Consider the following 72089-nt stretch of genomic DNA (forward strand, 5'->3'; position numbering starts at 1 on the left):
TAGACAGGAGCCAATTAACCTACCTGCAGGTCTTTGGAGTGTTGGAGGAAACCAGAGTACCCGGAGGAAACCCACGCAGGCACAGGGAGAACATGCAAACTCCAGGCAGGTGGCCGTGGTTGGGATTCAAACCAACGACTCTAGTACTGCCAGGCGGAAGTGCTAACCATTTAGCTACTGTGCTGTCATAACATGAGTTCATACCGGAGCACTGCTGGAAACCTACCTGCACTGATCCCATGCAGTCACATAACTGAAAGCTGCTTCACAGATATGGGGATTTGAAATCCACATGCTTTTCTCTCCTCCCCTTTCTTACATTTTCTGTGTTACCCAACCTTTTCAACTTTTTATTTTTTCCCCTTCTGATCTTTACCGAGAGAAATATTAAATGTGGCACAAATAATTGTTAAGGAAGTTATAGGAAGCACAAATGTGGAAGCATTGATTTGTAAAGTCTCCAACAACCCCTATAGCATGTTTGCAGTCATTAACCAGCACTTGTAGGATGGCCTTAGTCTTTGATGGTTTCCTGTTGCATGACTGAAAATTTTGTGGCCTTACATTAAGGGCTCAGTCACAGCATGGTGCAGAGACGTCAGTTTTTCTACACGCATTCTGCAAGGACACAACCAAATCAATTTCCATGTTCACACAACACTAATATCACATGCAGATTTTTTCTGCACCGGAATCTGCAACGAGTATAAAACTCAGTGAAGTGCTCATGAAAACTGATGTCTCTGCAAGTGAAATCCGCACATCAGTTTCCATCAGTTTTTCTGCACGTATGGTACGAATGAGGCCTCACTGTGTGTCATGTGCAGGGGTGTATTTACCAGAAGGCAAACAAGGCATTTGCCTAGGGCTGCATTTTTCAGGGGGCAGCACCGCCCCCAAGAAGGGATGGAAGAAGAGACACATGTGGCATGGGGACCAGGTGGGATCCGAGAGAAATTGTGGGCTGCTTGATGGTGTATGCAGAGCTTGACTCCTGTTCCTGGGGGTGTCCGGAGCTGTGAAGGTGAATATTTTTGTCGCCGGGGGAGGGTGGTGGAAGGCTCTTTCAGGTGGGGGGTGGGAAGGATGTTGTTGGACAATGTCAGGTTTTCTTTATCGGGGAGCACCCGATTTTTGTGCTGCCTAGGGCAGCACAAAACCTAAATACACCACTGGTCATGTGCAGTACTATGGTAATGTCAGGGGCTACATTTGCAGCCCTGGAGTCAAGAGGGATAACCAACACTGGTTTAAAACACTAAAATACTGCATAGATCTGGAAGAAATACACAAAGAACACAGAGACGAAGGTTCAACATGTCTCTTGTATTTAGGCATTATTTGCGGAGCACAGGTTTCAGCAATAAAGTGACTATCATAATATACACACACATTTACCACAGTAAACTTTTTGAAGTTTCTTCACAAAATATTTTATTGGTGAAAAGTTGGTTGGTGAAAAGAAAACATGGACTGAATTTCAATTACCATCCGATTAGGAAAAAATCTATACAAATACTTAGCTACCTTGCAATACACCTGCAGATCTGTAATCAGTTTAGGAAGAACATTGAGAATGTACAAAGGCAGCTGTAAAGGCACGCTCATCAGAGCTTTCTCCACATCACCACACAAGTCCAAATCCCATCTTCATTAATACTAGAGGCTTTGTGATTTACAGTAGTTTATGGCTTTTCTTATATATTTCAACATCTACTCGGCAGGTTACTGCTTCTTCTGCCTCAACCTTTCCATGTAGACTAGCAAAGACTTCTGGATGGATTCCTTGGAGATGAAGCTGACAAAATTATTGATATCGGCCTCTCGCTGTTTGACTAGCCTGTCTATGATAGGCTTACGTATCATAGACTTGGTGATCTGACGGGCATGATCTGTAAAAGAAAAAAAATATATATATATTTCATTGCATCATCTATGGCAATACTCTTTGATAAGTGTATTCAAATCACAATCTATAGCCTTCATAGCGGAAACCCAGTCAAAAAGTATCTTTATCATTTTGGACTAAGTGAAGAAAAAGCCAGAATGTCAGTTAGATCCAGGGGTGGACTGACCATTTGAAAATTGGGGCACCGCACGAGGGCCCGGGGTCCCCATGAGATGCCCCTGGTACCTTTTTCATAGGCTTTTTTGAGTTTGGGCAAGGACACAGGGGCCCTATGATCCCCTATTGCCCAGGGGCCCCATGAGTTGTCAGTCCGCCCCTGGTCAGATCTTTTTCTCTTTGTGTCTGTTTGGGGACATATACCTTCTTCTAGCTCTTTATGTCCATTGTACAGGATGAACTGGCAAAAGTGGTTTTACAGCTTAAGTTTAGTCTGCCTCCCCTTGTTCCTCCTTTCCCTCCCAATAACATGCTAATGACATTTTTTAAAATTAACCACTTGCCCTCCAGAAGATTTACCCCCTTCATGACCAGGCCATATTTTACTATACGCCATTGCGTTATTTTAACTGACAACTGAACTTACAAATATAAATTAACTTTATATCTTTTTTTCAGACAAACAGAGCTTTCCTTTGGTGGTAATTGATCACCGCTGGGTTATAAACGAAAAAAGACCGAAAATTTTGAAAAAAAAAAAGATATATTTTTTACTTTTAGCTATAAAACATATCCAATAAAATAAAAAATGTCTTCATAAATTTAAGTCAAGATGTATGCTGCTACATTCCTTTGGTAAAAAAAAATCCCAACAAGTGTATATTAATTGGTTTGCGTAAAAATTATAGCATCTGTACACTATGGTATAGATACTAGAATTTATTTTTTCAATACTAGTAATGGCAGTGATCAGTGACTTCTAGCGGGACAATGATAGTGCAGCTGCATTCGGACTCAGACACTGGGTGGGAACTGAATAACTGCCACTGACACCTCCAGTGACACTAATACAGTGATCAGTGCTAATAAAAAAGCACCTTCACTGTACTAATGACACAGGTCAGGAAGGAGTTAACATCTGAAGCGATCAAAGAGTTAACTGTGTGCTGCTTTACTAAGGGCACTATGTACTGTATGGTGTTTTACTAGGGGATGTGCTGGTTTTTATTCCCTGCTTTGCAGGGAGATAAAATACCACAACATCCCTGCTGACAGGAGAGATATCTGTGTTGTTTACATACACCAATCTCTCTCCTGTCATTTGCTTCGCTGATCGTCAGGTCCCGGGACCCAGTGATTGGCTTGTAAGGGAGCAAATGACAGCCCGACTGGGTGGGATGGCGTGTCCCTTACCCGAAAAAGCAGAATCATGTATATATACGTGATTCTGCGGAGCTGACCCGCACTGTAGCAGTTAATTTACAGTGTGCGGTTGGTAAGTAATTAAAACCTTTCCGTTTTCATTACGGATCTTATTTTGGTCTCTATGTAATGCAGGCAGATCATGACTGGTGGGAGGGGCTGGCAAGGTGCTGTATATACAGTAGCTTCCTGAAAACATCACATAATCAACATTTCCTGAAAACATTGAATGGGAATGTTGAAAATATTTCACTTGATCAGCGGCTTGCAGCCAATTGGCTGCAGCACTGATCTGTGTATTCTGACAGCAGAGGAGTCCCTGTTGTCAGAATACAATTGCGCAGTGGGGAATATTCCTTCAATGACCTCAAATGTGTGGATGAGAGAATCCGTCTATTTTTGTTTGATCAGCTAGCCATCTATGGCCAGTTTTATTCTGGGTCAGTGACTCAAAGCAATAAGGAGAGTACGACAGCCAGGCAACTATTATTTTACAAAAGAAGAGATCAGCAATGGTAGCCTCTGTGATTCTCTCAATTTAGGCTCCTTTTAAAGTAGACTATTTTATCCTTATGTGAGGTTTTAAACTGATTATTTCGGTTTTTAAAAACATATATAGGACAACCATACTTGCTGAATACATAAAGCAGCCCATAAAATAAACAACACCACAGGTAGAAGGATAGAAAAGTGCTTGATTCCACCATTAACACAGTCAGTGTTGATGGAGGAATTCCTCCTGCAGTGCTATTGTTTGTGATAGCATGAAAAAAATCTGACAGGTTGGTTGTACTAAAGTCGAACTTCAGTACAACTAGCCTGACCATACATGGATGCAATCTCGGCCAGTCCCTGCTGAATCGGCCAAGACTGGATCCATCTATGGCCAGCTTAAGCAATCTGCACTTCCCAGCTAGGAGAGCAGTTCAGGGATTTTGGTATACTGCTGATTTTATACGCTCTTCACAGAGAGTTACCTACTAGAGTGAGAGCCTATTGATTTGTGTAGGATAAATAAACATGAAAACAGAGCATATAAAAAAACAGATTTTTGTAGCATGTAAGAGCATAAAAATGACTCTCCGGTAAACTTCCCAATAAGACGTAAAACAAGTGCATACTAAAATAGATATGATAGTTCCCCTTTATGTAACAAATGTAACTTTTAGCTCCTATTCAAGTTACAGTAACAATATTATATTCTTGCAGCAGGGACTTTCTGCATTCCACATTTTATAGAGGTTTTATTTTTTTGTAAACAAACTATTATCTGTCTCCATGGATTAGGTGCTTCTCTGTGAGCCTTTTGGGACACAGTCAGACTTGCCATTTACTGCTACATTTACTGTTTAACCCTTATAAAGGTTCAGCAATAATAGATGTACTTTCTTCTGAGACCCACCCAGGACAAGAAGGGATAACAGCACCCCAGTCTATGCTGCAAGTGACTTCAGTGCAGCAGTAAGTTTTGGCCTATTAAATAGTTACGTCTAAGGTGCATCTATAAAATAATTTGAAGGATGCACTTTAAAACTGAACACCAATCAGAAATAATTTAAAACTAGAAAAGCTGCAATTTCTGGGGAAATTGTGTGAAGTGTTCTTGCCTCCACCAGTAGTCTACAACTGGAGTGGGCGGAGTACCTGGGTGGAGTGGGCGGAGTAACTGTTGTGTCGTTGGAGTGGCTGGAGTAACTGTGAAAAGGTTGGAGTGGGCAGAGTAACTTTATGGAGTGTTTGGAGTGAGTAAAGATAGTAAACATTACACTAACCAACTGATTGATCAAATTTAAAAAGTGCACATGGCAAGCTTGATAGAGTGAGAAATGCATTTCAACTTTTATTTTTCAGCTCACACTCTAGCTTTTGTCACTCTGCTGCCTGCTCACACACCTGGGTTCCTATGGCAACTCACTCTACAGCAAGGGCAGAGAAGAGCGGTTAAAAACAAACTGCTCCAACTTGCTCACTTCACTGGCGGTTGCCATCTTCAAACCTTTGTAGTTTAAAAATTATAAATCCTACACCAAAGAGCTTTATATTTTTAGACTCACAAGACCCAGACCTACATTTTGATGCATAGTATGTCTCTGAAATATTAAAAATGAAGGCACAGTCGCAGTTTAGAAATTGCCCTTCAAATTTGAGGTGGCTAGAGTACAGTTTCAATGAAAGTCAATGGGCGGCGTGAGTTGCAAACAAATGGTCATATTGTGAAAACTATCAGGACTTTGGCTTAGCCGTGGACATTTTTAGTGGCAGCAAGGATAGCTGAACGTGTGTAGGTGGGCTTGAAAATGAGGGAGTGATGACAGTTTAGAAATCATGTCCTGATTTTTCAGCTCCCACTCTAGTTTTGAACATTCCGCCATTCATTCCTATGGGACCAATTTCACCACAAAAACGCCAATATTTTGTGAACCATTCAGCGAAACGTTCCACAAAGTAATAGCACACCAATCGGGAACAATCTGCACGTTTCCGTATATTACTGTCTATGTAGTTTAAAAACTGTGGGAGGAGTTAGGGTGGTAAATAATAAGAATATATATGTGAGATAACAGTAAGTGGTCTTGCCATGCAAGAACACTTAAAAAAAAAAAAAAAAAAAGTAATCCTCCATACAGTAGCATTCAGACTGGGAGAGGCTGAGCCAGCACTCTGAACCATTCAAGTTCTGCCCATGTACAATGAACAGCTGGCAGGAAATATACTGACAGGAGGAGAAAGCAGAATGCATAGAGGGATGATTTTATCCATGTGCCGCTTCTCCTTTCACTGTTCAGTCAGCAACCTGGGGATGTGGTCTTTATAAAAGGCAGTTATGGACCTAGACCTGCTGTCTCGAAAGCAAGCCCAGATCACAAAACTGTACATATTTTTAAAAATAGTTTAGCTGGTGAAACAGTTCTCATACATGTATGGTATATTTAATAGCTTTGATACACTTTCCATACTTATAAAACTTTAAGATGCAATAGAAAGGCATCTAATTCTGCAGGTGGGGTTCTTGGACTCTGCTAGGATTTCCACGTAGTGTTCTTACCTGGGACAGACAGCCATTGAGCCATGACGGTAGCTGCAGTGCTCTGTACCTTATCCTCTGGAACTAACTGATCCACAAGACCGATTTTAAGAGCTGCGGGGGCAGGATACATTTGTCCCAGCTGGAGGGATTGCTCTGTCACACGGCTCCCTACAATGTGTGTCATTGTGTCCTTGAACCTGAAAAGGATGCAAAGACTTGCTCAGGAACAGTTACACGTCTATATGACGCACTTGTTAAAATGAATTAAATGAAAACGTGCACATTATATACAAAGCTGTAAATTAAGCACACTGGTTGCATTCAAAAGCAAATTTAACACGAGTACAACATACTACAGACTAATGTTCTGTTTTAAAAATGAATTCCTCTCAGGGTAAAAACTGCCAGTTGTAGGAACACGAACACTAACAAAGCCTTTTTTGGTCTCGGCCAACTCCAGCCACAGAAACCCATTTCTTTCAGAGCCACAAAGCAGCAGATATGTAGCGGACTAAAGATTGTCATGTACTTCTTCAACACTTCTACAAAGTTTATAACGGCCTACATGAAATCAGTACTTAGACACCAGACAAAGGAACCAAAATCCTGAAATGAGATTACAGTGGCGTGAATCTGGATAGTGGGGAAGGGTTTTTATTGCTGTTGGGAAAAGCTCCCCCAACTTTCCAAATGATCACAGATTGGAAGTAAAGGTGAAAAGGCAGTAAAAAAGTCCCATTCTAAGTAGAATAAGAACCTCTGTCAGGTTTTATTGCTGTCCTGTTGACCTTACAGGAAGTTGGGGAAGATAGCGTCTCTCCAAAAGTGAAATGGATAGCAATAAATCATAAGAGAGGTTCTAACCCTTACCCACTCTATCCAAAACGTAGAAAAAACAGCATTAGACACTTGTATAGTATTCATATGTATGTTTTAACCTACCTCAGTTTACTCTACATCATATCTGACTTCCCGCACATGTTCCTTTCATAGGTTATAATGAACTCATACTGCTGCAGAATGAGGAATAATTCTCCTCTTCTTAGCTGTTTCATGCTGGAGATCAGCTCATTAACACTGCTGAGCCACTCACAGAATACCTGTTTTAGTGCTATGCCAAGGTAATCAAAGAGGACCTTTCAATAACTTTACAAATCTGCATGAATAAATTACTGACATGTAACAACATACAGGTTATATATATATATATATATATATATATTCTCTTAGATTGCAAGCTCCAAGGATCAGGGCCCTCCTAACCCTCTTGTACTTTTGCTGTATTGTCTCCCGTTATATTGTAAAGCGCTGAGCAAACTGTTGGTGCTATATAAATCCTGTATAATAATAATAATGTGTGTGTGTGTATATACACACATTATTATTATTATACAGGATTTATTTAGCGCCAGTTTGCTCAGCGCTTTACAATATAACAGGAGACAATACAGAAACAATACAGTTCAATACAAGAGGGTTAGGAGGGCCCTGATCCTTGGAGCTTACAATCTAGGAGATTATACACACACACTATATATATATATATATATATATATATATATACATACATACATACATACATACATACATATATACATACATATATACATACATACAGTTAGGTCCATATATATTTGGACTCCGGCACAATTTTTGTTTTTTCACATATTTACCAAAACATACTCAAGCTATCGTTATATAATGGATATGGGCTGAAAGTGCACACTCTCAGGTTTAATTTGAGGGTATGTACATCCAAATTGGAGGAAGGGTTTAGGAATTGCAGCTCTTAAGAATAGCCATCCCCCTTTTTTAAGGGACCAAAAGTAATTGGAACATTGAATCAAAAGCGGTTTCATGGCCAAGTGTGGGCTACTCCATTATGTCTTCATCAATTAAGCAGGTAAAAGGTCTGGAGTTGATTCTAAGTGTGGTATTTGCATTGGAGTCTATTGCTCTGAACCTACATCATGCGTTCAAAGGAGCTTTCCATGCAAGTGAAACAGGCCATTGTAAGGTTTCAAAAATGAAACAAATCCATCAGAGAGATAGCAGCAACATTAGGAGTGGCCAAATCAACAGTTTGGTACATTTAAATTTTTGCACTTATGTTTTTAGTTTGTTGCAATTTTGAGTGGAGCGCGGCACATTTTTGATATTTTAGTAAGAAAATTGTGCTTATGTCCAAATATATATTTGGACGTGTACGTGTTTTTTTTTTTTTTTTTAAAGCTCCACCTTTTATCATTCATAAGCAGCCTTTCAACTCCAGTCAGTGACTTTGTCTGCAAAGTTATCATTATCCTGCTGCAGGCAGGAGGAGGTATTTCCTCAGTCTCCTCCCCCAGTGATCAGACTGACTTTTATAGAAAATCCCAGTGTGAGAGGCTGCAGCATAGCCTGATCTCGGTCAGGCATTTGTAAACATAGCCAAAAACTACACAGGCCACAGGATTAACATAATTATGTCATCTTTGAGCCAGCATCAGTCCAGAAAGTAGCAGTTAACCGTAAATGATGGATGAACCTGTGCTCATAAAGACCACAGCAGATAAAGACATTGTCAGGGAAATACTGTGATCTTGATGAAAGGTAATAAATATCGGCAAGTGTTATGTTACACTATACATAGCATGCATGTATTTGTGAGAAAATATATATGATGCTAGATCCCACTTTAATGGTAACCCAACCACTTGCCAACTTGCCTATTCATGCATGGGGTTTTCTGTTTTCTTGCTAAGGCCACATGCGCATGGACATAACTAGGCATAAAATATCCAGCGTAAGCACAAGTGTTGCATTCAGGATATGACTCTGTACGCACATGCATGGGTAAGAAGCATCAATGTCCGATCACTAGCTGGGACCTGCTGATCGGCTTGTGCTGAGCCTAAACACAGCACAGCCGGGTAGCACAGCGCACATGCCCTCTACCTGGAAGAGCTGGATCATGTATTAGATACCTGATCTAGTGCAGGAGAGCCACTCTGCCGCTGTACTCATAAGTCACATGGTCGGTAAGCGGTTAAACAAGTACAACAGCATACAGCCCTTTTCTTCTATGGTCAATTGTGGACTCAACCTGCATCTCCCCATCCACAGGAAAATGTGTTTTTTACACTAGGCATATTGTATGAGCCCTATAAGTGGAAAACTTTTGTTCATCAATGCATTTTCTGAAGCTATTTAGTATGCAGACTAAAGAATGAAATAATTGTTTGCCTCATAGCGAAACACAATGATCCACAGAGTACAAGCACACCTGTTAATTATGTGAACAAAGGGTTAGGTAGAATTTCTGGCACACCTTGACGGTTGATCAGCTGGAAAAGAAGTGAAGGAAGAAGAAACGCAAATAGACTATGTCGGTTTTTTTCTACATTACCAGAAGGGAGCTACTATGCCCAGCTGGGTCTCATTCAGGCCAATGCTGTACTTTGGGCTGTCTGCCATGATCCTGTAATCACAGCACAAGGCCATAAGGCACCCTCCAGCGGGACTGGAACCCTATGTAGGAAAAAAAAAAAAAAGAAAAGGAGGATGTGAAACAACTAACTTTTCTGTGCGGTCACTGTGGATGTCATGAATATTTAATACTTTTTTTTAGGATTCTGTCCTTTATATGTCTAGATCTGGTGTCAGCAACCTGTCGATTGTGGCCACCTGGCAGGTAGATTGTGACTTTGCCATGTTGCCTCTTGCATCAGAGCTGAGAAAGTCCTAAGCTAGGGGTAAGGACGGACTCCAGGAACTAGAGGGCTGCCGTCAATCAGTGAGCAGTATGAGGCATGGCCCTGTCAAACCACTAGACACAGCTGTGTTAAAGCAGAGATGGGAGAGTTTGGAGGGCCAGGGGAAGGGACACACGAGCTGCAGAGTAGGTGCCTGCCATCTGGAACTGCGTAAAAGGGCAGAGGACAGGAATCACAGGTGGGCATTAGGGTGCTGGCTGTAATGGCAGGTCCTAAGTTCCGGGCTGACAAGTGTTGTAAGAGAGATCATCCGTTTTCTGCTCTTTACAATGCAGATGCATGTGTATGTATCTGCCACACAGCAGGTACAACTGAGTTATCAGCATTTATTCTGCATTAGAGTGGCAGCTTCCTAAAATCAGGAAACAGTTAATGGCTGGGGCTGCAGAATACAATTAGGAAGCTCTTGAAATCCAATTAGATTTAATTTTGTAAGCAGCAGTAAAAAGCAACAACAGAATGCACTCTGCATTACTTACTATTGACCTCTGAACTCCGTGTTACATACTAGCGACCTCTGCATTACATACTACTGACCTCTGAACTCTGCATTACATACTAGCGACCTCTGCATTACATACTACTGACCTCTGAACTCTGCATTACATACTAGAGACCTCTGCATTACATACTACTGACCTCTGAACTCTGCATTACATACTAGCGACCTCTGCATTACATACTACTGACCTCTGAACTCTGCGTTACATACTACTGACCTCTGCGTTACATACTACTGACCTCTGCGTTACATACTACTGACCTCTGAACTCTGCGTTACATACTAGCGACCTCTGCGTTACATACTAGCGACCTCTGCGTTACATACTAGCGACCTCTGCGTTACATACTAGCGACCTCTGCGTTACATACTAGCGACCTCTGCGTTACATACTAGCGACCTCTGCATTACTTATTCTTCACTTCTGCACTTTGCATTACTTACTACCAACTAGGGCGGACTGACCATCTGGAAACTCGGGCACTGCCCAAGGGCCCGGGGTCAGTAGGGGGCCCCATGAGATGCCCCTGGTACCTTTTTCATAGGCTTTTTTGAGTTTGGGCAAGGACACAGGGGCCCCATGATCCCCTGTTGCCCGGGGACCCCATGAGTTGTCAGTCCGCCCCTGCTACCAACCCCTGCAGTCTGCATTACCTAGAAGTGACCTCTGAACTCTTTGCTTTAATTACCATTTACCTCTGAACTCTGCATTTGTTACAACTAATCTCTGAACTCTTCATTACATACTACTGACCTCTGAACTCTGTTACTTACACCTGCATTCTGTTACTACTAACCCCTGAACTCTGCCATAATTACTATGGACCTCTGTGTTACATACTACTGACCTCCGAGTTACTTACTACTAACCTCTGAACTATGTGTTGCTTACTAATGACTGCTAACACCTGAGTGCAGCAGGTGTGCATTGTGGCACCCTGCATTAGGTAGCCCATTCAAAATGGATGTGCTATAATGCACCTCTTGAAATTTGAGCTTCTGCTGCATGTTGTGCAGCTCACTGGAACCCACTTCAATTGTGGACTTGATCTTCTAGAAGGGAAACGGAATGGTCATCCCCAGGAAAATAAGAATCTATATTTTGCCAAAACCCAAGACAAACCTTTTTAACTGCTCTGAGACTTCTCAAAACAAACTAAGAAATGTGGAATTTTTGATATTTTGCAGTTTATAATTTCTTGATGAAAGATGTACCTAAAATGTACCTAAAATACAATAAAGTTAAAATTAAAGGGGTTTTCCAATAGAAGAACAGGAAACACTTGCATTGACAGCTGCGATTATCACCATATTGGATCCGAACAGTTTCAGCCACATCTCCTGCACAGCCCTCCAGAAAGCTGCATAGTGCTCAGCACTCTTTCCACACATCTCTGTGATGTCCAGCCCAGCAGAAAAAATATGCGGAGAAGCCTGGAAACAGAACATAAACATGATAAGGCACTCAAAGAATCTCAAGGTAAAAGAATAAAAAGGTAGACAAAAAATGTGATTGTCTTTGTTAATGAACTGCTTATTTTACACGTTAGGAACATGTAAACCTGGCCTCCTTAACCCAATATGCACATGCTTCATGTACAGTCATATGCAGTGCTGGGTCACCTCTGGTTTGTTCCACTTTATGAACAAAAAATTTCAACATGCTGATATCGCTCTCTAAACGTCTGTGTATATAACGGACTACTCTTTATACAAAGGAACCGTACAGAAATGTACAGAAAACATTCACATTGTGTAACAGCTATGCTCCTGTGTAGCCATCATAACGCTGTGGATTAAAGCCTGGCTTTCAAAGCACTTCTTATAGTTCAGAGAACCCAGTAATAGGGCTACAAATTAGCCGCTCCCCTCCAGTACAAAATGCCGTACAGAGGTCTTTGGTTAAAAGATTATATAAACACAACATTTCATATTTCTGATATGTGCCTGCTGTACCATAAACATGAAACAGAAAAAGGGCGCACCGACCTAGAGCATTATCGTTTAAAATATTTATTGAAGAAACAAAGTATCATACTCACAACAGACATAAAAACACAGGCATGTCAAACTGAACAAGATGTATGATCCAAACAACATCTGCGTCCATAAGATGGAACCCTGGATGACCAACTGGCTAATGCGTTTCAAGGACAACCTCTTCCTCAAAGCCCTGTCCTCGAAACGCGTTAGCCAGTTGGTCATCCAGGGTTCCATCATATGGACTCAGATGTTGTTTGGATCATACATCTTGTTCAGTTTGACATGCCTGCGTTTTTATGTCTATTGGAAGTATAATACTTACTTTGTTTCTTCAATAAATATTTTAAACGATAATGCACTAGATCGGTGCGCCCTTTTTCTGTTTCTCCATTTGCATCCAGTGTATTTGGACCACCCCGGTCTGTTGAGAGCAGCAAGCAGTGCATATTCCAGAAAATTCCAGAACATTCCTATTGGGTCTACTGAGTCTTTTCCTAGCGCAGGAGAAAAGTATTTGTTGTGTTGGATGTACCATAAACATGCATGAACAAGTAACTGGTTCTCTTTGCATTGCTTCCTTTGTGTGAAATCCTTGGTGTTCCTGCCAGTCCATCTGCTTTTCTATTAAAAACTGACCATACTAGACAGGAGAACACGGCGTGGTCAGTTTTCTGGCTGTTCTGGGAGCTAATCTAATGATCAGGCCTGTATTGACACACCCCCCCACCCCCTGTACAGCCATTCACTGGGAAGATCAGTGTGCTGCTGTCTTTCTTCCCTGAGCTCCTTATGCAGCTGAGAACAGAGGGCATGTGTACACTTCCAAAACACAGGAAAAAAGCTTAACAGATTGCCTTTCATTTCTATTTTAAACTGAATGTGTGGTTTTAAAGGTGAGGATTTACATATTCTTTAAGCGTACTGGGGAATGGGCAGGGTGCCTGCCAAAAGTCTTGCAGCACCACAGTGCTAGATTCAGTTTTTACCAAGGACATCATAGAGTGTGTATATATATCCTGGATGGGTAAATTGCTTCCCCCCCAGATTTGTCCTAGTGTGTGTGTCTGTATGACAGTGACTTGTCAAACTTGTAGCACCACTCAAAGCCAGGCAATATAGAGCAACTCCTAGATTGTAAGCTCGAAAGAGCAGGGCCCTCGATCCCCTCATGTTTTGCATTGTATTGGTATTGTTCTGTCACATGTTCTGTCCCCCTTTGTAATGTACAGCGCTGAGCGAAACAATGGCGCTTTATAAATACTGTATAATAATAATAATAACTCCGCCGGTACACAGAAGATGGGAGCAGGCGCCCCTACACTGATTCAGAAACAATAATTGAAAGAAGTGGAAGCTGCCTCAACCAGCCCAAAGAAAGTAATGGTGCTGGCCAACCACACCCTTTGTTTCTATCCCCACCCACAACTTATGAGACCAAGCCCCCCTGGTGAGCGGGGCAAAACACATCAGAGGGCGTGGCTGGGGCGGCGACTGAGGCCAACATCTTTACTGTCATTGGGTTGGTTGAGGCAGCGTCCACTTCTTTCGATCATCATTGCTTCTGTATGACAGTGGTAGGGACAAACTGTAAGCTCCTTCAGGGACTGAAGTGAATATATTGTGTTTTCTAGAAGGCATTGCAAAACATGAAAAAAAAAAAATCCTGATCACATATTTCACAAGACAATGCTTTTGGTAACCTCCCACTGTTCCCTCTATTCAACACTGTTCTGGTTGCTTATCAGGAGGTAGCAGACGCATCAGGTCAGCTTTATGAAAGCTGGAAAGAATAGCAAGCTGAAGTATTGCCTGCAGGATCTGTTACAGATTTTATTGAGAAACCTGCACCGACTGTCTGCTCTAGGCAACCTCTGCATTCTCATTTCATTTTTTTTTTTTTTTTTAATAAAACTACAACCAATGTATTTGGCTTTCTGCCAGTAATGCAAATAAACAAAAAAAAAAGTAAACTGTTGCATGCCAAAAATTTACAAACAAAATGAATGCACTTGCTAACTCTTCCTTCGTTTGTCAAAAATTGATCAGCTATGCATGTTGGCTCAGGGAAATAATTTGTATCTACTGCAGCATTTGATGCAAAAAGGGTGTCATTTAAAGGACTGGGATTCATGGCGCGATATCAGCACAGGCATTATATGTCTTTACCGGTGGTTCAGAGATGGCCCAGAAAACATAAAATGCGTAAGTAATGAATGTGATTTGATGCAATTGGCGTCCTTGTTGTGCAACAATGAGTACAATGAATACAATCACACTTGTTACTCGTGTAGTAAATCGGATCACGTACGGAGGTCAGGATAAGCCCCCGGCAGCCTCGGTCGATCTCCAGCTTTTCCAGGCCGATAGAGAATTCTGTTAGGAGCTCCAAGCTGAGGCTGTTCACGGGAGGATTTTTCATTTTCATGACTGCCACCCCTGGGAAAAAAAGACAAAGCTCCATTATTTCTCTTATCAGTAACATGAGGCTGACTGGGGCCTTTGATCAAAAAAGCATGGCACCTTTCCCAGCAATGTGATCTGAATACACCCACAAGCTGTTCTGTGCCCTATATTCATAGACTAAAGCAGAACTGAGCCGTGCTTAATTCACTGAAGAAAACTTAAATGGCAGTTAGAGGAGGATGCTGTATTTTAAACGAGAACACGTGGAATGAGAAAGAAAAATGAAACCTCTCCCAACAATGTCCTGCCTGTGGGGGTTCAGGACACTAGCTAGCCATCACACACAATGCAATTTCTTTATTCATGTGTTAAACACCTTTTAAACACTAGAAAGATTTTAACTTTCACCTAAGTATTGACTTGTAAATTGCAGGGAAAATACTGCTGCAATACACATTAAAAATTACCCCCACACACACCCCCAAAAGTACAACTATGCTTACACTGCGGTAGCTTATTTTTGTCCTGAACAGTGTTCTCATGAAAAAGGATAGCAAAATGTTGAAAAAAAAAAAAAATAATAAAAAATAACTATTTTCTCCAACTCCCCCCCCAGCCCACATATAGTGCCCCCTACAGACCTAAGATCAGCAGGTGATCTCACAGGCCACAGATTATGCTCACTTGTGTGGCTCTTCCATCATCTCAACTGAGCTGGCGAGGCATGTGTGGCTTTTTGTCCTTCGACTGTAATAGAAAAGCGAAATACTTGCAGGCCAATTACATATGAATTATCCAGGCCATGGCCCTTTAATAAAGTATGTCGCTTTTCTAATGGTTTGTAGTGGGCACTATATATGGAAGGACAGTCAGCCTTATATTTTCTACTGTTATTTAATCCTGGAAGGTTTACAAATAAATTTCTTTAATATATTATTTAAAGATTTTAGGTACTTGAGAAGAAAACGCTAACTTTGGAATAGTTTTTAGCAGCAGCCCTCAAACTACAATGTATCAGTTGTGGAAAGTTTGCAGCCTGATGATCGCAGTAAAGCAAGCCCCTGCAATGAGAAGGCCACACATGCAGGGCTTTCTTATTGCAAGCAGAGAAGGCTGCAGAATGCGAAGTATCAGCAGCTGCCAAGCAGAGTCCCAGAACTCAGGAATTTACCTTGTCAGACGGAATGATCTCCTACTTATTGGTGCTTGTATAGTTCCAACCATGTTGTGGAGTGGCACAGGACATGAAGGCTTCACAAAAGAAAGTGCCACTGAACACCAATGGGAAGGAGGGGGAAGGGGGGGGGGTCCTAATCCCACTAAACTTAATGATGAGGCATTTATTACTCCCACCAAGACCAATGATAAAGCATTTATCGCTCCCACTGACACCAGTGATAAAGTATTTTTTCCTCCCGGGAACCTACCACTGACAACGACCACCAATGATAGGGCTTTTTTTTTTTTTTTTTACTGCCACTGACACCAATGATGAGGATATTTTATGCTCAGTAAGCCTTATATTTTTTACTGTTATCATTTAATCCTGGAAGGTTTACAAATAATCTCTATAAATTAAAGATTTTAGGTACTTGAGAAGAAAACGCTAACTTTGGAATAGTTTTTAGCAGCAGGCCTCAACTACAACGTATCAGCTGTGGAAAGTTTGCAGCCTGATGATCGCAGTAAAGCAAGCCCCTGCAATGAGAAGGCCACACATGCAGGGCTTTCTTATTGCAAGCGGAAAAGGCTGCAGAATGCTGAGTGTCAGCAGTTGGCAAGCAGAGAGTCCCAGAACTCAGGAATTTACCTTGTCAGACAGAATGATCTCCTACTTATTGGTGCATGTATAGTCCCAGCCATGTTGTGGAGTGGCACAGGACTTAAAGGCTTCACAAAAGAAAGTGCCACTGAACACCAATGGGAGGGAGGGGGTCCTAATCCCACTAAACTCAATGATGAGGCATTTTTTACTCCCACCAAGACCAATGATAAAGCATTTATCGCTCCCACTGACACCAGTGATAAAGTATTTTTTCCTCCTGGGGAACCTTCCACTGATAACCACCACCATCACAAATGATGGGGCTTTTTTTTTTTTTTTACTCCTGCTGACAGCAATGATAGTGCATTTTGTACTCCCACTAATGCAGGTTTTTTTTTTTTACTCCAATCAACTAACTTTCAAATAATTATTTTCATGCAACATATACATCAGGCTCAGGAGCTTGCAGGACACACTGGAACACTATTTAGTTGCGAAAGGCATGTACAAGTAATTGATGGTACAGCTGTAAGATACACAAATATACGCTATAATTGCTTGTGTAACAGCCTGCCAGAACATCGAAATTTGCATAGATTTGTATCTGCAAGTCCGACTGTCCTGTTCTGGATTGGGAAAAGTTAGGCAATTGTTGCCGCACCGATTGCTGTCTCATTTGTCAGAGTTAAACTGTCAGTGGTGCAACAGGAACCAAAGAACTTTGCATTTAAAAAAAAAAAAGAAAAAGAAAAGATAAATCTGATCTCTGGCACACTCAGGCTCAAATGTGCATTCCCCAACTGTCCTCATCTCTCAGAGGCCCACTATCCAATCGGGATGATGTTAGTGGTCAGTGTGGATGTAAGATCGGCTGATAGAAGTGCAGTACAGTTCCAATGTCATGGGCCAGATCAGGGGCGGACTGACAACTCATGGGGCCCCCAGGCAATAGGGGATCTGTGTCCTTGCCCAAACTCAAAAAAGCCTTTGAAAAATGTACCAGGGGCATCTCATGGGGCCCCCTACTGACCTCGGGCAGTGTTCGAGTTTCCAAATGGTCAGTCCGCCCCTGGGCCAGATAGCTTCTCATTATTAAAACTGTGCTGAAAAAAAATGCCAGAAGGGAGCTCACTGGCTGTTATGGACATTACGCTTTGTTGTAGATCTAGGTGATTTTCCAGCAGGCACAAATTAAATGTAAATGCCACTTGATCAAGAATAAAAAACCTGTACAATGTGTGGAATATATTTCTATTGCTCTTACCAGTAGTTTCATCCATCTCCACCAGGATCTTATTGTTACTGAAGTGCCTGTTAGTTTGCTGCTGCCTCCATGGTGCCAGAACCCTGCTATGGACACACATAGTACCTGCAGAACAAAAGAATATCGCCATTTAAAATATTAGTGCCAATACTACACATTTCAGCTTTTCTAGTGCAAATTGGTAAGACAAATCTCAAAAAAATCGTAAAATATCCTAACAGTAAAAAGAATTTATAAAAAGTACTCAGGGGTGGTTAATGGAGAAGAGAGCTATTACAACTAAACTGCAGGGATGATATATTTTGCAGATTTGCACTGGGCAGGTTGGCCAAATTGAAGTATACATATGTGATACCTGATCAGGCTGGAAATCACTGTAGTAGTTGGAGTTACTATAGTGTTGCCCCCAATGGCACCATGCGTCTGAAAACACAGTGCATTTTAAGGTGCATGAAACCACACTGGGCAAAAGCACCAGGTGGTTTCAGTGAAGCTGCGATTTTGAAAAGGTGAAGGACCATTTCCCTGCGTTTTCTCACTGTTACAGCAGCCCATTCAAATGAACTAAAGCAGCATGCAGATTCCCGGGAAAGATGACATAATTTGCCTAGGCCTGGAAACCAAGGAGAACTGTAAAAAAAAAAAAAAAAAAAGTAAATATAATATACTTTCCTATTTAGTAATGCTAGCAGCATAAGGATAAAAATTGTCCATGTTCATTGAGAAAGTCAAGTTCCACTATAAACTGATATTAAAGGTTCTTTTTTTAAAATAACAAACCTGTCATATTTACCTGCTTTGTGCAATGGTTTTGCACAGAGCAGCCCTGATCCTCCTCTTCTCAGGTCCCCCTCGGTGCTCCTGGCTCCTCCCCCTTGACCAGTGCCCCCAAAAATAAGCCGCTTGCTATGGGGGCACTGGTGCATGCTCATGCCCAAGCCCCGCTTTATGTGTCCATAAGACACAGAGCCGTGGCTCTTTCCTACCTACCGTTCTCTCTTCATTGGCTCACTGGCTGTGATCGGCTCCAGCGTCTCAGCCAATGAGGAGAGAGAGACCCGGACTGTCGAGGCTCCTGTGCACAACGCTGGATTGAGAGGGGGCTCAGGGAAGTATTAGGGGTGCTGTGAGGGGAGCAGCACACGGGTTTTTTACCTTCATGCATAGAATGCATGAAGGAAAAAAACCTTCAGCCTTTAGAACCACTTTAAAGTGGTAGTAAACCGCAAAAAATAATGCACCACATTTGCACATCACCCCCGGTTCACATTTGAATGGACTCCCGTGCCCGTGACACACATGGAAGAAGTCCCTGCACTTCTTTGGAAACCGCAGCCCGCACGAGAACCTCGGTTCCCAGTACGGTTGCGGTTTCCAGTGCAGGCGGCATGCCATTAGAAGTAATGGCACCCGCCCGCGGATCCGAAGCGGCACTACCCGCACAGATGTGAACCTAGGGTTATGAAAGACTTAACTGAAAATGAAGCCCTCCAATGGAGCGCTGTCTTGACTCCCTAGGGCTTCCATCTGTACTCGCTCTTCCAGGTTCATGTGCTGTGGCCATTTGACTGGCCAAGCCACGATGACGTCACTCCAGTGCATGTGGGATCTTTGGCCACGGCACGGCTCTCTCAATGAGCAGCACGATGTCCATTAGGGAGTACAGTGCATGTGCGCCAGTGACATCACCAGCAATGCTAAAGTAAATATCTCCTAAACAGTGCACATTTAGGAGATATTCACTGTACCTACAAGTAAGACTTATTATAGGCTTACCTGTAGGTAAAAGAGAAAAAAAATAGTAAACTACCACTTTAAGTATCAAAGGTACAGGATGGACATCATGGCATAAAAAAAAAAACATTCTCTTATCAGCACTGTAGGCTGTGTTCCCATGCCTCCATTGTATGCTGTGTTTTATCTGCCCCACCACAACCCTAAAATTCCATCATGCCTACAGTGGTTTCTACATGACTAGTACATCGGATTGAACAGCTCCACTGCGATTTGAGAAATGTTTCCCAAAGCAGCACTTCAGCGCTCAACATCAAGCGTCCCTCTATTTTCAGTGGTGCCTGTAAACACCTATGTGTCATGTCACCTTGCTTGGAAAAAATACATGATCTTCTGTGTTTGTGGTCCCTATAGACCAGTGATCTCCAAACTTCAACCCTTTGCTTGTCTTTATTCAGCCCTTGGGGCACTATTACATCAAGAGACACCAGCAATAGGACATAATTCCTGTCAATGACAGCAACAAAGGGGCACTATTCCTCCCAATATTACGAATGACAGGGCCCCATCATTGGTGTCAAAAAAAGGAATTGCGCCCCATTGTTGGTGTCACTAGAAGCAACGATAGGGCACAATTCCTTTCTTTGGCACCAACGATAAGGCGCTATTCCTTGCAATGATATCAAAGACAGGGCATTGTTTACTCCCACTGGCCACAATCCAACCCTCCTAAAGTCTGACGGACAGTACACTGGCCCTTTGTTCAAAAAGTTTGGAGACCCCTGCTATGGACCCTTAAAAATAATTTTGCAGATCTCCTGGTAAGATTAATCCATTGGGGATCTTTGGGAAAATGCCCCTTACATTGGTGGTGGAAAGCGAGAGGAATGTGCCCTTACAGAGGTGGCCAGATTGACACCCTTGAAGTCACGCTGCTGGGTCTACCAAGTGGCCTTGAATCTGAAACTATGCAGGTGTCATCAGATGGGAGTTAGTGGTTAGCCATAGAACCCTTCACCAACCCTGGAGGAACCCTAGAGTTACACAGAACCCTGGTTGAGAATGACTGCTATAGACGAATCTATTCTTTGCGCAATTTCCTGCCTCTCCTTAAGTATCTAGCTTTCTTTTGGCTAAAGCAAAAACACTGAAGGCTGAAAACATACAAACACACATTAAAAATACAAAGCAAACAAAAGTGTTTTACTGTGACCCACAAACTTTCACTGGCCACAAAAACACACAGAAAAGGGTTTAAACTTGTAACGAGGTGGTATAGGTGCTCCTCTGTCCTCCACCACTTTAATTACGTGATTTCCAATATCTGCTGGCGGTGTCAGGCCTCGAAAGGTAACATGCTCTATATCTGCTGGGACTGCCCCCCCTCCCTATACGGGTGTTCTGGAAGCAGATCTTTTACCTATATTATAAGCTCATGGTAACTTCTTTCCAAGCTTCCCCCATGGTAGCCCTCCTATCCATGATCCCTGGACCCTTTAAATCTGCGAAAAAAAGATGGTCCTCAGAAACATCCTTGCTACAACCAGAACGTTCATTCCCTGTTACTGGGAATCGACCACTACATCCTCCCTTGGGGAATGAGTGACCGAATTAGACCCAGTTAGGGACCTGGTACATCTGTTGGCGCAGGAAACTGGAAAAGAACAATTTTCATGCACCTGGACCGCTTAGTCCATGTTCCGTGTTACTAACCTGACTGGTCTGGGCCAAGGAGGCTCCTGCTTCCGTCACTCCTCAGCCATGATGAAGTGCCACTGTCCTTACCTCCCGTTTCCTTTTTGATGTCCTACATCCAGCCTTCCCCTAATTTCTTTTTCTCCATTACCCATTAGTAGCCTTCCTTTTTTTTCCTGTTTGGAATAATATATATATATATATATATGTATACACACACACACATTCCTGATGTTCAGTCAGGTTTACTTGTTCCTAGTGTACCCACTGCTCACACTACTGTGACACGTATTCTTCTCCACAATGCCTCCTGTTAATGGTATACTTACCACATACACTTGTGGCCACTTTATTAGGTACACCTGTTCATTTGCTTGGTAACAAAAAATTGCTCGGTTTGAACTTCAGCAAGTGGGCTTCACCACGTCTAGATGACTAAATGCATTGAGTTACTGTCATGCAATCACATGGCAACACCTCAATGCATTTAGGCATCTAGACGTGGTGTGGTAAAGATGACCTGCTGAAGCTCAAACTGAGCATCAGGATAGGGAAGAAGGGGGGATTTAAGTGACTTTGAACATGGCATGGTTGTTGGTGTCAGACGGGCTGGTCTGAGTATTTCAAAAACTGCTGATCTACTGGGATTTTCACACACAACCATCTCTAGGGTTTAAAGAGAATGGTCCGAAAAAGAGAAAATATCCAGCGAGCAGCAGTTGGGTAGATGAAAATGCCTTGTTGATGTCAGAGAATGGGCAGACTGGTTCGAGATGATAGAAAGGCAACAGAAACTCAAATAACCACTCATTACAAACCAAGGTATGCAGAATACCATCTCTGAATGCACAACATGATGAACCTTAAAGCAGATGGGCTACAGCAGCAGAAGACCACACACCGAGTGCCACTCCTATCAGCTAAAAAAAAGGAAACGGAGGCTACAATTGGCAGGCTCACCAAAATTCGGACAATAGAAGATTTGAAAAACGTTGCCTGGTCTAACGAGTCTTGATTTCAGCTGTGATATTCAGGTGGTAGGGTCAGAATTTGGAGTAAACAACATGAAAAGCATGGATCCATCCTGCCTTGTATCATTGGTTCAGGCTGGTGGTGGTAGTGTGGGAGAGATTTTCTTGGCACCCTTTGGGCCCCTTAGTACCAACTGAGCATTGTTTAAATGCCACAGCCACCTGAGTATTGTTGCTGACCATGTCCATCCCTTTATGACTACAGTGTCCCCATCTTCTGATGGCTACATCCAGCAGGATAATGCACCATGTCACAAAGGTCAAATCATCTACACTGGTTCCTTGAACATGACAATGAGTTCCTTGTACTCCAATGGCCTCCACAGTCACCAGATCTCCATCCAATAGAGCACCTTTGGGATGTGGTGGAATGGGAGATTTGCATCATGGATGTTCAGCCGACAAATCTGCAGCAACTGCTATCATGTCAATATGGACCAAAAACTCTGAGGAATGTTTCCAACACCTTGTTGAATCTATGCCACAAAGAATTAAAGCAGTTCTGAAGGCAAAAGGGGGTCCAACCCGGAACTACCAAGGTGTACCTAATAGTGGCCGGTGAGTGTGTATACCACCCTTGGGTTCTGTAATAGAAGTTTACTTTTGCTATACATCAGGGTGGATAAAAATCAATGATTTTTATTTAAAAAAAAAAATAAATAAATAAAAATCGGATTTTTTTTATTTAAATTGGATTTTTTAAATAAAAATGCTTTTTGAGGAAAATATTACCATCCAAAGGTTATTCCATCATGAAATAAAGATTCGTTTTTTAATTATGTAGAATAAGGCTGTATATGTTTAATTTTTTTGGTAAATAAATTCCATGAATCCATTCACAATGTCATGCTCTTCCAGAGGTTTTTGTAAGATTATTGGGCAATTTCTCTGCCTACAAGATATTATCACAGATGCTCGATTTACTTTTGCAGTTCTCAAAACTGAATTTGACTCAGCGGAGATCACATGCCTCTTCTTCACAGCAAAAATGTTATAACATGAACAGAGTTAAGAAAAAGACCTTCATCCTAACTTCTACAAACCTATGAATACAGAATCAACCCCTTCAGTGCTAAGTGTCAAGAAGTTCAGTGAATAGAATAGAAACAATATTTTTCTGATTGTTTGGAGTGGAATAGATCTGCACAAGAAGAAAGTGAAACTAAGTGTGAGGAGGAAGGGGCTGACAGTCTAAGGCTGGCCATACATTATACAATTATCTGCAGATTTTTGGTTTAGATTTACCAAAAACCATATAATAGGAGGACAAACCTAAACAACACTTTCAGTTGTATCCAATTAGGCAGGCCCTTGCACTACATAGTTGAAGGTAAATCTAAAGGAAATTGGGCAGAAAATCTGCAGATAATTGTATAATGTATGGCCAGCCTAAGTTTCCTAAAATATATATATTTTGTTTAGCCAAATTAGTTACCAAACATGGATGTTTGTTTAAGCAAATCACATATGCTGGAATGTTATTGTTTCAGTTGAATAAATCTATTTAAATTGTTATTATTAAGGGAATGATTATTTTTCTCCTTCCTAAGTACAACAGAAAAGTTGTCCAAATATGAATGATTAACCTATTAAACTGGGGATAGAAAAACGAATATGAAAAGTTGTTATTCTAAAAATCTTCATCTACTTGCATATTAAAGTTATACCAGCAAGAATTAGTCTTTATGTAGAAAACTAGGATTTAAATCAAGCCTTACTGACTAGTGATTTAAAACAGTTTGATTTAAATCAAATCCACCCTGTAATACATTGTAATAAAGTTTGACAAAGCTGCTCCTCACTCTTTGTAACTATGTTTCTTTCTACTTTTATTCTTTGTAGCGTAAAAGTTGAATAATCTAAAATTGAACTCAGGGCTTTTTCCCTCAGAGAATAGGTGCAGGAATTTTCCCTTTGAGTCATTCCTTGTCTCCATCCCGCAAAATCCCTTGGTTCCACCCCTCACCTACCTCTGAGTAACGCCCGTTACAGAACCAAGTATCAATTTGTATGAAACCATAGACTACTAGCCCCTCCCTCTTATATTGTATGCTCTCAGGATCATGGCCCTCCTAACCCTCTTGTATTGACTGTATTGTCTCCCTATATACTGTAAAGCGTTGAGCAAACTGTTCGCGATATAAACAGGCGTACCTCGGTTTACGAATGCCTTGGTTAATGCAAGTACCACCCTTTACAAAACCAAGTATGAAAAAACAATAGACCCTCCCAGCAACAATGAACTACCTGCAACAAATTACTCCCCCAGCAATAATAGACCTCTGGCAGTAACAGCCAGTATCAATAGACCCTCAAGCAGCTAGCAACAATAGACCCCTCTCTCAACAGTAGATCCCTCCCAGCAACAATTGACCACACAGCAACATAAGACCCACCCCGTAACAGTAGATCCCCCCACCATCAATAGATCCCCCCCAAAGTAGATCCCCTCCAGCAACAATAGATCCCCCAGCAGCCAGCATCAATGGACCCTGCAGTACACCCCACTACCGCTTACCATTACATACATTTAGTGCTGGAAGTGCCGGAACTGCGATCCTGCTGAAAAAGAGCCCTGATTGACCTAAAGAAAAAAAACACTTGAAGAAGCTGAAGTGTAAACCCAACCTAACTACCAATGTTATACCCAGCTTTACTTTTATATTCTTCTCCTTTATGTCATTACAGAACAGTATAACTATTTGTAAACGTGTAGGCCTCTCTCACACCGGTGCCTGAGTGCATGGAGCAACAATTCCGGTGTGTTTCCCCCAACTGGGGAGCCTAAGTGATTCTCCAGAGTCTCCCCCCATCCTCTGGAACTCTCTACCCCAATCTATCAGACTATCGCCTACTCTGCCCACTTTTCGGCGATCTCTGAAAACCATATCTCTTTAAGGAAGCCTATCCTGCCTTCAGCTAATAACCGAATCTTCTATTTCTTCCATCAGTCCATCCCCCAGTTATTACCTTTTCTACTACCAGCCCCTCCCTCTTAGATTGTAAGCTCTCAGGATGAGGGCCCTCCTAACCCTCTTGTACTGAACTGTATTGTTTCCCTTTATATTGTAAAGCGCTGAGCAAACTGTTGGTGCTACATACAGGCGTGCCTCGGTTTACGAACGCCTTGGTTAACGTAATTTTCGGTTTACAATTCAAAATCCAATGAAAATAATGCCTCGGTTTACGATTTTTTTTCGCAATACGAAGCAAGTTTCCCCAGGATGCATTGCATCTGGGAGGTTTATAGCGCCGGCCCCGTGCCTTTAAAGTGCACTTTATAAAGAGTTTTGAACAGATAAGACTTTTTTTTTTTTTTTTTTTACTTTTTTCTGACCTCCAGAACGGATTAATTGGTTTTCAATGCATTTACAAATTTTTTTCGCAATACAAAGCACGTTTCCCCAGGATGAATTGCGCCTGAGAGGTTTATAGCACCGGCCCTGTGCATGCTGGAGTCTGTGGGTAGCACGTGGCATAGAGTGTGGAGGTGCTGGAGCGGTTTTCGCATCGAGTTTTGGAGCCATTCTGGAAATGTTTAATCACGTCCCTGTACAGTATTTATGCCTTTAAAGTGCACTTTATAAAGCGTTTTGAATAAGACTTTTTTTTTACTTTTTACTGACCTCCAGGACGGATTAATTGGTTTTCAATGCATTTACGAATTTTTTTCGCAATACAAAGCACGTTTCCCCAGGATGAATTGCGCCTGAGAGGTTTATAGCGCCGGCCCCGTGCATGCTGGAGTCTGTGGGTTGCACGTGGCGTCAAGTGTTGAGGTGCTGGAGTGGTTTTTGCAACGAATTTTGGAGCCATTCTGGAAATGTTTAATCATGTCCCTGTACAGTATTTATGCCTTTAACCCCCCGGCGGTATTCCCGAGTGTAGCTCGGGGTAAAGTTTCAGTACCAAAAGCGGTAACCCCGATCTACACTCGGAAATACCTTGCAGCGTTGCTCTGGGATACCTTGTCCTGCGCTCCTGCGATGTCCCCCCTGCAGCGTCCCCAGCCATCTCCTCCGGCATCTGTCTTCCGTTCCCTGCGAGCGTCGGGACGTACGGGAACGGAACCGCCAGGAAATTAAAAAATGTTAAAAGTGACATTCACTAAATACACTAAAATCACATAGTATAACATTCCTGTATCAAACCATTTCACATACATTTTGTCCCGAGTGCTTTGTCCTGTGCCCTGCCTGCATTTTTACTGTTCTGCCTGGAAACTGAGAAATGTCCATGGCGTCCAAAAAGCGTCCCTTTATGTCAAAAGCGGTTTTAGACCGGCTAGAGAACAGTGATAGTAAACTAGAACCACTTGCAGAATTGAGTGATAATGATTCGTGGGGGAAATTTGTCATCAGACACTGAAAACGATTTTGCGACTTTGCTCAGCGATGTGCGAACTTGGCGCTATACTTCAAATTTCAGTTTTTTTGGTTTGATTACATTATTGAATTAATATTTTTTTTATGATTATTTATTATATTATAATTTATGATTTTGTGTTTCAAATTTTAACATACCCGGGATGTTTACTACTCTTGTTCGGACAGATTTCAGTGAGTAATTCCTAAAAATTACAGGCCTACAATAAAAAAACAACATATTTCCATGCACTACAATGTACCGCTTTGAGCACAGAAATACTGACATAATCAGACCGCTAGGGAGGTTAAAGTGCACTTTATAAAGAGTTTTGGACAGACTTTTTTTTTTTTTTTTCCTGACCTCCAGAACGGATTAATTTGTTTTCAATGCATTACTATGGGAAATTGCGTTTCGGTTTATGAATTTTTCACAATACGAAACGTCACGGAGAAAGCATTAAATTCATAAACAGAGGTACGCCTGTAAATCCTGTATAATAATAATAATAATATAGCCGCTCACAGACAGGAATAGCAGGGTGTGGCTATACTCAGGTATATGCTGGTGTTTATATAAGCATGCGTACAGCATACAGGCGTGGGCAAAAAAATATTTTTTTTCTTTTTGCCTCCATCCAAACCCTATACTTTTATATGTTCATATGCTATATGTTTTGCTTGTTTGTCTTCATTCCGATGGACGCTGACACCCATTCTACATGAAGCTGCTTTTGTTATTGTGCCTGCATCCGCTTGGAGCTGAGGCGGCCTATAGCGGTACACACGGACATAATGGCTGCACAGTCACATCTGATTCTGACATGTGAACGTGTCTGTACAGCTGCCGCATCTCCATCCACCCCTATTGGCGGCCTGTGTGCAGCTTAGAACAGATGCAGGCGCAATAAAAAAACGTGGCCTGCATGCAGGATGGGTGTCAGCGTCTCTCTGAATGAAACCTTGTGCCTGGGTTCACACTGATGCTGTGCGGAATTCACACCATTTCTGTGAGAATAATACACACCGTCACAATCGCACCCCATTCATGCGAACCGCTGCGGGTGTGTACGTTAACAATAACCCAAAATCGCTTCACAAAACGCAGTGCGATGTGCAGAATCAGATCGCATGTGTGTGAACACCCACGTGATCCGATTCTAGCGTGGACCAAAAAAAGGGCCCTGCACCTTTTTTTGGTGCAGATGCGGTGCGAAAAGAGCCATACAAAATGCATGGCTCAAATCGCACTGCACACAAGTAGCATGTGATTTGCAGAGGAATGCGGCGCGGTTCCTATGCGAATCACATGATATGTCAGACCGCAGAAGTGTGAGCCCAGGTTAGATCTGGTTAGAGCCGAGCACAGTCATCCATGTCTATATGTAGATGTACGCAGCGTCCAGGCCTTGCGGACGAGGAAAATACGACGGGAATTCATGCTGCACAGGCTCAGGTGTCCATGCGCTCATACGTGTACCTAAGGCAGCACAGTGGCTAAATGGTTAGCACTTCCGCCTGGAAGTACTAGGGTCGCTGGTTCCAACCCCAGCACCACCTGCCTGGAGTTTGCATGTTCTGACTGTGTGGGTTTCCTCCCACACTCCAAAGACATGCTGGTAGGTTAATTGGATCCTGTCTAAATTGTCCCTAGTATGTGTATGTATGGATGTGAATTAGGGACCTTAAATTGTACGCCCCTTGAGGGTTAGGGACTGATGTGATTGTACAATATATATGTAAAGTGCTGCGTAAAATTGACGGCGCTATATAAGTACCTGTAAGGCTACGTTCACACTAGCGTTGTGTGCAGGCGGCAGAGAGGCATTTGGGAAGCGTTTTTACCGCTTCCCAAACGCCTCTGCCAATTCTGCACATTACAGCACATGGTGCTGTTCTAGCGGGAGCGTTTGCATCGCGTTGCGGCAAAACGGACGCCTCTGGTCCAGCCAGGAGGCGTTGAAATTTCCTATTCTAGTCTATGGTGCCACTCCGAAAACGCCCGGTCGGCGGTTGCGGGGTGTTAACACCATTCAAACTGCATTACAGGCATTTGTGGGGCGTTTTTAACGCTCGGCAAACACCTAGCAACCGCCACTAAACCGCGCATGCAGAGCGTTAAAAAAAAAACACTCCGCAAATACCGTTCCAATGCTTGCCAAACGCTATAGGGGCATTTGGCAAGCGTTGGTAAAACAGCCAAGTGTGAACGAGCCCTAATAAATAAAATAAGAACACATTCAAATTATATGCGTATTTGTCATACATTTCTTGCACCCCTCATGAGAAACGCAGAGGATTATAAAGAACGGGGGTTTTAATAAGAATTTTTGAACTATAATTTGCCAAGCCACCGTTTTACCTGCATATGTACTGATCACAATCTATACCGTGAGGTCAGCTATATAGAAGTATAAAAGTGAACTATAATTTGCCAAGCCACCATTTTACCCCCATATGTACTGATCACCATCTATACTGTGAGGTCATCTGTATAAAAGTGAAGTACAATTGAATTTCCAGTCAGATACAGCTTCTAGTCTGGGGGCTGTGAGGAAATGATTACGTCTCAGTCTAATGAGGAGAGGTAATATTATGGCCCGGAGGACATGGTGTGTACAATGGTATTCTGCACAGGGACACGTAGACTCTTTATTGTGTTCTGTGTGGAGGGGACACGTCCTCTCCCGACGTCCTCACATGACTCCCTGAAAGGACAGCAGCGCCTCTCTGCGCGGGAAACCGAGCTGAGGGGGGGGAAGGAGGCACCGCCCAGCCGCCTCGCGCCACCAGAGCGGGAAGTGGGCGCGCGGGCAGTGGCGGGTGGTTGGGGCGGGAACTCGTCACGCACCTGCTAGAAGCCGGGCGGGAGCCGACCTCCTCAGCACAGCCAGCGCCGCCATCTTGTGTGACCTTTTCCCGAGCGGCGACGCGCTACATCAGGACGAGGCCGGGCGGTCAGGCCTGTTCTTTTACCGCCAGGGCTCAAGTGACACCTGGCGGGAGTTCAGAGAACAGCCGCCCCTGAGAACCTGTCACCTCTGATATATTCACACAATGTTCTTCTTATTTTCGTGTAAGAAACGAATGGTCCTTTCACACGGGCGTCCCGTTATTATCATCAGTACAGTCACGTTTTTTCCAAGAAAAAATGGATCAGTTCACATCAGTTATTCAGTTTACATCCTTTTTTGTCCAGTTACATCCATTTCCGTCTGTTTACATCAATTTTCTTCCGTTTTTTTTCGTCCATTTACATCCATTTTTTGTCCATTGCTTTTTTTGAACGGAAGAAAAATAGAGTTTTCTTCCGTTCCAAAAAACCCCCTAGATGTTAACCACTTACCCTCCAGAGGAATTACCCCCCTTCCTGACCAGGCCATTTTCTGCGATACGGCGCTGCGTTACTCTGACAATTGCGTGGTCATGCAACACTGCACCCAAATGAAATGACTTCCATTTTTCCCCACAAATTGAGCTTTCATTCATTGGTATTTGATCTCCTGTGCGTTTTTAATTTTTTTGTGCCGGGTGCTGGTGAGCAATCACCGGCCAGGACCAGATGATTGACAGCCAAATCCGCGAATGGAAATGCGCAGAAATATATATGTGATTTTGCTCACCCGTGCTGCCCTGTTGCAGTATTGCTGCTATAGGGTGGCGTGGAAGCGGTTAATGGATGCGGACATTAGTGGACTGTGCACAGCCATCCCGAGCAATTTGCCCGAGCTGACAGGGAGGAAGACTGTAAACAAAACAGTCTTCCTCCCCGACAGTGTTTGTCGGTAATCACCGGGTGTTGGGGGGTAATTACTGTCCAGGACCCGGTGATTGACATCCGCGAATGGCGGCGCAGGTAGGCACGCATATGTAAGTGATTTTGTGCACCTGTGCCGCCGTGTAGCAGTATATCTGCTATTCGGCGGCGGGTAGGTAGTTAAAATTGTTTATCTTACACAATATTTCCGTAAAGGTCTAGGAAACGCAATATTCTGGTAAACAAAATACACTAACTGGGGCAAACACAATAAATGATCCAATTTTTTTATAACAAGTAAAAGACGAGGTTGCACCGAGTAAATAGATACCCAACATGTCCAACCTTAAGTCTGTGCGCAGCGTGACACTTTAAAAGCCCTCTATAGGTCATCAGATTGGCGTTGCAGAGGACTTCCGGTGCTAGAAATATTGCTCTTACTCCGGTGTGCGCAGCGATACGTTTTCAGGCATAGGTACCCCCGATGTGTGCATTTATGTTTGTATGTGGGGTGTCTCAAACGTTTTTTGGGGGGGCGATTTTATGTGCTTGGGTGTAGCTTTAATATTTTACAATTAAAACTTTTTTTTTTGAGTTACCATTAAGAACAAGATTGCAAGTTAGTTACCACCAACAACAGGATTGCTAGTTACCATCGACAACAGGATTGCCAGTCACCATCGACAACAGGATTGCCAGTCACCATCGACAACAGGATTGCTAGATACCATCGACAACAGGATTGCTAGTTACCATCGACAACAGGATTGCTAGTTACCATCGACAACAGGATTGCTAGATACCATCGACAACAGGATTGCTAGTCACCATCAACAACAGGATTGCTAGTCACCATCGACAACAGGATTGCTAGATACCATCGACAACAGGATTGCTAGATACCATCGACAACAGGATTGCTAGTCACCATCGACAACAGGATTTCTAGATATCATCAACAACAGGATTGCTAGTCACCATCGACAACAGGATTGCTAGTCACCATCGACAACAGGATTGCTAGTCACCATCGACAACAGGATTGCTAGTCACCATCGACAACAGGATTGCTAGATACCATCGACAACAGGATTGCTAGATACCATCGACAACAGGATTGCTAGATACCATCGACAACAGGATTGCTAGTCACCATCGACAACAGGATTGCTAGTCACCATCGACAACAGGATTGCTAGTCACCATCGACAACAGGATTGCTAGTCAACATCGACAACAGGATTGCTAGTCACCATCGACAACAGGATTGCTAGATACCATTGAGAACAGGATTGCTAGTCAACATCGACAACAGGATTGCTAGATACCATTGAGAACAGGATTGCTAGTCAACATCGACAACAGGATTGCTAGATACCATCGACAACAGGATTGCTAGATACCATCAACAACAGGATTGCTAGTCACCATCGACAACAGGATTGCTAGTCACCATCGACAACAGGATTGCTAGTCAACATCGACAACAGGATTGCTAGTCACCATCGACAACAGGATTGCTAGATACCATTGAGAACAGGATTGCTAGTCAACATCGACAACAGGATTGCTAGTTACCATCAACAACAGGATTGCTAGTGTGCCATAGCCCCTACCATTTACCTACAGTACATACCAAAGGACTGTGCAGCACTGGTAGCAGGCAGAGTGACCCAGTGTGGTGGAAGCAGAAAATTATAAAGGATCATGTGCCCGGAATTAGTAGTGAGGCCATGTGCGGGAATTAGTAGTGAGGCCATGTGCGGGAACACTGGCTGATTTACCGAGTTTGCTTCCTTTGACCATCCAAAAATAGGTTATGCTATTAAACCTGTCATGAGATAAGCACTCAGGCTGCCATTACTATTGTAGCACGCTCCTAGGTAGCTAGGGGAGCTCTAGCCAGATGGGTCAAATTCAGGTCAGAACTAAGAGGCTCTGCAGACCAGCTCTCTGGGATTTTCCCCTGCTCTAGAACTTTGAAGAAAGATCTAGAAGCAGTGGGCGGAGGTGAGGAGTGGTTGCTGTGTACTCTTAGAGGATCCTGGTCAATCTTCAACAGGAAGCTTGGCAAGGGACCAAGACAGCTTTTAACAATAACTGAGCCTGCTCAGAAGGAGATTTCAGGTGGAAGATGGAGAGTAAGTGATGCTGGAGAGCAGGAGCATAGGAGGGGGCACAATTAGGAAAGGGCTCACCTCGAGGCAGGGAGCTTGGAAGGAGGAAAGCTCAGGAGTTCACTGGCCATCAGAGAGAGGACCACCTGTGCAGCAGGGAAGGAGCAGCCCAGCTAGAAGGCCTGGTAGCAGCCACTAACCCACCAGCAGCACAGGAGAAGGACTGAGTGAGTAAACCTGCACCCCCTCGGCCAGTAAGGGGAAAGAGGAACTCTGGTGGGAAACCAGATTAGCTTTTTACCTGGGACTATTCACACTGCAGTGGCAGGCACTGGATTCCCTGACCAGGAATTCATTCAGTAAAGCTGGATAAGGAGAGGATTCATGGGGGGTCTGGGGTGGTACAGTAGGAGATGCTGGCTAGTCCAGAAGGACTTTTTGCTGTAAGGACTACATATTTGCTAAGGAATTTGTCCTCTGTTGTCATCCCCCTTGGGCATCACATACACCCCTTACCCTATCCAAATTCTAATTCCCCTAATAAAACTTCAAAACAAAGCTCAAGGGCTGGTTTCTGGCTCCTGATGCAAGTCTGAATGAGGAAATGTTGCCTGGCTGTGCCGGACTATAAGGGGACCCAAACTTTAGCAACTTCTAATGGGGTAGTGCTACACTATTTTTCCCTCTGCAAATGCTAATAACCCGTCTGTCCTGCTATCCTCAGTTTATTACTTTCAGTCACTGACCTTGAACGTAAGGACTATTGACCTTTCCTTGACTTCTCTGATCTTCATATCTGTTCCGGATCAATGACCCAAAAAGTATTTGTGCCAGATAATCAGCCGGACAGAATCTAGAATGTTCAGAAGAGGTCAGCAACTTTGTACGCAGCCTCTAAGGTGGCAGTATTAAATGAACACTTAGCAACAGAAGACCAAGCCTTGCTCCAGTCCGCTGGGACAATCTCAGATTCCAAGTCTCGTTCCCACTGAGCCACATATAAAAGTGAAATGAAAGATCGACTATTCAAAGATGCATAAAGAGTAGTTTTCTGGAATGGATAGGAGGAGGTACACTGGAGAGAAGATATCCAATGGTGAAGCTGAAGAAAGCGAAAACTTCAATTGAGGAGCATTGTGGGACTAACGAAAGGCGGCCCACCTCGGGAGGGGCTGGGTAGTCAGAAAGTATTGCGCTTGTTTAGGACCACCAAGTGAATGCCTGAGGCTGGTGTATTTTCAAGGGAGCTCAGTGCTGGCAGCCCAAATATTCCCTCCGTACAAGTTTCCTTCCATTGGAGATGTAATTTAACCCCTTCACGCCGGCCCTTTAAGGGTTCCAGAAGCCGGGAGGCGGGACGGGGTTTAGGGTCATGTGACCGCCGTGACGCGCCGTCACATGATTGGGAAAGGTCCCGATCGAAAGAGGACCTTTCCGTTAGTTCCGGACTTGTGTGCTGGGAGCGCGCACATATGTCCTTTTTTAATTGCGTGCAAATGTGCGTCTGCTCGGCGTCTAGGCACAGACACCGGGAGGCCACACATTTGTGTGCGGCTCGCGAGAAGAGGTTAATTAGTTTGGTCTGCAGCATCTCTTTATCGGCTACAAGCAGGGGCGGACTGACAACTCATGGGGCCCCCGGGCAATAGGGGATCATGGGGCCCCTGTGTCCTTGCCCAAACTCCAAAAAGCCTATGAAAAAGGTACCAGGGGCATATCATGGGGCCACCTACTGACCCCCGGCCCTCGGGCAGTGCCCAAGTTTCCAAATGGTCAGTCCGCCCCTGGCTACAAGATATAATTTAGAACCCCGTTCACACAGGCGTACTTAAGGCTAGGTTCACACCTATGCAGTTTGCATTTCTGCGTTGCGTTTTGTATTTTTCAACATGCCAAAACCAGCAAAAATGCAGCAGAAACGCACTACATGCTTTTATGCAGCATTTCCATTGAAGTCTGTAGAACCAAAAACGCAACTTTTTGTGTTTAAAAAAGTCCCTGACCCTTTCCAAAAAACGCACCGGGGTGAAAACGCGGAGATGTGAACCTGTCCCATAGCAAATCATGATAAATGGACTGTACTTTGTTTTTTCGAAACACTGTGCAAAACACTTAGGTGTGAACCTAGGGTCAGTGTACACCTGTGTGAGGGCTGTGTTTACCTCCATGGGATGCACAGGTGTCCTGTGCATCCGCATGCAGGCAGTGGCATTCATGTCAATTGGTATACAGCAGCTGTACAGGTCCAGCTGCTGCTCCCAATTTGACACCCGTGTGGGTGCAAGACCCTGAACGCAGACAGTATGAGTTCAGGGACACGCACCAGCACCCACACAGATGTCAAATTGGGAGCAACGTCTGTGTCTGTGCAGCCTCCGTGTCCCAACTGACACTGATGGGACTGCTTGCATGCGGATGCATGGAACACCTGTGTATCCTTTGCAGGCAAATGCAGTCCTTGCATGGATCTACATTTCGGTATGCCTGTGAGAAAGAGGCCTTAGAATGGCAGCGTGGTGCAACTCCACAAGCATACTTCAGTTTGTCTTTGCACTGCCTGTAAATACTTCTAGGAATCCTAAACAAGACATGCTGTACCTTTAAAAAACAAATAAATGGCAGTTGCTTCAAATGCTTCATTCACAACAGGATCAAGAAAAATCTTGCAAGCCAAGATTTTATTCATGGACATTGAATGGGGACTTTCACCACCTTCCCACCTCCATCCTTCCCAAAATGCAATGAAAACACGCATGCATCCAAGGTGGATGTAGCCTAATCCTGACAATTTTGTTGTAACTGTACAAAAAAAAGGAATGTTTGTGTTTTCAAACTAACACTGATCCAATTATGAAAAGTTTTATCAACTGCTTGGTTACCAAAAAAAAAAAAAGGATAAGTGGCTTGTAATCATTTGTTGTACAGTCCAAAATGGAAGTGAATGGCAAAGTATAGTCATTCCTGAAAACCTTTAGCATTCAGAAGACAAGGGTGACACCTTGTGGACATTTGCTGTTATAACATGGTGGATATTTTAAAGTGTTCCTAAACCCACAACAGTACAATCAGTGTGTATATGCAGTAAAGCATGCTTGTTATACTCACTGTGGAACCCAAGGGTGTAATCCTCTGTATTGTGTAAAAAGGCTGTTTGATCCTGACTTCTCTGTCCCTCCTCTTGTTCCTATGTCCATGTCTCATCTCCTGATAAGACAGACTGAACCTGTAGCCATTATGCACATGCTCAGTTTAGTGTGCATTGCTAGAGAGGTCTTTTTTCTTTCTTGGAAGAGTGCATGTGATCAGCACAGGGCCAATCAGCACTGCCCAGACAGAGGTCAGGGGTTCTGCATCCTCCTAGAGCAGAAAAAACTCCTCCTACAAGCTTTAACCAGTGCTCTGCTGGACACAGATAGAAGTCACAAGAATGCTCTAATGTCTGATGAGAAAAGGTATTTAGCAGTTAACCAAAATAATTGCACTTCCATGTTCTGTGTACTGTGGGAGACCAGATATAGTGTATGCAGGGTCCGGGGTGGACTGACCATTTGGAAACTCAGGCACTGCCTGAGGGCCCAGGGTCAGTAGGGGGCCCCATGAGATGCCCCTTGTACCTATTTCATAGGCTTTTTTGAGTTTGGGCAAGGAAACAGGGGCCCCATGAGTTTTCAGTCCACCCCTGGTCCGGGGAGACCAGATATAGTGAATGCAGGGTCCTGGGAGACCAGATATAGTGAATGCAGGGTCCTGGGGACCAGATATAGTGAATGCAGGGTCCGGGGAGACCAGATATAGTGAATGCAGGCTCCAGGGAGACCAGATATAGTGAATGCAGGGTCCGGGGAGACCAGATATAGTGAATGCAGGGTGCGGGGAGATCAGATATAGTGAATGCAGGGTCCTGGGGACCAGATATAGTGAATGCATGGTCCGGGGAGACCAGATATAGTGAATGCAGGGTCCTGGGGACCAGATATAGTGAATGCATGGTCCGGGGAGACCAGATATAGTGAATGCAGGGTCCGGGGAGACCACATATAGTGACTGCAGGGTCCTGGGAGACCAGATATAGTGAATGTTGGGTCCTGGGAGACCAGATATAGTGAATGCAGGGTCCTGGGAGACCAGATATATTGAATGCATGGTCCAGGGAGCCCAGATATAGTGAATGCAGGGTCCAGGGGAGATCAGATATAGTGAATGCAGGGCAGTGGGGACCAGATATAGTGATTGCAGGGTCCTGGGAGACCAGATATAGTGAATGCAGGGTCCGGGAAGACCAAATATAGTGAATGGAGGGTCCAGGGAGATCAGATATAGTGATTGCATGGTCCAGGGAGATCAGATATAGTGATTGCATGGTCCAGGGAGATCAGATATAGTGAATGTAGGGTCCGGGGAGACCGGGTATAGTGAATGCAGGGTCCTGGGAGATCAGATATAGTGAATGTAGGGTCCGGGGAGACCGGGTATAGTGAATGCAGGGTCCTGGGAGATCAGATATAGTGAATGTAGGGTCCGGGGAGATCAGATATAGTGAATGTAGGGTCCGGGGAGACCGGGTATAGTGAATGCAGGGTCCGGGGAGACCGGGTATAGTGAATGCAGGGTCCGGGGAGACCGGGTATAGTGAATGCAGGGTCCGGGGAGACCGGGTATAGTGAATGTAGGGTCCGGGGAGACCGGGTATAGTGAATGCAGGGTCCGGGGAGACCGAGTATAGTGAATGCAGGGTCCGGGGTTTAGTAACACTTTAAGGTCAAACCACTAACATAAAGTACAGCATCAACGGGGAAAATTAGGTTCAGTAATCTTTATTAATCATTATCTTTTGCAAGACAGCATTTTTCAGCAAAGGCAAACAGAAAATGACTTAAAAAAAAAACAAAACCATATAGGTTATGGCTTAGTGCATTAAGTATATGGTGGGGGTGTATTTCCTCTGCACTGGTCTGCCTGCTATATAAACCAAACCACCCATAAACTGCAAGGAAAAGTCTGTCCCATCATGTTTAATGGTGAAGTTTTTATCTAAGATCTGCTGTGGGTTTCAGTATACCAAAATACAGTCTTCCTCATTTTGAAAATGCATACATCCTGGTTTTCTATGGCCCACAATGAAAAAACATGCATGTTTTGAAAACATTTAAAACATGTTTTTATATGGATCTGAAATGTGCTGCAAGCATAGGACAGCTTGATATTGTTTTATACACACAACTGAAAACCCCCCCCCAAAAAACAAACAAAACAAAAAAAAAAGTTGTACCTTTCTTTCCGCAGTCTCCTCTTTTCTACATTCATTCAAAGCGCTGAATTTATAAGCTTACCTGAGAGTTCAGATAAAAGGGGGCGGAGAGCTGAAATGACACCCCACAGAGCTCAGTGAGGAGAGCTCTGAGAGCTGATTGGAGGAAAAAGACACCCCCCCTCCCCCACACACAGGAACAGAGATGAGGCTGTATGGTTTGAGATCATAGAAAGGCAACAGTAACTCAAACAACCACTCGTTACCACCAAGGTATGCAGAATACCATCTCTGAACGCACATGTCGTACCTTGAAGCTGATGGGCTACAGCAGCAGAAGACCACACCGGATGCCACTCCTGTTAGCTAAGAACAGGAAACAAAGGCTGCAATTTGCACAGGCTCACCAAAATTGGACAGCAGAAGATTGGAAAAATATTGTCTGGTCTGATGAGTAGATCAGCAGTTTTTTTAAATACTCAGACCAGCCTGTCTGGCAACAACCAAGCCATGTTCAATGTCACTTAAATCCCCTTTCTTCCCCATTCTGATGCTCGGTTTGAACTTCAGCAAGTTGTCTTCACCACATCTAGATGCCTAAATGCATTGAGTTGCATGCGATTGGCTGATTAGCAATTTGTGTCACCAAGGTATTAAACAGGTGTACCTAATAAAGTGGCTGGTGAGTATTTCTGCACTATGACCCAGATTCAGCTGACAGTGGGATTTAGCCAGTGGTGACTCTGCAGGGATCCCAACAATATAGTCGGGATCCACGCAGATGCCTGACCAGCAGCTGGCTCAGCCTCCCAGCACGCTGCTGCGAACCTAAGCCAGACGCTGCAATCACATCAGTGATTGTGTTTATTTCTTTCCTATCCCACACTTCTCCTTCAAGCCAGCCTGGCATCTGCTGAGCTCTTGCTCTAAAGGTCATTCTGATGTAAGCAAATGCTCTCCTTTCTGTATTTTTTCTTTAATCGCTTCCTGACCGCCCTATAGCAGATACACTGCTACAGGGTGGTACAGGTGTGAAAAGTGTGTGTGGGTTTTAGCATTTCCGGGTAGGGGGTGCGAGGAAGACGCGCATGCACCCTACCCATGCCACCATTCGTGGCGGTCAATCATTGGGTCCCGGCCGGTGAATGCTGAGCATCTCTGACGGGGAGAACTGTTTGTGCAGCTCGTGCACACTGCTTTGGATGGCTGTGCACAGCACAGCCATTCAAAGCAGTGTGATTACAGTGAAGCACAAACACACCCAGCACACAGTTAACCCTTTGATCACACCTCATGTTAACTCCTTCCTGCCCAGTGCCATTAGTACAGTGTCAGTTTTTTTTTTAGCACTGATCGCTGTATTGGTGACACTGGGGATGTCAGTGACACCAAGTCAGTTCCCCCCAGTGTCAGAATGCCCGCCGCAGTCCCGCTATAAGTCGCTGATTGCTGCCATTACTAGCAAAAATAAAAATTCCAGTATCTATACCGACATTTGTAAACGCTATAACTTTCATGTAAACCAATTAATTTAGTCCATAGTGTGCAGGCAGAGTACCAAGTCATTCCTATGGGTAAGTGGAAGAGGTTTTATAAGGTATTTAAATCAGAATCAGCAGCAAAACAACCTTCATGTGAGCAATCAATGCAACAAATGACAAACTGTGTAAGAATTACTATGTAGCAGTCTTGCCCAATATCCTTTGCAAATGAACGTTTATTTAGTCAAATGAAACCAATATGTGTTCATAACATCCTATCATATAAATCAAGATAAAACTGTGAAAGAATTAGTTTTTCGTAGAATATTCTAAGTTGTACTGTAGACATGTTCTTGGAAAGTTATGCCGCTGACATAGCTAGGCGAGGATGGACGCCGCTCAAACCAAACCCCAGGAGTCAGAGAAGAACAGGATGTAGTAGGATGGCCTCAGCCAGGGGTGTCCAAACTATGGCCCTCCAGCTGTTGAAGTACTACAAGTCCCATCATGCCTCTGGGTGTGTTGCCTGTGGATATCAGTCTTGCAAGGCTTCATGGGACTTACAGTTCCTCAACACCTGGAGGGCCATAGTTTGCCCTCAGCCGTCACTCTGGCCACGCCCTACTGACAGGTTTCACCCCGCCCATAGGGAGTTTGGACACAGTGGCTCTGGCTGTGAAGCCTCTGTGACCAAGCCCATGATCTGGGCGAAACGCGCCAGTGGACGTGGCCAGAGTGACGGCTGAGGGCATCCTACTAAATCCCGTTCTTCTCTGACTCCAGGGGTTCAGTTTGAGCGGCGTCCATCCTCACCTATATTGCTAATTGTCTGGAATTACTTGGGAAGCTTCTCCCACCTTTTCTTCTTTGCCGACGAGGTGACCTTCGTTTTCTGTCAGCCTTGAGCGGTGCCACAAGCATATTCATGCTGGCAAAGTTAGGCTTTAAACTGGTAAACAAAATGAGATCAGCTAAGTCTGCTATGGGGAGCATAAGTTCAATTGACAAAAACTTAACACGAGGCTAAAGGATTTTTTTTTTTTTTTTAAATCATAACGTTCAACTGTTACTGGACAGCTGAAAATATCTGTCACTTTTATAAAAAAAAAAAAAAACTATCCTGGTGTGTGCTAGTCAACTGAGGACTAGAACGTTCCATCAGACCTTCACATTACAATCTGTATTGCCAAAGCTTACCAATCACTTAAATTACAAATCTGCAAATCAAATAACTGAACGAATATTTGCATCTTGCATTTTGAATATACTGATTAGACAAGGGTTTGGATCCCTTTAAGTAGCTGTAAACCCTAAATGGATGACATTTAGATTGCTCTGTGCGCTGTCATGTTTTTTCTGTTTTTAAATAAAATTCTTGGTTTCACCATTTTCCCCACTATCAATGCTGCTGATTTCCTGCAGCCTCTTTCAGATTTTTCCTGTCTCACATGCGCTCACTCCAGTTTCAGACGCACATCATTGCTCTTAACTAGCTTCTGATAACAATAGTAAACCATGCGTCTGCAATGTGTGTCAGCATGGCTAATTCTAGTCTCCATCAAGAGTGTATGTACCAGGGTGACAACTCCAGATCAAAGCAGAGAGATTGTTGTCATCCTACAGCTGTCACCCAACAACAGACATTTTTGGAACAAGGTTCTTATAAAAAATTGTGAAGACTATATTAACATGTTAAAGCTTTTATGAGGTTTTAGTGATTGGATTTATATATACTTTAATGACTGCATTCTTATTCTGCAACAATGTTTGTTAACCCCTTGGATTCGGCGCCTCCCAACCCTTTAAGGGTTTCAGAAGCCAGGAGACGGGGCGGGGTTTTAGGGTCATGTGATCGCCGTGATTTGCTCTCACGGCAGTCACACAATCAGGAAAGGTCCAGATCGAAAGAGATCGGGACCTTTCTGTGAGTACCGGACATGTATGCTGGCAGCGCGCTCTCGGCACATATGTATTTCTTAATTGCACGCAAATGTGCGGCCGCTCAGCGTCGAGGTCCAGACGCAAGGAGGCCGCACATTTGCGTGCGGCCGGCGCCAAGAGGTTAAACAGGTCCTCAACTCAGATCCTCTTAGATCTGTCCTCAGACCATCTGACGACACCTTTTTGTAATAGAGAGAGTAAGAAAGTAGTGAAAACCACCAGTTTCTTCTGCAGAATTTAAAATCTGCTCTAAAAAAATACTTGGAATCTGAACTTACATGATACATAGCTTGCATCTTTTCCAGAGGTTGAGCACTGCCAGCAGCTTCTAGCACTCTATAGGAGTTTCTTCTATGATAGGCAATACCTCTCATGTTCTCTTTAGGTGCACTCTCAGTAGGGAGGAGACATTGAAACAAGGGCTGTCTCTCTTGATGGATTATCTTTAGGTGGATTTTCAGTAGGAACCGCGGGGAAGAGCCATTGAAACAAGAACTGCTGCTCCACATTCAATGTAGTGAAACACAAAGCTAAGTAAAGGTTTGCTGTATATAAACTATATGCTTAATGTATTTCTTACATACCATATATTTTAGAGCAGTTAACACATATATGAATCATGAACCAATAGCTCCAAGTAGTCATCTGGTTTGCAGAAGTCTGCACTTTTTTCACACCTCATACAAACATCTTTAGTAAACAATGGTACATATGCAACGTTGTTAACATTGAAACCATATTTTCCCATTTGCTTCAGTACTTTACTGAAATATTCAAAAGGAAGGATCTTATTGGCTGCTATTGGCAACCCAGACAGGCAGTTCTCCCATTAGACACTGGCACTATTGGTAGTTTCCACGGTGTTGAGTTGGGAGACACTGTTCTAGAACACATACAACATTTATAAGTTAAGGTGCCGATGGACATTTTATACTTTCACAATTGCTTATTTTATGTACCATTGGCTGTGCCAAACACTAAGCCCCCCATGAGAGGATGCACAGCCCAGAATAATAGAAGTAAAATACACTATATTTCAGTGTAGAAAGATCTTCCGAAAAGAATGGGACATACTTCCATGTATTTCACTGGGTAACAATCTTTACAGCTTGTGTGACAGATAAATTCCACTACAGAATTTCAACTGAAATATTGAGAGGAGGAAAAAAAACAAAAACTTGGCCGGTCTTGGAAAGTCTCCTTTACATTCTGACATGGTGTTCTGGATTGTCATCAGGGGTAGTTGATGGGTTCGGTTAGAGCAGATTTTTTTCAGCAACTTTACGTAGTGACTTGTCTCCATTTTAAGTAGAGTCCACATTTTTTTCTTCTAGTTTCCAGATGATCTCTTTCCTGCAGGACAAAGATAAATCAAAAATGGGATTTATCTATTTAGTAATCGCTTTAGACACTGAGAATATATGATATAAAAGGGTAAGTTCACCTTTCGTAACATGTTACACTCATATTCAGGGTTTAACATGTAACAATCAGACCAGCCTCCGCCCCCTATCCCTGTTGTGACAGCTGGCGAGGGATCTTCTCCTCCCCACTGCAATTAAAAAAACCCTGAAAAATGACAGCGTTTGCGGTTTTGCCTACCCAGCTGCGAAACTCATTAACAGTCTTCTGTGAATGGAAAAACTACAAGTCCTGGCAGCCTTTGCGTCTATCAGCTTGTAATTTTCAATGAACTACCACGGCACTGCACAGCGCCGTGGTGGTTCATTGAGCCTTCCTATCAATAAGTATCTGCTTGCTTGTACAGGATATACGAGCAAGCAGATATACGGACAGGTCATGGGAAACCCTGCATGGCACCAGCAAACTGATGATCGATGGTGCAATGCTTTAGTGGCTCCACAAACAAATAATAAATGCACACTTTTTTACCTACAGAAAAAAAAAAGTGCATTTATTAATTTTTTGCTAAATGGTGAACTTATCCTTTAACGCGACCCCGTTACTATAACAATAAATAAATAATTTTGAGCCATATCTGTAAAAGAAGATAGAATATACTCACTATTCCTGCTGTCCACACCGCTGAATTCAACTCCAGTGCTGAGAAATCATTTACTGAAGTGTGAAGTGAAACTAGGGGTGTCAATCTCAATGGGTGCTGACAGCTCCCACCAATTCTTCCCTTTGACCTCCACTCATTAAAAGGATATGGTGGTGATGTGGAGGTGGCCAGCAGGAGGAGCCAATTGGCTGTGGGGGGACCAGAGAGATTGACATTCCCAGAAGTGTTAGTTTCAGTGCAAACTTTGGCAAAAGATGTTCAGCAGTGAAACGGAGTTCGCCAACGTGGACAGCAGGAAAGGAAAGTATGTTCTTTCCTCTTTTACATATCAGGATCTCCGACTCAGCCAATCAGAGGAAGCTTTGTATTTATTCACAGAAAACAAAGCTCCCCGTGAATGGGTGAGCAGCCCTTAGCCCACCTTGATTTTGTTTCAGGAGCAGGACTCAGCACTGTATATGTAGCCAAGGCTACAGTTTATACAGAGCTCCCAGCCACAGCATCAGTTCACATTGGTCCAAACAAACTATTTAAACTTCACTAAAAGATAAGCCTTTAAAGCTACACAAATATCTTAGAAAGATTGTATATAAAATGAACAAGTACATTCAGCGCTCACACAATGATGAAATTGATAATGGTATATCAGTCCACAACAATTGGTAAATGAAGAATAAAACTGACTGTGCAGAAGGTAATATCACAAGAGTGTGTCCAAAAAGTCAATTCATCCGAGCGGTATGCATAGTAGGGGAGGTATGGACCACGGGAACAGAAGCACATGTGATGGGACTGGCAGCTCCTCACCAAGGATACAGGGAATCCCTCGAAGACAAGCAAAATGACAAGCAGGGTGCCAGCTCAGCGTGGGTTAAAACAGAGAAGATTTTCAATAACTTACATCTAAAACTCCCTCGGTCTGCAGGCGGGATGTGTACAATTGGCAGAAGCAATGAAGCCACAGATCACTGGGAAGGTGGAGCTGATGATCACTGCATAGCCTTGGGGGAGACCCGCTTGTGGACTCCATGGTGTTTCTCCAGGTCTTCCCGCCGAGTGAAGGGGAGATGTGACAGGTGCCTTGAATGGCAAGTGGGTGAGCTGCAACGCATTTCAGAAGCTCTGCCTCCTCGAGGGGCGGACCTGCTTGACAAAAGAAGTGGAGCTTCTGAAACGTGTTGCGGCCCACCCACTCGCCATTCACGACACCTGTCACACCTCCCCTTCACTCGGCAGGAAGACCTGGAGAAATGCCATGGAGTCTACGAGTGGGTCTTCCCCAAGGCTATGCAGTGATCATAGGCTCCACCTTCCCAGTGATCTGTAGCTTCACTGCTTCTGGCAATTGTACACATCCCGCATGATCACCGAGGGAGTTTTAGATGCAAGTTATTTAAAATAAAGCTTCTATGTTTTAACCGACGCTGACCTAGTGCCCTGCTTGTCTTAGAGGGATTCCCCATATCCTTGGCGAGGAGCTTCCGGTCCCATTGCGTGTGCTTGTCCTTTTGCTGGAAAGATCGTATGCCTTTTTGATGGGCACTAAATAAAGCTGCAGCTGGTAAGAAAGAGCATCTCTGACAAGAGGCCAGGCATTGACAAAAAACTAGGAGCATAAAATATTACATGCATCTGTAGTGTACCCCCAGACACTAGATGTGTTTCCCCACATGGTGCCAATTTAGAACAAGTACAAGTGAAGATGAGGAGCAGATTCGGAATGAGCATAATAAAAAGGGAGAACTGGTCTTGTAGAAAGAAAATTAGGATTGCTCCTACCGTCATGAACTAAACATTTTCTTTAGTTTGCTTAGGAATCCCTCCTCGTTTTCCCCTGCCTGCTCAGTCATAGGACTCTCCTTCCCAGCTGCAGAGCTCTGTCGGGTACTATCTAGTGGGCAGAAAGAGCAGAACAGGAATCAGCCCAGGACAATGCAAGTCAATGCAAACTAGCACTCATATACGAATAGAAGAAAGGTCTTTATACCCTAGCCATAACCCTGCATTTTATTGTGCACTGCGAAAATGGCAAATCTAAATTTCAGACAATTTGAAGTCCAAATTTTTTCAATGGACGTTTGAATGAATCTGGTTATGTGCAAAAACGTTTTATTTACAAGACCTACCACTGCTGACCCTTTCTCACACTATGACAATATAAAAGATAAAGCTGCTAGCAGGTATAATGTACAAGCACCAACTCCGTCCAAATGCTGGACAATGGATACAATTCTAGTTCTTTCTGCTATTGTTGAAGCTTGTCTGCCTTCTTCCACATCCACCACAAACAATAAGACAGCCCATCAAAGTGATGGATGAATAGGAATGTATGGAGACCAGGAGGTATCTGGCAAGCTTCAACACCATCAGAAGTGTCAGAGCTTTTTTTCAATAAAAACTTCCAGATATTTAAGTTGTAGGGCTTAAATCTGCCACAGGTAAGCACAAGCACCCGCCTGCCGTTCATACCTGTAAGCAGTTTTTATTTTTGAAAGCCATATGGAAAACTTAAGAAAAATGACAGTATTAAAAGTAGAGATGCACCGAAATTTCGGTGGCCGAAAAATTTTGGCCGAAAACACCCCTTTCGGTCATTGGACGAAATGAAAAAAAAAGCACCGATACAGGTGCTGAAAAAACCCTGCCCCTCACCCCTTGGTAGTTCTCAGCCTTACCTGAGAAACCATCAATCCGGGTGCTGGGAATAGAGATGAGTGAAGGAAAGATGGCTGCTACTCATCTCTATGGCTTTGGAGGACCGGAGTGATGTCACTTCCCGTTCCGGCCATTTTTTTTTTTAAGGCACTAGATCAATGCTTTTATTTTTGATCCAATGTTTTACATTGTAGAGGAGAGATGTGGGGTCTTATTGACCCCACATCTCTCCATAAAGAGGACCTGTCACTAATTATTTCTATCACAAGGGATGCATGCATTTCTTGTGATAAATATAAAAGTGATTTTTTTTTTTTTTTTTTTTTAAAAGGGACAGTGCACTCTCCCAAGTAAAAAAAAATAAAAAATAAACCTCTCTAGCAATACAAAGCAAACTGAGCATGTGACTACGGATTCAGTCTGTATCAGGTGGTCATTTGAACAAGAGGAGGTGCAGAGAAGAAAGGATCAAACTACCTTTTTACACAATGCAGAAGATTAACCCCTTAGCGAGTATAACAAGCATGCTTTACTGCATATACAGACTGATTTTACAGTTGTGGGTTTAGTAACACTTTAATAACAGAAACACACCCACTTTCACTGGCAGTTTTTAAAAATACATACGGCAAAATGTAAAGAACATGACCAAATTGTGGGTACATTTTAAAGTGCGCCTGGGTACTTTTAAAACATTCCATTCCGTCTCGAGATTCCGTGTATCATCAATATTCTGCTGAGTTGTATAGTTTCTCTTTACCTGCTGTTGTGTTGGAAATGCCATTCACCGTGCCCTCCACGTCTGTCTCTTCCTCAGCAAAGCTCAACATCAGTGCCCGCTGTCTGTCTGACAGATTTCTATGATCAGGAAAGGAATGTTAAAGATCAGCAAATTGAGGAACGTTATATAGATTTAGGGTATTTGCAAGGGTGAAGTTACTTCTCCTGCAGCACTACAGAGAGCTAAAGAGAAGACCAGAGGAGAACGGCTTGCTTTTTCCCCAATATAACATAAAATCCATCTCTTGTCTTCCTTTGAGTTCCCTCTAGTGGTTGCCAGGAGCAGTTGATAGTAGTAGTAAACATACTGCTTCCAGGCCGAAAGTACCATGTCTGAAACACCTGGTTGTCAGCAAAAAAACAGGTACCCCTCTTAAGTGACATTTTTGATCAGGAACATTTAAAAATAAGTCAAATTGCACCTAGTCTTAAAGTATAGGTGTGTTTTCACCACTTCAAGTCCGGACACTTTCACCTCCTTCCCATCCAGGCCAATTTTCAGCTTTCAGCGCTATCACACTTTGAATGCCAATTGTGCAGTCATGCAACACTATACCCATATGAAATTGTTAGCATTTTTTTTTTTTTGAGACAGATGAAACTTTCTTTTAGTGGTATTTATTCACCACTGGGATTTTTTTTTTTGCTAAATAAATGAAAAAGACCAAAAATTTAGTTTTTCTTATAAAATTTTGGAAATAAATAATCTTTCTTCATAAATCTTGGCCAAATTGTATTCATCTATCTTTTTGGTAAAAAAAAAAAAATAAAAAAAAAACCCAAATTAGTTTATTATACATTTTTCAAAATTTTTTTTTACATTTTTATATTATTTATGTTTTTTTTACATACTGTCACCCTAGCAGTACAGTGTCACCATAGTGACACTGTACTACTTGGGGGGGGGGGTGATGAAGATTTATTTATTTTTTACACCGATTGTTTTTACACCCATAAAGTCTGTAAAAGCAATAATTTCTCTCTCTGGCTGCATTCTTGCAGCCATTGAAAATACTGTGAGAGCTGTGATTGGTCACAGCTTGTCACATGGTACAAGACTGTTGTGAATAGCCCAGTACCATGGGACCTCTGTGATCATTCACAGATTTCACACGTAGTAAGCAATGATTTCAGCAAGTGACATCTAGTTTGGCCAATCAGTGATCACATGAATCAGGACCTCACACAGAGGTCCAATACAGCGATTTGTGTACAGCAGATTGTGGTGCTACGTGCTCCCAGGCAATGGATGCGGGGGGGGGGGGGGGAATGGACATTTAGAAATGTCCCCCCACATTGGGAGCCCCTGGCCATTTATCGGCATGAGCCAGACAAGAAGAAGTTAAAGAAGAAGTACAGCCAAAGCTCTTTCGGCTGTACTTCTTCTATGGATCACAGGAGTGCAGTTCGTTCTGCACTCCTGTGACCTGTTTTCAGCTGAAAAAAAGCTGAAGCCTGCTGTCGGCTGACATTGCTCACTCAGTCCAGGCTATGGAAAGATTCCAACTTTAAAGTCGTGATCCACCCCAGAGTCTGGAGTGGCATCTTGCTCAGGCTTTTAGCGAGCCGCACTCTGGCAAGCGTGGGCGGGGGGGGTTGCAAAGCAGACAGCAATGACTGACAGTCACCGCTCTCTGTTTACAGCAGCAGTGAGAACTCAGCAATCATGTGATCGCTGAGTTCTCACACTTAGAGCCGGCTGGGGACCAATGCTGCATCCACCTAAGTAAGTATAATTTGGGAAAGAAAGAAGTCTGGATTTCTTTTAACCCCTTTGTGCTGGCGCCTCCCAGCCCTTTAAGAGTTTCAGAAGCCGGGGGTTTTAGGATCATGTGACCGCCGTGATTTGATGATTTGCTGTCACGGCGGTCACATGATCGGAAAAGGTCACGATCGCAAAGGGAGATCAGGACCTTTCCGTGAGTCACGGACATATGTGCTGGGAGAGCACAGGGCACACACTCTCAGCACATATGTATTTTCTAATGGCACACAAATATGCGGCTGCTTGGCGTCAATACCCAGACGGCGAGAGGCCACATATTTGCGTGCGCTCGGCGTCTAGGGGTTAAGGTTGGATTAAAGTTAAAATAAAGTGTTGCAAGCAACAATTCCTAGCAGGGTTGCTCTACCTGCTTGTGATTTTCATCTGAGTATGCATTGTGCCGCACATGAGCAGCTCAAGTTACTTTCTTGGCATGCCTTGGGTGCAAGGATGAATCAACTCCCATGTACAAGAGTGTGGTTAAATCATCCTGGGCTGGCCCATTGATATGGCCAAGACACACAACCTTGATGAAGACTAGGCAAGGATATCAGCTTAAGAAACAGCACAAATGCAGAAAAGAGCTATCACATAAGCATGCCACAATACAAGCTTCAGTATGGTTTACAGCCACATCTCCAGCCCACTGACCTTGGAACCTTTATCTTAATGTGAAAATAGTGATCTCCAAAGCCAGGACTATTCACTTTTTTTATGCCTTTGCCGTTGAATCTAACTCTCTGATCTGGCTGCGAACCAGGTGCGATCTGCGAACAGGCAAATGATAACCACATAAAACTTTACATGTATTGCCAATTTCAGAATAATAAAACATTTTTTTAAGTTAACTCAGTATTCAAAACTAACAGCTGAATAGCAAAAAACTTACATCAACAATGATGGGTTCATAAAGGCCTTGTGCTCTGGTAGTGCCTCCGAGGACAGCTTGAGCGATGGAAACAGACAAGTCTGAGTGGAGGTCTGCTCCGTCCCGTCTGAAGATTGGACTTTTTTGCACCTGTAACAATATTACAAATTAATAGTAAATTACACTTATATGGAAGGAGAGGGCTTCAGGACAGGGTTATGTCTGCTGGTTGAACGGAGCTCACCAAGCTATCACCCAAGTAAATCAGGTGGTAAAATGTTAAGGTCTCAATTTACAGAAATGCGGAAGAAAACATTTACCATAAATCTGTGGACTTTACAATCTGCTTCCAGATATTTTTTTCCCCTTCAACCAATGTAAGTGTCTGTTTGCTGCAGCCTAAGCTAAACTGTGCAGTTCTAACACTAAAGTGGACCTGTCTAACAATACTACTGGAGTATAAAGTACCTTGTTGTGCCTGTAAGTATCTGTGTTAGTCTAAAAAAACACATTCCTGCACATTCCGGTCATTCAAAAATCCATACATTTTAAACAGATGTTACATTATGCAATTTTCTTTCCTTCAAACATGGTTTGAAGGAAAGAAAATTGCTTGATTTCCCCATCAACACAGTCAGTGTTGATGAGGGAATTCCTCCCACAGAGCTATTGTGTTCTGCCAGCTGGGAGTCTGGGGAGCCTTCCCCACCTGCAGAATACAATGATCACTGCTGGCAGCTATAGCAACAGGCAGTGATTGGGCGAAAAAAAAACCCAACAGCACTGAAGTCAATTGAGGGAACAACTTCAGTACAAAAAGCCTGCCCATAGATGGATTGTTCCTGCTGAACCAGCCAAATTTTGATCCATCTATGGCCAGCTTTACAGTGGACCTCATTTTGTATTTTTGCCTGAATACAATGCATTCATTCTTTAGTGTGCAGAATAAAATCCAAAAAACGGACACAATTATTAACAATATATGCTGCTCCAGTCACATCCTGTATCATTGTCCTTTTGAAAGCTTAGGATAAGTTCACCTACTGAACATGTTACACCTTTAACCACTTGCCTATCAGGCACTTTTACCCCTTTCCTGCCCTGGCCACTTTTTAGCTTTCAGTGCTGTCGCACTTTGAATGACAATTGTGTGGTCATGCAACACTGTACCTATATGAAAGGTTTATCTTTTTTTTTTTTTTTTAACAAATATAGCTTTTTTTTGGCGATATTTAATTGCCACTGAGTTTTTGGAAAAAAAACAAAACTGAAAACTAAAAAAAAAAAAAAAGAAAAAAAAAAAAAGGTTTGGCTGATGGTAGTTGTAGTTTATCCATTCAAAGAAAATTATGAATGAATGATGCAAATTGTGACAGCGGATGCAGGGAGAATATTCCCCACCTGCTGTCCCGGGGACGAGGGAGGATCAGGGGTGCGGGCTGCAGATACTGGAACAAGTTACATGCTCCACCCTAAAAACGGATTTGTAACATGTTTCAAAGGTGAACTTATCCTTTAAGCAATTTACCTGAAAACATAACTCCGGAACAAGCTCAGTCAAGTCTAACAAGGAATTAATTTATTGTCCAAAAAAAAAAATTTAAATCGGCCAAGATTGTCCGTTTCAAACTGCACCCACATTGGACCAATTAAGAGCATCAATTAACCAACTCTAGGAAAGAGTAAAACTCTGGTTATTTATATAGAGGATGCTCCTAAAAACTATCTAAAATGTGGTAAATAAGGCTAGACCCACCTACTCTTGCTCCTTCTATTGTAACCCTCAATTATCTCTTTAATGGAACTACTTACTATTCTATAACTGAAGGGTTAATACTGCACTAACATTCCATTATATTATGCAAGTTTCTTCTGAACTATACCACCCCCAAAGTTTCTGTATGCATTGGAGTTGGTTCCACTAAAATCTCTTTAGTGGACTTGGTACTCTGTGTTGCTCAACAAACCAGATCAAGCAAATATGATGCAAGACTATGCAAGCAAAAAAAAAGTGCAGTGTGAACTACTGCCCTCAGCTGACCAAAAATCAGATCTAAAACAGAAGGCCTGGCATTTCATAATTCTAGAACAGCCTCTCTCAACCTGGGTGCCCAGGTACCCTGGGGTGCCTTGAGGTTTCTTCAGGGATGCCTTGGCAAAATGTCGAAAAATTGCCCAAAACTTGTATACAAGCCAGCGGGTGGAACAAGCCTGCAATTTAGTTACACAAAGCCACATGTGCACCATTACAACCTTCTAGCCACCGGCGTCTTGACAACCAATGACATCATCAGTTGCTAAGGAGGATGTCAGCTGCCTGCACAGCATCCTAGTCTGACCCTCCATTGCCCCTCACCATCAGTGCTGGGCTCACATTAGCTCAGTGATGGAGAAAAACTGAGGGAGAAAAGAAACATTGGAATACTAGTCAGTACCAGTGTGCAAACGTGTATTTGCTGTAGAAGAATAAATCACCTCTAATGTTGGATGTCCTACATGTCTGGATGTTGCTGCATTATATAAAACTATTAGAATAATTTCACATTTTAGAATGAGGTGCCTCGGGACTGTCCAGAATATTAAAGGGTGCCTCCGGGACTGTCCAGAATATTAAAGGGTGCCTCTGGGACTGTCAATATTAAAGGGTGCCTCCGGGACTGTCAATATTAAAGGGTGCCTCCGGGACTGTCAATATTAAAGGGTGCCTCCGGGACTGTCAATATTAAAGGGTGCCTCCGGGACTGTCAATATTAAAGGGTGCCTCCGGGACTGTCAATATTAAAGGGTGCCTCCGGGACTGTCAATATTAAAGGGTGCCTCCGGGACTGTCAATATTAAAGGGTGCCTCCGGGACTGTCCATAATAATAAAGGATGCCTCCGGGACTGTCCATAATATTAAAGGATGCCTCCGGGACTGTCCATAATATTAAAGGATGGCTCCGGGACTGTCCATAATATTAAAGGATGCCTCCAGGACTTTCCAAAATAATAAAGGATGCCTCCAGGACTGTCCATAGTATTAAAGACTGAAAAAAAAAGGTTGAGAAACACTGTTCTAGAACATATTCTCTTTTAAAAGCAAAACAGATCCCTGCACTTCAAAATACAGACTAGATTGTCAAGTGCACCTACCCGAAATGTGATGAAAACCTCTTTCCTTCCCACTAGCATTCGAACACTCTGCCCATCCTCCACACCTGGAAAACAGAAAGAAAACATTTATTAAGATGGTATACTGGTAACACACTGAAACGTATACAGCAGAGCTTTCTGAAGACGGAAGGTATGCGTCTTTCACTTTTATCACTTCATTATTGGATAAGGAGTTGATTCCTCATTTTGGTAATGCAAATAATTTATTTTTTGTCCTTGGGACAATGCTTCAAACAAAACCACTGCTTTATAAGACAGATACATCCTACTAACAGATCGCAAGTTCCAGTAAGGAAACCCTACTCCACAGAAGCCTTGGTTATATAGAAGACTAAAAATTGCCAACAAGTTGTATAAGCAGTTTGAAATCAGAATGTAAATATATTGTATATAGGCAAGTGCTGGAAACAAATCAAAAGCAGCCAGCATACAAGGTAAAGGTAAAAACCCCTATGAGGTATATGGTATAAAAGTGTCACGCTAAACAAATTATATAATATCAAGTGAAACAGTCAAGTGCACCATATAAAGTGAAACAAAGTTCATAAAATATATAAAAATGTATTCGTGTCCGTGGAACTAAAAGGCACAACAATCACAGTGAAGGATAAAACTGTGATAATGATCCAGTGAGGGAATCCACCACCTCTGCCAGATGTAAACTCACCAGAAAGCTACTGGTAAATAGCATGTATGCACATCACATCAGGGAACCAGAAGATTCTAACTTGGACTGCTCCGGCACAGACAAAATGAAGGTGGACCCTTTCCTAGGAAGAATAGCTCACCACAGGAGCCTTCTCCTTGTCAGCCAGAACCTTTCTATATTCAGCCCGAAGAGAATACACCATGAATGTGCAGGGAAAATGTGAGCATGCTGTGTATGTGGCTGGTCACACTGACACCACAAGCCAGCTTTATGTGTTTGAAATCAGGTCTTTACAGCATTAGACTCTCCAACATCTGGCCTACATATTAGGTTCAGGGTCCAAATTCTAAATTTTGCTGCTTGACTGTGAGTGACATCCCCATCCTTATATAAGGGTTTAGCCCAGTCAGAGAATAACTGCTTCCATGTTTGGTTTCTCACACTACCTACTTTCTGACAAGTCCCTTTAACTGCCACAGCACTAACCTGCAGGAACCGGCACAGTCAAAGTCCTCTTCTGTTTGGTCTCCCCACTACCCCGGCAGGACAGACAAGGATTTGTCATTGTAGTCCCCTTTCCACCACATCGTCGACATGTTGACCTCATGACAAAGGGCCCGGTGTTAATCGTCTCCTTCAAAAAACAGACAGCATTGTTAATTTATTTGTAGCGGAACTAGAAATACCAGAATAAAACTGGCTGTAAAATACAGATGTTTTCCTTTATTCAATCAAGAAAATAAAAGCAGGAATTTGACAGATATTTTTCCTTCTGACACTTAAAGTGGTAGTAGACTGCACGAAAAAAAAAAAAAAAAAAAGGGCCATAATGCACTAGTATGCACCACATCCTAGTACCTTATGACAGACTTACTTGTACACAGAGCCATCGAGAGTCGCACTGTCATGGCTCCCTTGGTCTTCCTTCCAGGTTCGTGGGCTCGGACAGTATGAATGGCCGCAGCAGTGATGATGTCACTCCTGCGCATGCGTGTGGGAGCCCTTGGCTGCAGTGTGGAGCTTACTGTGTGAATATCTCCTAAACAGTGCAAGTTAAGGAGATAGTTACTCTACTTACAGGTAAGCCTTAATATCGGCTTACCTGTAGGTACAACTAACAAAGTGGACTTCCACTTTAAAGGTAATTATCTTTTTTTCTCATTATGGTCAGGACTAAAGAGCATAAAATCTGAACATATTTTCTCTTTTTGTAGTCGGATAAATATGATATACAAGATATGAATATTTTGCATTCCTGTTTTGATCCAGCAGGTAGAACTTCAGGCCCCTCTTCTACAGTTTTGTTGATCTAAAAAGCTTGTTTACAGAATGCAATAGCTCATGCAGAAATCTACACAAGTGAATTACTTATCGCCTATCTCAATCTGAAGTTTCAATTTGACAAATTATGGCTGACAGCAGGCAACGTGTTTTGTTGTCTCTTTACCTAACCCATCGTTCTTGGAGAATCCTTTGAATAGTTTAAAAACTTAGATAGTTTTTCCTCAATTATTGAAGTTTTCCTCTAAGGATTTTTAGGAGGTCATGTGATAAATATCGCTGCAATCTGTTGTTCCTACCATGCCGGTGCCATTGCAATAGTGGCAGTGATTAAGTTTCGTGCCAGGCTCATTTCCTTTTCCATTGCACCTCGGACATGTATCTTTGACATTAACTGAAATCTCCTTGTTGACTCCCTTGGCTGCCTGGATAAAGGTGAGGTCCATGAAGTACTGCATGACAAAAGAAATGAAAAAATGTAAATCCAGATGAAATGTACAAAGGAAAACTTATGCTACACAGCTTTCCCTTAAAAGAAAGAAATCAGTATAACATTAATGCAAGCCAGTAACAATTTACTACTCAAAGTGTAAAACCAGACCCCCCCCCCCCCAATATGTAGTATAGCTGCAGTGCCAATAACTTGTATATAACAACTTAAAGCGCTACTAAACCCAGGACACTGCATTCACTATATCTGGTCTCCCACAGTACATGGAAATGCAATTATTTTAACACACACACACACACACACTTTTCTCATCAGCAGCTAGAGCAGTCTTGTGACTTCTATCAGTGTCCAGCCAAGCACTGGCTAGGAGTAGTTTTCATTCTGCTGTAGGAGGATGCAGGACCCCTGACTTGTGTCTAGACCAGGGGTGGGCAAACTTTTTGACTTGAGGGCCGCAATGGGTTCATATATTGGACCCGGGGGCCGGACCAAGAGTAGATGAATGATGTGTATGTGTCATCCATAGTAAGTATAGTAATATTCCCCCATAGTAAGCATAGTAATTAATCCCCCATATAGTAATTCATCTCCCATAGTAATTCATCCCCCATATAGTAATTCATCCCCCATATAGTAATTCATCCCCCATATAGTAATTCGTCCCCCATATAGCAATTCATCCCCCTTATAGCAATTCATCCCCCATATAGTAATTCATCCCCCATATAGTAATTCATCCCCCATATAGTAATTCATCCCCCATAGTAATTCATCCCCCATAGTAATTCATCCCCCACATAGTAATTCATCCCCCATATAGTAATTCATCCCCCATAGTAATTCATCCCCCACATAGTAATTCATCCCCCACATAGTAATTCATCCCCCATATTAATTCATCCCCCATATTAATTCATCCCCCATATTAATTCATCCCCCATATTAATTCATCCCCCATATTAATTCATCCCCCATATAGTAATTCATCCCCCATATAGTAAGTCCCCCATATAGTAAGTCCCCCATATAGTAATTCATTCCCCATATAGTAAGTCCCCCATATAGTAATTCATTCCCCATATAGTAAGTCCCCCATATAGTAATTCATTCCTCATATAGTAAGTCCCCCATATAGTAATTCATTCCCCATATAGTAAGTCCCCCATATAGTAATTCATCCCCCATATAGTAATTCATTACCCATATAGTAAGTCCCCCATATAGTAATTCATTCCCCATATAGTAAGTCCCCCATATAGTAATTCATCCCCCATATAGTAAGTCCCCCATATAGTAATTCATTCCCCATATAGTAAGTCCCCCATATAGTAATTCATTCCCCATATAGTAAGTCCCCCATATAGTAATTCATCCCCCATATAGTAAGTCCCCCATATAGTAATTCATTCCCCATATAGTAAGTCCCCCATATAGTAATTCATCCCCCATATAGTAAGTCCTCCATATAGTAATTCATTCCCCATATAGTAAGCCCCCCCTGTGTCAATTCACTTACCTTTGCTCCTCCGCGCGTTCCTCTCGTATTCCCGCGCCGTTCTGGTCTTCAGGGAGGACTGTGAGAGAAGAGTTCGTCACGCTGCCCCGCCTACATCCTGGCTGCCCCGCCTACATCCTGACAGCTGCAGAGTCCTGACGCCCGAGAGGAGGGAGGGGGCGGCCATCCTAGAGGGGGGGCGGCCATCCGAGAGGAGGGGAGGGGAGAGGAGGAGAGGAGGTCGCCCGCCCGCCCGAGAGGAGGGAGGGGAGCGGGCGCCCGGCACACAGGAGAGCCGCATCTATTGTAAAGAGCCGCGGCTTGCCGACCACTGGCCTTGCGGGAGCCTAGCTCCGCGGGCCGGATTAAAAGGTCCGCCGGGCCGTATACGGCCCGCGGGCCGTAGTTTGCCCATTGCTGGTCTAGACAGTGCTGAATGGCCCTGTGCTGATCACATGCACTCTCCCCCCCCAAAAAAAAAAACCCTCTCTAGCAATACACACCAAACTGAGCAAGTGTAGAGTGACTCCACACGATATGTCTTATCAGGAGATAACAGGGGGACGCTGGAAGAAGGGGAGGATCAGCGAAGTCAAGGTCAAACAGCCTTTTTACACAATGTAGAGGATTAACCCCTTAGGTGCCACATTGAGTATAACACGCATGCTTCACTGCATATACAGACTGATTGTACTGTTGTGGGTTTATTAACACTTTAAAGTTGCAGTGCTGAGTTACTTATATGTGTTAATCAATAGGAGCACAATGTTACGTCCACAGCAGTTGAGTTAACTTCTCAATCTCTCTTCACTGAATTCCCTGAGATATATACAATGCCAGTGTGATATTCAACTTACAAGAAAGTGTGTAAAACCAAAATATCAGTTTTTTTGGTGCAAATGTACAATACCAGGTTGATAAAGGTCCCTGCTCTTTACAGCCGCATGTTTGAACACCCTTCAACAGTCTAACTCACCTACAGCCTAACAAGCTCAACTCACCTCCTGGGGCTGATCAAAAATATTGTTGAAGTCTCCAAATGGAGAGCTGCCACTAAACTCCCCAAAGATCTTGCGGAAAAGTTCCTCTGGATCTACGGTAGGGCCGCCCTTCCAGTACTGCTGTCCACCTCTGCCGGCACCTGCTGCAAAATCAGCAGTGCCGTATGCATCATATTGCTTGCGTTTCATTTCATCACTTAGAACCTAGTGCAAGAAAAAACTATTTATAAACAAGCAAACAGTACAAATGTCAATACATATAATTATGTATAGGAATTGACTGCATGTTGGATGAAATCAAAAGAAGGGAATGCAGAGGTCGGATTATAAAAAAATCCTCCTCCCTCTGGAAGCCCAGTGAAATTGAAAGTATATCTAATTAACATTATAGAAGAGTTCATTATTAATAGATTTCAAAATAAATCTTTCAAATGTCAACTTTTTTTTTTTTCTTTTTTTTTTTTATTATACCTACGGTATATAAAAATTGATCAGCATATTTTTCAAGCTCTATATTTAAATTTAGTTACCATTATCCTGGCATTTAAGGTGGACTTTACAGCCTAGTTACAAGTAACCTTTTCTTACAAAATAGTAAATCTTCATTTGAGTTTAGACTCACTTTAACAAATCAAAGTTATTGTAAAGGTAAGAAAAATAATAAATATTTCCTACTTACCTGCTCTGTACAGTAGTTTTGCACAAAGCAGCCCTGATTCTCCTCTTCTCAGGTCTTCTGCCTGTGCTCCTGGCTCTTCCTCCCTGCTGAGTTCTCCGATAGCAAGCTGCTTTCTATGGGCGCACTTGTGCATGCTCGCTCCCGAGCCCCGCTCTGTGCGTTTATAAGATACAGAGTGCGGCTCAGCCTCTCCCCTGCACCCTCTTCACTGGCTGATTGACATACTGGGGTTTATTTACTAAAGCTGGAGAGTCCAAAATCAGACTCACTTCTGCATAGAAACCAATCAGCTTCCAGGTTTCATTGCCAAAGCTTCATTGAACAAGCTGAGGTTAGAAGCGGATTGGTTTCTATGCAGAAGGGAGTCTGATTTTGGACTCTCCAGCTTTAGTAAATAAACCCCACTGAGTCTGAGCCAATGAAAAAGGAGAGACCCAGGAGAGCCGCTGCTCTTGTGTGCATCGCTAGATCAAGACCAGGTAAGTATTAGGGGGGACTGGGGTAAATGAGCTTTAATTCTGATTGGCTGCTGTGGAATACTCCACTTTTTTCTCTCAATGAATAGGTTTGATGGTGACTAACATACCCAACTTTGAGGTCTTGCTGTGACCCCCTTTCCCTCCCAATTAACAAAAATAGGATATTTCAGCTACCTCATAAGCTTCAGCCAACTGAGAGAACTTCTCCTTGGCCTGAGGATCTTCTTTGTTGGTGTCAGGATGGTATTTTTTGGCCAGCTTGAAAAAAGTAAGGGAAAAAAAAATAAATCAGAAATATTGGTTTATAAGCATCAATTTTACACAATAGGCAGACTATAAGCATTTCAAAGAAAACCGATTTCTTACACACAAAAAAAAAAAAAAAAAAAGAAAAAAAAGAAAAAAAAAAAAAAAAAAAAAAAAAAACACACTACAAGTTTTTTTTCTTTTTTTTTTTATACAGATCCCGCAGTTCAACTTTTTTTTAAATTTTTCATTTGAGTTTCATCTTTGGTGGGATGATTGCAAAATGAGAGTGAAATGAGAGTGTGATGCTTCCTATTAGAACACTGGGGATGATCATGTGATTACAGCAAAATGCAGCATCCCACTACTTAGCTCTCATTTTCAGCAAATGTACTAGAATAATCTCTCTGGTTATCAGCAGGACAGAACTAAGCATTTACACTAACATAAAAGGCTTAAAGTGTATCTAAACAAAAAAAAAAAAAGAAAAAAAAATGTAAAATATTGCAGCTGATCGATTCTTACACATACTGCCTTGGTTTTCATATTTCAGGCTAAGAACACCTTTTGGCAAGTATCTGCCAGAAATGCAGTGCCTTCATCACATCCTGTGTACTTAACCATTTCAATACCGGGCAATTTTACACCTTCCTGCCCAGGCCATTTTTCACGTTTCAGCGCTCTCACACTTTGAATGACAATTGCGCGGTCATACAACATTGTACCCAAACTAAAATTTTATCATTTTCTTCACACAACTAGAGCTTTCTTTTGGTGGTATTTAATCACTGCTGGGGTTTTTATTTTTTGCTAAATTAACAAAAAAAGACCAAAAATTTTGAAAAAAAAACACGTTTTTCTTTGTTTCGGTTATAAAAGTTTGCAAATAAATAATTGTTCTTCATAAATTTAGGCCGAGATGTATTCTGCTACATGTCTCCGGTGAAAATAACCCAAATTAGGATGTATTATCTAGTCTGTAGGAAAGTTATAGAGTTCACAAACTATGGTATAGATCTGAAAATTGATCAATCCTGAAGTACTGACAGCCAATCTAATTTCTTGAGGTCCAAGAATGTCAGAACAGTACAGATATCCCCCAAATGACCCCTTTTTGCAGAGTAGACAGTCCGACGAACTTCATAAGAGGAATGGCAAGTTTTTTGAAGTTGTATTTTTTTGTCATAATTTTTCGGAAAATTAAAAAAAATGTAAAAAATTATTTTCACTATTTTTTTTTTTTACATACTGTCACCAGTGCAGTACAGCGTCATCAAATAACTGGCATGGCGGTGAACAGGGACACCGACTGGTGGCAGTATGAAAAAAAAATATATATTTTTTTTATTATTTTTAATTTTTTATTACATTTTTTAAATTTTTTTTTAAGATTTTTTTTCATATTTTACTATGACCAAAGTAGTACAATGTTACCATAGTAACATTGTACTACTTTGGGGAAGTGATCAGTATTTTTATTTATTTATTTATTTTTTTTTACACAATTTGCTTATAGCAAAGAATTACTTTGCTATAAGCAAGCATTTACCTGAATGAAATCGATTCATTCAGGTTTTTTTTTTTTTTGTGCTTAGCTGTGATTTGGTCACAGCTAATCACATGACATGTGCATGTGATTAGCTGTGACCATTCAAAGCTAGGCAGTAGTATACAATGGATGGCATGAATGAAGCCATCCATTGTATACAACTGTCATGTGACCTGCTGTGATTGGTCACAGCAGGTCACATGGTACCAGCAACGGGGGGCCGGTACTCAGATCTGTCATCGGCCGTGTCCGAGGTACGCGGCTCTGCATTAGCGCAAACTGCGCATGTGCGGGTGCACGCCAAATGGCGTGCACCCGGAATGCCAAAGCACTTTTGAAGCCCCTAAACGGCCATTGGCCGGGCTGCTAATGGTTAAAGATAAAGGTTTCTATAGAACGGGAGAAGTCTTGGAGGTTTGGTTGATATTTTGAGACCAGGTTGGTGATATAGCTGGTGGCAGAGTTGTGGATAGCTTTGTAAGTTGTTAGTATTTTGAATTTTAATCGTTGGGTGAGTGGAAGCCAGTGGAGGGATTGGCAGAGAGGAGTAGCAGACACTGAACATTGGTAAGGTGGATGAGCGTGCACCCGGATGCCGAAGCACTTTTGAAGCTGCCAAACGGCCATTGGCCGGGCGGCTAATGGTTAAACTGGTTCTAAAGGCTCAAGGTTTTTTACTTTCATGCATCCTTTGCATGACGTTAAAAACCTGTGTGTAGAAGCCCCTCCTGCCCCCCTGACACTTAGCTGAGCCCAATCTCGATCCAGGGATGTCCAGGAGAGCCTCGGTTCTCCAGGGACACTCATTCCTGGTTGGCTGAGGCAGCAGCAGGCTCCATTTCTCCTGCTGTTGTCAATCATAGCCAATCAGGAGAGGGAGGGGGCAGGGCCAAGCCACGGCTCTGTGTGTGAATAGACACGCACAGCTGTGGCTTGGGAACGCGCCTGCTCGGGTGCCCCCATAGCAAGCTTCTTGCTGTGGGGGCACCCAACAGGAGGGAGGGTCCAGAAGCGCCAGTGGGATACCTGAGAAAAAGAGGATCGGGGCTTCTCTGTGCAGGTAAGTATGACATGTTTGTTATTTTAAATGGAAACAAAAAAAAGACTTTAGTATCACTTTAAAGCACAAATATCCTTATCCTTCTTCTGTAAACTACTAATCCCATCAAACCACCATATAGTGGGGATAAACAAAGAGAGACATGTTTGAAATCCATCCTGTAAGACAAACCCCCATAGACAAAATGGAAAAAAGATGTGTAAACATGAAGGGACAGGAAGTGTGTTATTCATGGGAGCATGTACACTCCACGTGCCAACTGTTGGCTTGAGGAAGCACAGCCACCCAAATTGCATGGGCCTCCCCCCTCAGGAGAAAAAGCTTATGGAGAGTGATCTGCACTCCATTAACCTCAATGGAAGGTAGGTGAGACATCAAGGGTCTAAATGACCCCTGGGGTCTCATCAAAAAGAGATGCTGTCACAAAGAGTTTATATCATATATGATATAAAAAGTTTTTTGTTTTCTTTAAAAAAGTATCAAAAAATATAGTTACACCCAAGCACTTAGAATCCCTCCAAACACATTTTGAGCCCATCCTTCCTCCTTGACCCCCCTCCCCAAGTACAATCACATACTAAAGCAAACACCACCTGTTGGGGGCACCTACACATGTTACATATCACCATGAGAGAAAAGTTTCTAGATCTAAAGTGATGACTTGTATGGGGTTTTAAAGAGTCGCCAATGAAAAATCTAAAGTAGTTTATTGGCATTTTGCGGGCGTGCCCAATTTTAAAGGTTGACACGTTGGATATCTATTTGCTATTGGGTATTTATTAATTTGGCACAAACTCACCTTTTATACTGTACCAAAATTGGGTCACATATTATATTTGGGTGCCCTAAAATGAACTTTAGTATGTTTTTTACTGAAAATTTGTTCTTGATAAACAATAACACAATTATTGTGTGACAAAAAAAATTGGAATTAAACTTATTTTATTTTCCAGGCTGTCTCCTTTCAGAAAAATATATATAATGTTTGGTGGGAGGTTAACTAATCTTCAGACCTAAAATGATTTTTTTAAACGTGTGCAAAAAAAAAAATGCAGAAACAGTTAAGCAAAAGGGTTAAAGCGTACTTATGATCTGCATTTCCCCCCTTGCATCACATATCACACCAGTTTTGTGGCATGCATGAGGCACATGAAAAAGCAATTGTTTTCTATGTACCCTTAGGGTGATCAGTCTTGATCCAGTATGGAGAAATGCCAGTCACCACAGAATGTGTGAACAAGCCCTTAAACTGAAAATTTGGACAGCCAAGTTGTTATTCATTCTAACCAAAGGACATTTGATTTACACAAGGACATAGTTTGTAGAGTGCAGAGGGCCTTGATTCAAATAGAATACTTCAGTGGATTGTGCCGTTCACAACAGGGAAATAAGTTGAGCTGCAAAAATCAATGTCAAGCCTCCAGACCTCAAACGGACTCCGGACACAATGTACTATGACCATCAGACAGCCAGGTCACGTGTGGAGAGTGGTGGGGTCGTTTGGGATTTCTGAGACATTTTTTTGTTTTCTAAATGAGCCTGTCACCTTTATTAAAGCAGAACCAGGGTGGATAAAAATCAATGATTTAAAAAAAAAAAAAATCAGATTTTTTTTATTTACAATCAGATTTTTTTTAAATAAAATGCTTTTTGAGAAAAATATATTACCATCCAAAGGTTATTCCATCATGAAATAAAGATTAGGTTTTTAATTATGTAGAATAAGGCTGTATATGTTTAATTTTTTTGGTAAATAAATTCCATGAATCCATTCACAATGTCATGCTCTTCCAGAGGTTTTTGTAAGATTATTGGGCAGTTTCTCTGCCTACAAGATATTATCACAGATGTTTGGTTTACTTTTGCAGTTCTCAAAACTGAATTTGACTCAGAGAGATCACATGCCTCTTCTTCACAGCAAAAATGTTATAACATGAACAGAGTTAAGAAAAAGACCTTCATCCTAACTTCTACAAACCTATGAATACAGAATCAACCCCTTCAGGGCTAAGTTTCAAGAAGTTCAGTGAATAGAATAGAAACAATATTTTTCTGATTGTTTGGAGTGGAATAGATCTGCACAAGAAGAAAGTGAAACTAAGTGTGAGGAGGAAGGGGCTGACAGTCTAAGTTTCTTAAAATATATATATTTTGTTTAGCCAAATTAGTTAACAAACATGGATGTTTAACCTCCTTGGCGGTATTCCCGAGTGTAGCTCGGGGTAGAATTTCTATACCAAGAACGGTAACCCCGAGCTACACTCGGGCTTACCATGCAGCGTTCTCTGGGGGTCCCTGCAGCACTTACCTTGTCCTTCGCTCCCACGATGGGTCCCCTGCAGCATCCCCGGCCATCTCCTCCGGCAGATGCCGGCATCTGGCTTCCGTGTTCCGGTCCCTGTGACGTCGGAACGTTCAGGCGGCGGAACCGGCAGGAAATTTGAAATTTTTAAAAAAATGACATTTTTGCTGTCATTGCTTTTTCACTGCATTTCACATACATTTTCTCCGCACTGCTTTGTCCTGTGCCCTGCCTGCATTTTGACTGTTCTTTCTGCCTGGAAACTTAGAAAAGTCCATGGCGGCCAAAAAGCATCCCTTTACGTCAAAAGCGGATTTAGAACAGCGATAGTAAATCAGAACCACTTGCAGAATTGAGTGATAATGATTCGTGGGGAAATTCATCATCAGACACTGAAAACGATTTTGCGACTTTGCTCAGCGATGTGCGAATTTGCCTCTGTATTTCAAATTTCAGTGTTTTTGGTTTGATTATATTATTGAATTAAATTTATTATTATATTATTTTTTATGATTATTTATTAAATTATAATTTATGATTTCGTGTTTCAAGTTTTATCATTTCCGGAATGTTTAAGTAAGTAATTACTAAGAATTGCAGGCCTACAATACATAACACCAAATTTCCATGCAAAAAAATGGTACCGCTTTTGGTACAAAATTCCTGACATAATCATACCGCCAGGGAGGTTAAGCAAATCACATATGCTGGAATGTTATTGTTTCAGTTGAATAAATCTATTTAAATTGTTATTATTAAGGTAATGATTATTTTTCTCCTTCCTAAGTACAACAGAAAAGTTGTCCAAATATGAATGATTAACCTATTAAACTGGGGATAAAAAAAACTAATATGAAAAGTTGTTATTCTAAAAATCTTCATCTACTTGCATATTAAAGTTATACCAGCAAGAATCAGTCTTTATGTAGAAAACTCTGATTTAAATCAAGCCTTACTGACTAGTGATTTAAATCAGTTTGATTTAAATTAAATCCACCCTGAGTAGAACTAAACTCTTTTAAACAACATTAAAGTGGAATTTCCCCCAAAAAGGGAAGTTCTGCTTGTTTGCTCCCCCCTTCACTGTCACATTTGGCACTTTTTTTTGTGGGGGGAGTGGGTACCTGGGTTTGATGGGTACCCACTTCTAGTCAGATGCACCTCGGTGATCTGAGCTGAAGGTTCAGCCCCCGTCCTTTCCCCGGAGCCTTCAGGGACATTTCAAGACAAGACTGTGGGACCATTCACTTTGCACAGTAGGGAACCGGCTGTGGAGCTGCAAGGCTTCGCTTTCAATTTCCCTTACTGAAGATGCCAGCACCTGCACCCGAAGCCAACTGAAGTATTAGCTCAGGTGAGGACATCGCTGGATCCCTGGACAGGTAAGTATCCTCATATTAAAAGTCAGCAGCTACAGAATTTGTAGCTGCTGACTTTTAATTTTGTGGGCGGAGCCTGCAGCTCTGCTTTAACTATTTAACCACTTGCCTACCGGGCACTTTTACCCCCTCCCTGTCCAGGCCAGCATTCAGCTTTCAGAACTGTTGCACTTTGAATGACAATTGCACGGTCATACAACACTATACCCAAACTAAATTTGTATCATTTTTTTGAGACAAACAGAGCTTTCTTTTGGCGGCATTTAATTACCACCGGGGTTTTTATTTTTTGCTAAACAAACAAAAAGACCAAAAATTTTGAAAAATGTGTGTAAATTTTTTAAATAAGTGATTTTTCTCCTTCACGGATGTGTGCTGATGAGGCTTCAGTGACGGGCACTGATGAGACTGCACTGACAGGCGGTACTGAAGGGCACTGACAGGCATCACTGAGGAGGCACTAATAGCCAGCACAGATGGGCATTGAAAGCCAGCACAGATGGGCATTGAAAGCCAGCACAGATGGGCACTATTGGCTGCACAAATGGGCACTGATGGGGCTACACTGATCATCAAGGCACCGATGATCAGTGTAGATGACCCCCTGAGAAATGCCGCTTATCGGCTCCCCTCTCCTCACGTGCTGTCAGCATGAGGAGACGACTGCTGATAAACGACATTTCCCATTTACACTGTGATTGGACACAGCTGGTCACATGGTAAAAGGCAGCTCTGATTGGTCCTTTACTTGGACAGGTGATCAGCTGTGTCCGAAAGACACAGCCATCATAGATCGTGCACGGCGCGAGCCCCCTGTGGTTCTGGGAGGACGTCCATGGACGCCCTACCAGAACTAGCCGACCGTGCTGTAGCCGTCTTTTGGCTATAGCGTGGTCGGGAAGTGGTTAATTCTCACGCTGCTAGCCTTCGTAAATAGATAGGATATTTTGTTTAATTGTTTTAAACTTTTTTTTTTTTTTTTTTAAACATGCATTGATGTCATCAGCCAAGAAACATGGTGCAGATGAATCCCACCACCTCAAAGGCAAACAAGAAGCAGCGAGGAGCACATCGCAACTCCCAGAAAAAATACCTAATTGATCATTATATATAGACACTAGTCTCATTAATCATCACCACATTTTTGGTACCCTCCTTCACCCTCTTCCTGTTGTCTGCACTCTCTACACACAGGCTATTCTGTTTCTGCCTTTTAGGTCTTTTCACTTGGTCCTGGAGGACGATAGACTTTTTTATCTCATGCATGTATTTTTAGTTGCTGCTCCTCAGTTATTATTATTATACAGGATTTATATAGCGCCAACAGTTCGCTCAGCGCTGTACATTATAAAGGAAGACAGTATAAGAGACAGTACAGTAACAATACGATTCAATACACGAGGGGATCAAGGGCCCTGCTCCTCGGAGCTTACAATCTAGGAGGGAGGGGATAGTGGTACAGAAGGAAATAGCTGTGGGTGAGATGGAGTGGTAGGAAGAGTGGAGGAGTTCAGTAGTTAGCTGAGGGCGGGGTAGGCTTCCCTGAAGAGATAGGTTATCACCTTGGGGTGCCATGTTTTTCTCCCCACAACTCCAGGCCAGACACCGGCAGCGATTTCCATTTGGAGACGTGGTTAGACTGCTTATATAGCCGATTTGTAAGTATTGTTCTATCAATGGACATTTATATGTATAAATACTATACCATCTCTACCCAAACCCTGTTTTGAGGGAATTTTGTGAACACACTCTATGATACTGTTTTCTAGGCTTACAGACTTCATATTGGACATCTCCTCCTGAAGAAGTGAGAATAATGTCACGAAACGCATCAAGCCACAGGATGCACCCATTATTATGTTTTGCAAACACTTAGAAAAATGGAATTTATACACGTATTATGTGAATGTTAGACAGATTGTATACCGACATATGAAAGTGTTTACAAACCAGCTCGACTTTTTTTTAAATTGCTTTATTTATATAAAAAAAGGTTTTCATCTATTATGCAATAAATCTTTTCATGTAACTGGATGGACTTTTGTCTTTTTCAGCCAGACTAATTATATGCAAATGTTGTACCTCATTTAAAGTCCCATCAAATCTGTTCTTGTTCTTTGTCTATGTAAAGGGGAACTCTGCTAAGGGATATTTAAACTGGTAACATATGGCCAATGTAACGGCTTAAAAACTCTAACACTTCCCATGGTGAGACACAAAGGACAGTTCTGAGGGTTTTCTATTGCTTTTGACAATCATGCACATAGGTTGGTGAGGTGGTTTGGGAAATCAGCCTATTTGCATATAATAATAATATAAAGGACAGTCCACTTAGCCATCCTGATGTAAACCAGTCACCCTTTACCCATATACAGCAGGTAACTAGAATGCGGCAGTCATGACTTGCCCGATGTTTACATTTCATGCTGGTAATCTTCCTCCTCCTTGACTGAGCCTGTGCAGAGGGTCTTTAGAGACCATCTCCAGAGACTAAAGATGATCGAAAATATTACCATAGAAGTCTGAAGACCCTCTGGAGGGGAGGAAGTCTGCGTCTGCAGGAAGTAGACATTGTGGCAGGCCACTGCTGTGTAACTCAGGTAAGTAAGCTGCGGGGGGTGGTTGGGTAGTGTAGGTCTGTATGGCCGGGCAGGGTGGACACGCCCAGAGGTCTGCTTTTGTAAACCCATTACCTGGTAATAGGCCTTCTTTATTTCTTTCTGGCTCGCATTTCTGGGGACCCCCAACACCTGGTAGAAGTCGGTTTTGTTGCACGCGGATGAACTTGTGTGAAATTGGGAGACATGACCTGTGTGGATTGGAAATACATGACAGGAAGAGTGATACAACAATTACATCTATACACAACAAACCTTTCATACAGAGGGTTTATCTTCTACTCCTAGATCACATGAAATACAATATATTATAGAAACATTGTGCAGCCACCAACAATGCTCCAATCCAGCTGAGGGCAACCTGACCGCTATAGGCGCACTCAGAGGGCAACCTGACCGCTACAGGCGCACTCAGAGGGCAACCTGACTGCTACAGGCGCAATCAGAGGGCAACCTGACCGCTACAGGAGCAATCAGAGGGCAACCTGACCGCTACAGGCGCAATCAGAGGGCAACCTGACCGCTACAGGCGCAATCAGAGGGCAACCTGACCGCTACAGGCGCAATCAGAGGGCAACCTGACCGCTATAGACGTAATATCCTGCCCTCAGCTAATAATGGAATCTTCTACTCTTCCAACCAGTCCATCCCCCACAGTTGCTACCTTTTGTACCACCAGCCCCTCCCTCCTAGATTGTAAGCTCCAAGGATCAGGGCCCCCCTATCCCTCTTGTATTGAACTGTATTGTTGCTGTATTGTCTCCCGTTCTATTGTAAAGCACTGAGCAAACTGTTGGTGCTATATAAATCCTGTATAATAGCAATCAGAGGGCAACCTGACCGCTATGGGCGCAATCAGAGGGCAACCTGACCGCTATGGGCGCAATCAGAGGGCAACCTGACCGCTATGGGCGCAATCAGAGGGCAACCTGACCGCTATGGGCGCAATCAGAGGGCAACCTGACCGCTATGGGCGCAATCAGAGGGCAACCTGACCGCTATGGGCGCAATCAGAGGGCAACCTGACCGCTATGGGCGCATTCAGAGGGCAACCTGACCGCTATGGGCGCAATCAGAGGGCAACCTGACCGCTATGGGCACATTCAGAGGGCAACCTGACCGCTATGGGCGCAATCAGAGGGCAACCTGACCGCTATAGATGTAATCAGAGGAGAAATGTGGTTATAGAGCTGTAGAACTACAACTCCCAGAATGCAGTTTCATCCTGCCAGCAACAGAGGCATGCTGGGAGTTGTAGTCCTGCACAGACAGCGGTCAGCTCCTGCAGCATGCAATGTAACCTTGAGCATGTAGCACACGTGTAGCCGGGGGCGCTCACTGCCCTCCACTCACCTCCTGCGAGGACTTGGGCCCCCACTACCCGCAGAGCCAATAGCTGGGCTGCCTCGGTTCGGGTCCATCGGTGTACTCCCGGCAGCAGCTGTCCCCTCACCCCGGACACTGCCACTGCGCACCAGCGCAAGGAACAGCGAGCCGCCATCTTGCCGGCAACCATTAGCAGTGCGCATGCGTTATAGACAACACCTGGGAAGAATGTCACATTGTAGCAGCTGGTTCCGGCCACCAGGGGGAGACGGAAGTGATGTCGGCGAAAAGACAGGAAGTGGGCGGGGCGGGGCGGGGCGAACTGAGAGCCAGGGGAACGGAAATGTTATTGTTCCTATGTTGTGTGTCAGGGTGACAGGAGGGAGAAGGGGAGGATACCATTACAGGGTGACAGGAGGGAGAAGGGGAGGCTACCATTACAGGGTGATGGGGGGTCGTTGTATAGTCACGTGTTGGTTACAGAAACATTGGTGAGAGGGTACTGTTACTGGAGGGTAAGGGGGGAGTGACAGGGGGCGCAGTGCCAGTGTTACTGGGAGGTGTGGGGTGCACTGCCCTGGGTGGCAGGACACTGTCAGCAATACAGGGGTGCTGGGCAGGGGGCATTATAGGTGTCGGCGCTCTGGGGTGACAGGTAAGCGCGGTGTTGGTGCTGTGGAGTGACAGGCATGGTGTCGGCGCTGTGGGGTGACGGGTAGGCGCGGTGTCGGCGCTGTGGGGTGACGGGTAGGCGGGGTGTCGGCGCTGTGGGGTGACGGGTAGGCGCGGTGTCGGCGCTGTGGGGTGACGGGTGGGCGCGGTGTCGGCGCTGTGGGGTGACGGGTGGACGCGGTGTTGGCGCTGTGGGGTGACGGGTAAGCACGGTGTCAGCGCTATGGGGTGACGGGTAGGCGAGGTGTCAGTGCTATGGGGTGACGGGTAGGCGAGGTGTCAGTGCTATGGGGTGACAGGCGTGTGTCAGTGCTATGGGGTGACGGGTAAGCGCAGTGTCAGTGCTATGGGGTGATAGGTAGGTGAGGTGTCAGTGCTGTGGGGTGACAGGTAGGCGCAGTGTCAGTGCTATGGGGTGACGGGTAAGCGCGGTGTCAGTGCTATGGGGTGACAGGTAGGTGCAATGACGGTGGTAATGTGAAAGGAAACATGGGTGATGGGTGGGTGCACTGTCAATAATGCTGGGTGATTGGAAACCCAAAACCAGGAAATAAAAATCAATTGCAATAAATAAAATATATAAAAGGCTTCCACTCTTCTTCTCGAATATCGATAATAATAAGGATATCCATATAAGGTAACTAAGGACCAATAAAACCCCGAAGGAGAAATGTATAAATACTGCAGTAAAGTCAATATTAAATAAGTATTATTATACAGGATTTATATAGCGCCAACAGTTTGCGCAGCGCTTTAAAGAATGAAAGTAGACATGACAGTTACAACACAATTTGGCACGAGAGAAAGCAGAGGGCCCGGCTCATTGGAGCTTACAATCTAGGAGGAAGGGTTGAGTAATACAAAAGGTAATTGTGGGGGGAGGGGTTGATTGAGGAAATAAAATGCAGCTTACTAGTTAGAAGCAGGATAGGCTTCTTTAAAGATAAAGGTTTTCAGGGATCGTCTAAAGGTGGATAGATTAGGAGACAGCTGGACAGATTGGGGTAGGGAGTTCCATAGGATGGGAGAAGTCTTGGAGGTTTGGTTGATATTTTGAGACCAGGTTGGTGATGTAGGTGGGGGCAGAGTTTTGGATGGCTTTGTAAATTGTTAGTATTTTGAATTTTATTCGTTGGGTGAGTGGAAGCCAGTGGAGGGATTGGCAGAGAGGGGTAGCAGACATTGAATGGTTGGTAAGGTGGATGAGCCTGGCAGCAGAATTCATGATGGACGATAGCCTACAGTTGCAAGAAAAAGTATGAGAACCCCTTGGGATTACGTGGAGTTTTGCATGAATTGGGCATAAAATGTGCTCAGAACGTCATCTAAGTCACAACAATAGAAGAACACAGTCTGCTGAACATAATACTACACAAACATTAGATGTTGCCATGGTTTAATTGCACATAACATGTAAACATTCACAGTGCAGGGAGGAAAAAGTATGTGAGGCCCTAGCTTAATGACTTCTCCCAGAGCTAATTGGAGCCAGGAGTGAGCCAACCTTGACTCCAATCAGTGTGATGATATTGGATGTGCTGCTGACAGCTGTCCTGCCCTTAAAAAACACACACCTGTTTTGGGTTTACTGGTTTCAAGAAGCACTGTCTGATGTGAACCATGCCTCGCAGAAAAGAGCTCTCAGAAGACCTACGATCAAGAATTGCTGACTTGCATGAAGCTGGAAAGGGTTACAAAAGTATCTCTAAAAGCCTTGATGTTCATGTGTCCACTGTAAGACAGACTGTCTACAATTGAGAATTGAGAATAGGAGAGGTCCAAGGACAGGACCTTGGGGGACCCTGACAGAGGAGTAGGAGAGGAGGAAGTAGAGTTGTGACACTGAAGGTGCAGTGATAGGTAAGATTCGAACTAACGTAGAGTACAGTCACGGAGACTAAGTAAATAGAGGTTTTTTTTGAGGAGGGGGTGGTCAACTGAGTCAAAGGCAGCGGAGAGGTCCAAGAGTGAGAGTACGGAATAGTGACCATTGGTTTTAGCAGTTAGTAAGTCGTTCATGAGTTTTAGGAGAGCAGTTTCTATGGAGTGTTGTGGGGGAAATCCAGACTGAAGGGTATCGAGAAGGTTGTTCTCAATGAGGTGGCAGCTCATTGTAGAAATGTTGTTCAAGGAGTTCAGATGCAAAAGGGAGTAAGGAGATGGGTCTTAGGTTGCTAAGACTGGCGGGGTCCAGTGAAGCCTTTTTAAGTATGGGGGTGACTAGTGCATGTTTTAGAGGGTTGGGGAAGATCCCAGTAGAAAGGGAGAGATTTGAAGATATGAGTTAAAGTGTGAAGGATAGAGCCAGAGGGTGACCG

At 43.1% G+C, this 72089-nt stretch overlaps 2 protein-coding genes across 3 annotated transcripts; both read right to left on the reverse strand.

Annotated features, from left to right (window-relative positions):
* Window positions 1–1408: 1408 nt before the first annotated feature.
* On the reverse strand, window positions 1409–29794 carry ECI1 (enoyl-CoA delta isomerase 1). Its single transcript, XM_089683317.1, has 7 exons — window positions 29644–29794; window positions 17969–18073; window positions 14845–14972; window positions 11841–11987; window positions 9685–9806; window positions 6315–6493; window positions 1409–1892 (listed from the first exon to the last, which is right to left on the reverse strand). The coding sequence occupies exons 1-7, from the start codon at window positions 29693–29695 to the stop codon at window positions 1726–1728; spliced, it is 900 nt and encodes a 299-aa protein (XP_089539443.1). The 5' UTR covers window positions 29696–29794; the 3' UTR covers window positions 1409–1725.
* Window positions 29795–39489: 9695 nt separating this feature from the next.
* On the reverse strand, window positions 39490–69313 carry DNAJA3 (DnaJ heat shock protein family (Hsp40) member A3). Of its 2 annotated transcripts, XM_089683329.1 has the most exons (12): window positions 69127–69313; window positions 67849–67964; window positions 58794–58877; window positions 57462–57665; window positions 54814–54966; window positions 53720–53867; window positions 52564–52628; window positions 49452–49580; window positions 49214–49329; window positions 46778–46875; window positions 45142–45253; window positions 39490–42689 (listed from the first exon to the last, which is right to left on the reverse strand). In XM_089683329.1, the coding sequence occupies exons 1-11, from the start codon at window positions 69287–69289 to the stop codon at window positions 45144–45146; spliced, it is 1386 nt and encodes a 461-aa protein (XP_089539455.1). In that variant the 5' UTR covers window positions 69290–69313; the 3' UTR covers window positions 39490–42689; window positions 45142–45143. The 2 variants fall into 2 exon arrangements, with proteins under 2 accessions (XP_089539455.1, XP_089539458.1); XM_089683332.1 differs by lacking the exon at window positions 45142–45253 and having other exon boundaries at window positions 69127–69312.
* Window positions 69314–72089: the final 2776 nt, after the last annotated feature.

This window comes from Staurois parvus, unplaced genomic scaffold (genome assembly GCF_062004578.1).
Source record: "Staurois parvus isolate SC_StPar_1 unplaced genomic scaffold, SC_StPar_1.0 ptg000018l, whole genome shotgun sequence".
Lineage (NCBI taxonomy): Eukaryota > Metazoa > Chordata > Amphibia > Anura > Ranidae > Staurois > Staurois parvus.

Coding starts and splice junctions, on each gene's coding strand:
- ECI1 (XM_089683317.1), bottom strand. CDS start 29,695: ATGGCGGCGCTGGCTGTGCTGAGGAGGTCGGCTCCCGCCCGGCTTCTA. Junction 18,074..29,643: donor TCCCGCCCGGCTTCTAGCAG/GTGCGTGACGAG, acceptor TTTGTTCTGCAG/GTACTATGTGTGTCCATAGC. Junction 11,988..14,844: donor GGGGGCTTATCCTGACCTCC/GTACGTGATCCG, acceptor TTCTGTTTCCAG/GCTTCTCCGCATATTTTTTC.
- DNAJA3 (XM_089683329.1), bottom strand. CDS start 69,289: ATGGTTGCCGGCAAGATGGCGGCTCGCTGTTCCTTGCGCTGGTGCGCA. Junction 54,967..57,461: donor TTTTTGATCAGCCCCAGGAG/GTGAGTTGAGCT, acceptor TTTGTCATGCAG/TACTTCATGGACCTCACCTT. Junction 46,876..49,213: donor ATTAAGATAAAGGTTCCAAG/GTCAGTGGGCTG, acceptor TCCTGATCATAG/AAATCTGTCAGACAGACAGC.